General features: G+C 40.5%; 1 long non-coding RNA gene across 1 annotated transcript; it reads left to right on the forward strand.

Annotated features, from left to right (window-relative positions):
* The first annotated feature begins 20,931 nt into the window (after positions 1-20,931).
* Positions 20,932-29,080, forward strand: LOC139165749 (uncharacterized). The gene is made up of 3 exons (XR_011558793.1): positions 20,932-21,015; positions 25,950-26,062; positions 28,280-29,080. It is a non-coding gene; the product is annotated as an uncharacterized lncRNA (long non-coding RNA).
* Positions 29,081-72,089: the final 43,009 nt, after the last annotated feature.

The raw sequence follows: 72,089 nt of genomic DNA on the forward strand, positions 1-72,089 counted from the left end.
GTTGAAGTTGGACTTAGGGGTCCAGCTGGGCTTATTTCTCATGTACCTGCCTCCCAGCTGCGTGTCAAAAGCCCTGCCTGTGCTACTCGAGGAGGTAGCTGGGTTGGCGGTGGAGTTCCCCGGACTCATTGTCCTGGGGGACTTCAATCTGCCGTCGCTCGGCGAAACCTCTGGGTTGGCACAGGAGTTCATGGCCACCATGACAGCCATGGACCTGACTCAAGTAGTACAGGGTCCGACTCACGAGGGAGGGCACGCACCTGACATGGTATTCCTTTCCGAGCAATTGAGAAATGGTCTGAGACTAAGGGGCTTAGAAGCATTGCCTTTGTCATGGTCAGACCATTTTCTACTACGGCTTGACTTCCTGGCTCCAATCCTTCCCCGCAGGGAGGCGGAACCAATGAAATTGTTCCGCCCCAGACGCCTGATGGACCCAGAGGGCTTTCAGACGGCGCTTGGGGTTATTCCAGAGGCACTCATCCACAGTTCGGCGGAGTCTCTTGCGGAGGCCTGGAATACGGCTGCTGCGGAGGCCCTCGACCGGATTGCGCCTTTGCGACCTCTCCGTGGCGCTAGACCCCGTAGAGCCCCATGGTTCAACGAGGAGCTCCGGGAGTTGAAATGCCAAAAGAGACGTCTAGAGAAGCGATGGACGAAGAGTAGGTCTGAATCTGATCGAACACTTGTAAGAGCTTTTATTAAGACTTACAAAGTGGCGCTCAAGGCGGCAAGATGCGCGTACCATGCCGCCTTGATTGCATCAGCGGAATCCCGCCTGGCCGCTCTGTTTAGGGTGACCCGCTCCCTTCTTAACCAGGGGGGAGTTGGGGAGCCCTTGCAGAGTAGTGCTGAGGAGTTTAACACGTTTTTCGCTGATAAAGTCGCTCAGATCCGGGCCGACCTCAACTCCAATTGTAAAACAGAGTCGACTGACAATGAGTCAGTCGAGGTGACTGGGGCACGTACTTGTCCACCTGTCTGGGAAGAGTTTGATCTGGTGACACCTGATGAAGTGGACAAGGCCATTGGAGCTGTGAGTTCCGCCACCTGTCTACTGGATCCGTGTCCCTCCTGGTTGGTTTCGGCCAGCAGGGAGGTGACACGGAGCTGGGCCCAGGAGATTAGCAACGCTTCCTTGGGGAGGGGAGTTTTTCCATCACTCTCTAAAGAAGCACTCATGCGCCCCCTCATCAAGAAGCCCTCCCTGGACCCAGCTGTCCTTAACAACTATCGTCCAGTCTCCAACCTTCCCTTTATGGGGAAGGTTGTCGAGAAGATGGTGGCACTCCAGCTCCAGCGGTCTTTGGAAGAAGCCGATTATCTAGGTTCCCAGCAGTCGGGTTTCAGGCCCGGTTACAGCACGGAAACCGCATTGGTCGCGTTGATGGATGATCTCTGGCGGGCCCGGGACAGGGGTTTATCCTCTGTCCTGGTGCTCCTTGACCTCTCAGCAGCTTTCGATACCATCGACCATGGTATCCTTCTGCACCGGCTGGAGGGGTTGGGGGTGGGAGGCACTGTTCTTCAGTGGTTCTCCTCCTACCTCTCTGGCCGGTCGCAGTCGGTGTTAGTGGGGGGTCAGAGGTCGACTCCTAGGTTTCTCCCTTGTGGGGTGCCTCAGGGGTCGGTCCTCTCCCCCCTGCTATTCAACATCTACATGAAACCACTGGGCGAGATCATCCAAGGACATGGGGTGAGGTATCATCAATATGCAGATGATACCCAGCTTTACATCTCCACCCCATGCCCAGTCAACGAAGCGGTGGAAGTGATGTGCCGGTGCCTGGAGGCTGTTGGGGCCTGGATGGGTGTCAACAGACTCAAGCTCAACCCGGATAAGACGGAGTGGCTGTGGGTTTTGCCTCCCAAGGACAATCCCATCTGTCCGTCCATTACCCCGTCCATTATTGACCCCCTTAGAGAGGGTCCGCAACTTGGGCATCCTCCTCGATCCACAGCTCACATTAGAAAATCATCTCTCAGCTGTGGCGAGGGGGGCGTTTGCCCAGGTTCGCATGGTGCACCAGTTGCGGCCCTATCTGGACCGGGACTCATTGCTCACAGTCACTCATGCCCTCATCACCTCGAGGTTCGACTACTGTAATGCTCTCTACATGGGGCTACCTTTGAAAAGTGTTCGGAAACTTCAGATCGTGCAGAATGCAGCTGCGAGAGCAGTCATGGGCTTACCTAGGTATGCCCATGTTTCACCATCACTCCGCAGTCTGCATTGGCTGCCGATCAGTTTCAGGTCACAATTCAAAGTGTTGGTTATGACCTTTAAAGCCCTTCATGGCACTGGACCAGAATATCTCCGAGACCGCCTCCTGCCGCACGAATCCCAGCGACCGATTAGGTCCCACAGAGTGGGCCTTCTCCGAGTCCCGTCAACTAAACAATGTCGGTTGGTGGGCCCCAGGGGAAGAGCCTTCTCTGTGGCGGCACCGGCCCTCTGGAACCAACTCTCCCCGGAGATTAGAACTGCCCCTACTCTTCCTGCCTTCCGTAAACTCCTTAAAACCCACCTTTGCCGTCAGGCATGGGGGAACTGAAACATCTCCCCCTGGGCATGTTTAATTTATATATGGTATGCTTGTGTGTATGTCTGTTAGTATATGGGGTCTGTTTTAAATCTTTAAATATTTTAAATTTGTCAAATTATTTATGATTTGTTTCCACGTGTTGTGAGCCGCCCCGAGTCTTCGGAAAGGGGCGGCATACAAATCTAAGTAATAAATAAATAAATAAATAAATAAATAAATAAATAAATAAATAATAAAATGGGCGAAGTGCGAGGAAGCCAGCGGCTGTAGCAGCTGGTGCAAGAGGCTTCCCCGCCCTTCGCCCATGGCCAGCAGAAGATCACTCTTGCCCGGCTCCCCGCCCCTCTTCTGCTGGCCACGTTGGCTGCAGCGGCAGTGAGAGCTGCGGCTTCTCCTCCTCTTCCTCCTCCACATCCTGTGGCCACTTTCCCCAAGAAGCCTCCCGTCCACAGAGGAGGCAAGGATAGCTTTGCGCTGCTTCAAAGCCCGGGCGGCTCCGAAGAAAAAGGGGGCCGCAGCGGCGGGGGCTGCTGCAGCTTATCCTCCTCTTCCTCCTCCTGCGGCCGCCTTCCCCAAAGATCTTCCCGTCTGCAGAGGAAGCAGGGAGAGTTTTGTGCCACTTCGGAGCCCGGAGGAGGAGGAAGAGGAGAAGCCACAGCTGTCACTGCCGCTGCAGCCAACGTTTTCGTCAAAGCCACACCAAGCTCCAAAGCGGCGCAAAGCTCTCCCTGCCTGCTCTGCGGTCGGGAGGCTCCTTGGGGAAGGTGGCCGCAGAGGAGGCAGGGAGAGCTTTGTGCCACTTCGGAGCCCGGAGGAGGAAGAGGAGGAGAAACCACAGCCACCGCTGTGGCCACACTTTCCTTCGGAGCCCGGCACAAAGCTAACCCTGCCCCCTGGGCAGCCAGAAGGCTCCTTTGGGAAGGCGGCCGCAGGGGGAGGAGGAAGAGAGGCAGGATAACTTTGCGCCGCTTCGGAGCCCGTTTCTTTCCTGCTGCCACTATCTCCTTGAAGGTTTTCCCAACGAAGCGCTGCGCTGGGCTCCAAACTGGCGCAAAGTTCTCCCTGCCTCCTCTGCGGCCACCTTCCCCAAGGAGCCTCCCAACCACAGAGGAGGCAGGGAGAACTTTGTGCCACTTCGGAGCCCCTCTCCGCGGCTTCTTTTTGCCTGGGAGGGAAGGTGAAATGCCGGCGGCTCTAGCAGCTGCTACGAGCGGCATTTCACTTTCCCTCCCTTGCAAAAAGGCCGGCATTCTGGGATGATGGGGCAGGACTTCCCAGGCGGAAGGCGTGCCCCTCTCCGCGGCTTCTTTTTGCCTGGGAGGGAAGGTGAAATGCCGGCGGTTCTAGCAGCTGCTACGAGTGGCATTTCACTTTCCCTCCCAGGCAAAAAGGCCGGCATTCTGGGATGATGGGGCAGGACTTCCCAGGCGGAAGGCGTGCCCCTCTCCGCGGCTTCTTTTTGCCTGGGAGGGAAGGTGAAATGCCGGCGGTTCTAGCAGCTGCTACGAGTGGCATTTCACTTTCCCTCCCAGGCAAAAAGGCCGGCATTCTGGGATGATGGGGCAGGACTTGCCAGGCGGAAGGCGTGCCCCTCTCCGCGGCTTCTTTTTGCCTGGGAGGGAAGGTGAAATGCCGGAGGCACTAGCAGCTGCTACAAGCGGCATTTCACTTTCCCTCCCTTGCAAAAAGGCCGGCATTCTGGGATGATGGGGCAGGACTTCCCAGGCGGAAGGCGTGCCCCTCTCCGCGGCTTCTTTTTGCCTGGAAGGTGAAATGCCGGCGGCTCTAGCAGCTGCTACGAGCGGCATTTCACTTTCCCTCCCAGGCAAAAAGGCTGGCATTCGGGGATGATGGGGCAGGACTTCCCAGGCAGAAGGCGTGCCCCTCTCCGCGGCTTCTTTTTGCCTGGGAGGGAAGGTGAAATGCCGGCGGCTCTAGCAGCTGCTACGAGAGGCATTTCACAGCTGGGCTGGGGGGCTTCCCAGCAACCTCCCGAACCCCGAACTTTTGCCGAACCTCCGGGTTTGGGGTTCGGGAGGTTGCTGGGAAGCCCCCCAGCCGGCTGTCACCTTTTAAAACAGCCGCGTGGCTTTCCAGCAGCCTCCGAACGCTTAACGCGGAAGTTCGGGTTTGGCGTTCGACTTCGGGAGATGGCTGGGAAGCCGCCTGGCTGTTTTAAAAGGTCACAGCCGGGCTGGGGGGCTTCCCAGCAACCTCCCGAACCCCGAACTTTTGCCGAACTTCCGGGTTCGGGGTTCGGGAGGTTGCTGGGAAGCCCCCCAGCCCAGCTGTCACCTTTTAAAACAGCCGGGCGGCTTCCCAGCCGTCTCCCGAAGCCGAACGCCAAACCTGAACTTCCGCGTTCGGCATTCGGAGGCTGCTGGAAAGCCGCGTGGCTGTTTTAAAAGGTGACAGCCAGGCTGGGGGGCTTCCCAGCAACCTCCCGAACCCCGAACGCGGAAGTTTGGGTTTGGCGTTCGGCTTTGGGAGACGGCTGGGAAGCCGCGCGGCTGTTTTAAACGGTGACAGCCGGGCTGGGGGGCTTCCCAGCAATCTCCCGAACCCCGAACCCGGAAGTTCGGCAAAAGTTCGGGGTTCGGGAGGTTGCTGGGAAGCCCCCCAGCCCGGCTGTGACCTTTTAAAACAGTCGTGCGGCTTCCCAGCCGTCTCCCAAAGCCGAACGCCAAACCTGAACTTCCGCGTTCGGCATTCGGAGGCTGCTGTGAAGCCCCCCAGCCCGGCTGTCACCTTTTAAAACAGCCGCGCGGCTTCCCAGCAGCCTCCAGAATGCCGAACCCGGAAGTTCGGGTTTGGCGTTCGTAACACGAAAAAAGTTCGTAAGAAGAGGCAATTTTTTTCTGAACCCCGGGTTCGTATCTCGAGTTGTTCGTAAGACGAGGGGTTCGTATCTTGAGGTACCACTGTATAATTCCCATGCTAACCACCTTTGGACATTTCCTATAACTGTTTTTTAAAAGGTTAGACATCTTCAGAATGACTAGGCTGGAACTATCATCTGAGTTCCTTCAATCTAAAATATAATATGAAGATTTATTTATATACTGCTTAAGAATTTAAAATAGACAGCAAAAACTAAGGCAAACTTTACGTTAGAGAAACCAAGGTTTAAATGGATGAAGAATTCAGAAATGCTAGAATATTGGGTTTTGAACATTCAACCTTTGAAATTATTTTTGAAGAATAAGTACATATTGTGGAAAAGAAAAAATGTTTTTGGGATTGGAGAATTAACAAAACAACTATAGTGGTGTTCAGACATAGCTTTGAGGGACCTGTGTCAGGAATTAGATTCCGTTATGTAGTGTTTTCTTAGCAACAATCTGTTCATAGAAGAAGATCTATAGAACAGCAAAATTTACCGAAGAAAAACATTAGACTTTGAATAAGAGCTTCTTATCAGATATAAAGAAAGCTGGACAATGTTTGAAAAAAATCAGAAGAAAATAAACATGACATTCCCACAGAGCATTGGATTTTGTTTTTATTCACTTACAAGCACACAAAAAACCTCCACACATCTGTTTAAAGTACTGAAGAAATGTGTAAAAAGGATCAATAACCATTTGAATGAACTACAGAAAGATTATTCTATTTGGGGGGGGGGATAAAAAGCCAGTTTATTTAAACAAGACACATTGGTGTTCTGAGTGGTTTTGGATGCTGGTATCTGAACTGGAAAAATATGGTGTACTGTATTTGCTTACATTTAATAAGGTGTTTTAGTTCATTTTCCTGTAATTAATGTATGTATCTTAATATTGTAATATTTAATCTGGCTTTTATCTGGCTTTTTACTCAAAGTAAGGAAGTTTAGTCAAATTATTTCTCTTGGCTATGCTAAATTTTAGTCTTTTAATTCTATCAGGTGACAGAGATTACTGCATATTTGACAGATGTGGATGTATTTATACTTTACAGTTAAGCTATACTGTATAATGTTTATTTAAATAGTATGAATTGCTATTTAGACATTTTGTCTGGAATTGTTGGTTCAAATGGGAAAAGGGTTGTGTAATGAAGCTTGGACAAATGAAATGGTTCCTTTGTTAGTGTTTCTCTTATTTGGTTTACATTAGGATATTGTAATCATTTTATGCTTTTAAATGGAATTTTGTTAAGAACTGATATGTTGAATTTTATATATGTTAATTAATGCTAATATATTGGAGCTCTGGATATTTTTTGCTGTTAATTGGATTGGAGAAGATGTTACTTATTTGATTTGTGTATATAATAGTTTTATTTTTTTAACTAAGAAGATGAAGAGCTTATGAAATCAATTACAGTGGTCATGATGATGGTGGAAAGGAGAGGGCTTTTTTCTTTTTCCTTCTTTCTTAGATCTTTTATTATTCTTTTAGTTTATTGCTCTATATAAAGCTTTTAATAGAATTGTTGCAAAACTTCTCAATAGACCTAAGGTTTCACATAATGTGTCTAAAATACAAAAAAATTCAGCGCAGTCATTGTGCCTCATGTGAAAAGGGTCGATTGGCCACTCTCCAAAGTCAATAACTGGTTTATTTTTCTTGTTTTACATGTAAATGCTCAAGTGAAATAAGCTCATTGATAGGAGCTTTCAGTGTCTGGGTACTAGTCTCATAATTCAATCTCATTAAATTAACATGCACATTTTTCTTCTATTAAGCAGATTTGTTTGAGTTCGGGAGTTAAAATTCCAACCTTTCTGGATGATTCCAGCATATTTGAATTTTTATCTTCTCTATTCACAATGAAGAAAATATTTGCTTTTCTGTTGTATATTCTGCTCAATTTTTTGTTTTGTTTTTTTAAAAAATTGAATTACTAGTAGTTAGGTGGAAAGTGATCCCTGATATCTCTCTAGATAAATGACCAAAGTCTTGATCTAACCCAATGACAATTCATATCTCTTTTAATATTTTCCAGTGATTTTCATCGTATACACCTAACTTACCTTAAAGTGGCTGTTGACAGTTAACACATGTTTGTTCATTGCTGAAACTGATTATATTTTTAATATGGGCTTATACAATAGAAAGCTGGATTTCTAAACTTTTTAAAGAACAATCTTCTTGGATAAGAAGGTTAAAATTTTCAAGGAAAAACAAAAACCAAGGAAGCCCAATTGTTGTTGTTGTTTTTGAAAAGCACCTTTACCTGATCTGAATGACTGAGAATCTCCATTGATATTTAGCTTTCTACACCACCACCCCAAAAAAACCCCACAAAAATCTATCAAGCTAAACAAAATAAAGCCCTCTGATTCACTGAAAGGATAAAAAAAAAAATCTTATGATCTACCAATCAGTTTTAAATTATGCCATATCAACCAATTTCAACATAATCCAAAACAAGAAGCTTTTCTATTGTTGTAAATAACAGCAAAGTAGCCAAACTGAATATTAGGTAATTATACAAGATAGTCTTCAACATACAATAGTTCAAGATAGTCTTGTACAGATAGTCTTCAACATACAACACTTCATTTAGTGAACATTCAAAGTTACAACGGCACTGGAAAAAAATGACTTATCACTATTTTTATTTTATTGATTTATTTTATTGGGTCAACAAGTGCAAGGAAACATTATTATTATTATTATTATTATTATTATTATTATTATTATTATTATTATTAATTAGATTTGTATGCTGCCTCTCTCCAAGGACTCAGAGCGGATCACAACAACAAAACAGTACAAATCTAATGATTAAAACAATTTAAAACGCTTAATATAAAAACAATCATACATCTCATACAAACCATACATAAAGCGGAAACGGCCCAGGGGAATCAATTTCCCCATGCCTGATGACAGAGGTGGATTTTAAGGAGTTTGCGAAAGGCAAGGAGGACGGGGGCAGTCCTGATCTCAGGGGGCAGTTGATTCCAGGGTCGGGGCCACCACAGAGAAGGCTCTTCCCCTGGGTCCTGCCAGATGACATTGTTTTGTCAATGGGACCCGGAGAAGGCTAACTCTGTGGGACCTGACCGGTCGCTGGGATTCGTGCGGCAGAAGGCAGTCCCGGAGATATTCTGGTCCGATGCAATGAAGGGCTTTATAGGTCATAACCAACACTTTGAATTGTGACCGGAAATCGATCGGCAACCAATGCCAGAGTGTTGGTGTGACATGGGCATACCTGGGGAAGCCCATGATTGCTCTCGCAGCTGCATTCTGCATGATCTGAAGTTTCCAAACACTCTTCAGAGGTAGCCCCATGTAGGGAGTATTACAGTAGTTGAACCTCAAGGTGCAAATGGCACAAATGAAAAATGGCACAAATAAATGGATATAAAGAAGCAAAACATAGCCATAAAATGAGTACATACAAATGGATACGCTAGGACAGAGACGGTAGGCACGCTGGTGCACTTATGCATGCCCCTTGGGACCTCTTAAGAAATGTGTAAGGTCCACAGGCAGTTTAAGGTAAAATGTATGGGGATTAGAGAAACTAACAACAGGATCAGGTAAAGTGTTCCAGACATTTACTACTCTATTGCAGAAGTCATATTTTCTGCAATCAAGATTAGAGATGATTACATTTAATTTGTATCAATTGATAGTGCTAGTGTTATTTAAGTTGAACTTAAAGTAGGCATTAAGATAGATTTTTCAAAGTTCACCTTTCTAGCATCCTCATTATCGTGTGATCAAAATTCAGATGCTTGGCAATGGTGGTTGTGTCCCAAGATCACGTGATCATCTTTTGCTACCTTCTGACGAACCAACTCAATGGGGAAGCCAGATTCATATAACAACCAGGTTACTAACATCAGCTGTGGTGATTTACTGAGGCAAGAAAGGTCATAAAATGGAACAAATTTCACTTAACAAATGTCTCATTTAACAACAGAAATTCTGGGCTCAATTGTGATCTTACATCAAGGACTACCTGAATTTCACTTTACAGAAAAACAAGAACAGTATACAAAGAAGCACAGAAACCCATTATAATATAAAGTTTTGAGATTTCTGGCTATCACAGATACATTTGTGATAGTTTTTCCATACAAATTAAACATCAAGCAGCATCTTAGAGCTGATAAAAGAACATTGATCTATTTTATCAGTGTAAGATAATAAAAATATGTTAATGAACATGAACCTCATAGCCTTCCAGTAGGCAGGTGAAGCATGATCCTTCCAGAGGCTTTATAAACTATTATATACTGACTCCACTTTTACAACTTTTAATACCTAGCTTTGCATTTTAAAATACCATTTTGTGGTGCAGTATTAGCTTTGCATTGCATCACCATTGCATCACTGCTTTTGATATTTAAACTCTTTAGGAGCCACCTAAAACCAGCTCAACAGAATCAATATTCAGTAAAGTTGACCAGCCTTTCATATTCAAGCGGGGGGGGGGGGATTTAAAATGCAAAGGAGTGCTCACATATCATAGCATCTGTCTTCAACGTTATGTCATTTCTTGGGATCACTGCCCTTTGCAGCTGCTACACAGTCCTTGAACAAGGCCTCACTGTTTCAATGGCTTGACAAAAATCTAGTGTCTCTAGATTCTTCTAAGCACCTTTTCCTATTGAAATCCTAAGTGCGGTAATGACCTTAACTTCTTCCTGGAATGTTAAAAATTAATCTTCATCATCTATCAGTTGGTCCAATGTCTATATCCTCACTTCTATCCAATTTTTCTATATCACCATCCCCCCCCCCCTCAATTCTTAAAGTGGGAAATCAATTTTAGTTGGTTGAATAGCAAAAGGCTTGAATCTTCTTTTATTAGACATTTCCATAAATTTCTAACTGGTGTAATTATCTCCAGGGATAACTAGGGTTTTATTCCAATCTGGATCTACACTCCATCCAACCAAAGGCGCCATATACATACTGCATATTTTGAAGTTGCCCCAAAATTTTGTATAGCAAAAGGCAATTAAAATAGCATTTTGTTGGAGATGTAATAAGAATAAGGATGGTTTAAAACACATTATTTTACAATGTCCTATACTTACTAAGTTTTGGGAGAAAGTAGTGAGTTATAGTCAGTGAAGGGCTACCAAAAATTTTACTACCACACTGTGGGTGTGGTTTATGCAGGATGCCCTGCATTTTCTTTCAACATATTTGAGTGCAAATTGGGTGCTCTGGGGTGGAGCTCCATTTTTGCTACCCTACTGCACCCCGCCACCACCATCTGGGCAGTAGCCCACCCCTGGTTATATGATTGTGCAGCAAAAGTTGAAATGTTCAGAGGACAATATTCCATTGAACTACTTATTGTACTTAATAAACAAGAATTGTAACATAAATGGATACCTTCTGCCCTTACTGTGGTGAAAAGACTAATACAGTCATACCTCGTCTTACGAACCTAATTGGTTCCAGGGAGAGGTTTGTAAGATGAAAGGTTCGTAAGACGAAACATTGTTTCACATAGGAAACAATGTAAAGTCAATTAATCCGGGCAACCAAAAAAAACCCCGCAAAAAACCGCTGCCGCCCGGCTGTCACCTTTTAAAACAGCCTGGGGGCTTCTCAGCGACCTCCTGAACGCCAAACGCCAAACCCGAACTTCTGGGTTCGGCATTCAGGAGGCCGCTGAGAAGCCCCCAGGCTGTTTTAAAAGGTGACAGCTGGGCGACGGGGCTTCCCAGCAGCCTCCGAACGCCGAACGCGGAAGTTCGGGTTTGGCGTTCGGCTTCAGGAGGCTGCTGGGAAGCCGCCCGGCTGTTTTAAAAGGTCACAGGCGGGCTGGGGGGCTTCCCAGCAGCAACCTCCCGAACCCCGAACTTTTGCCGAACTTCCACGTTCGGTGTTCAGAGGCTGCTGGAAAGCCGCGCGGCTGCTTTAAAAGGTGACAGCCGGGCTGGGGGGTTTCCCAGCAACCTCCCGAACCCTGAACCCGGAATTTTGGCAAAAGTTCGGGGTTCGAGAGGTTGCTGGGAAGCCCCCCAGCCCGGCTGTGACCTATTAAAACAGCCGGGAGGCTTCCCAGCCGTCTCCCGAAGCCGAACGCCAAACCCGAACTTCCGCGTTCGGCGTTCGGAGGCTGCTGGGAAGCCGCGCGGCTGTTTTAAAAGGTGACAGCCGGGCTGGGGGGCTTCCCAGCAACCTCCCAAACCCCGAACCCGGAAGTTCGGCAAAGGTTCGGGGTTCGGGAAGCTGCTGGGAAGCCCCCCAGCCCGGCTGTGACCTTTTAAAACAGCCGGGCAGCTTCCCAGCCGTCTCCCGAAGCCGAACGCCAAACCCGAACTTCTGCGTTCGGCATTCGGAGGCTGCTGGGAAGCCCCCCAGCCCGGCTGTCACCTTTTAAAACAGCCACGCGGCTTCCCAGCAGCCTCCGAACTGTTCAGAAAAAATTTGCCTCTTCTTACGAACTTTTTTCGTGTTACGAACGCCAAACCCGAACTTCCGGGTTCAGCGTTCGGAGGCTGCTGGGAAGCCCTGCCGCCCGGCTGTCACCTTTTAAAACAGCCGGGGAGTTTCCCAGCAGCCTCCCGAATGCCAAACCCGGAAGTTCGGGTTTGGCATTCGTAACACGAAAAACGTTTGTAAGAAGAGGCAAATTTTTTCTGAACCCCGGGTTCGTATCTCGAGTTGTTCATAAGACGAGGGGTTCGTATCTTGAGGTACCACTGTATTGCAGTATTAGAAAGAAAAAATGTATGACTTATTTCAGTGAGTTGACTGAAGTCCTGATCACACTTGCTACCTATTATTGAATTGCCTATATATGTAGACTTTGTATGGACATGTATTTTGTTATACATGTCCATACAAAGTCTACATATATAGGGAGTCATTTAAATAAACAAAGGTAAAGGTTCCCCTCGCATATATGTGCTAGTTGTTCCTAACTCTAGGGGGTGGTACCCATCTCTGTTTCTAAGCCGAAGAGCCAGTGTTGTCTGACGATGATTATATGGCCATGTGGCTGGCATGACTAAACACTGAAGGCATACAGAATGCTGTTACCTTCCCCACAAGGTGGTCCCTATTTTTCTACTTGCATTTTAACATGCTTTTGAACTGTTAGGTTGGCAGAAACTGCGGCAAGTAACTGGAGCTCACCAGTTTCGTAGCACTAGGGATTCAAATTGCCGAACTGTAACCTTTCTGATTGACAACCTCAGCATCTTAGCCACTGAACCACCACGGCCCCTGTAAATAATATATAATATATATAACAGTGATGGCACAGGTGGCACACAGAGCCATATCTGCTGGCACGCGAGCCATTGCCCTAGCTCAGCTCCAGCATGCATGTGACCAGCTGATTTTCAGCTCACATGGATGCTCTTGGAGGGCATTTTCAGCTTTCGAAGGGCCTCCGGGGAGATGGGAGAGGGCGTTTTTGCCCTCCCCAGGATCCAAGGAAGTCTATGGAGCTTGGGGAGGGTGAAAAACAGGCCTAATGGGCCCACCAGAAGTTGGGAAATGGGCTGTTTCTGGCCTAAAGAGGGCCTCTGGGGGGCAGGGGAACCAATTTTCACCCTCCCCAGGCATTGAAGTATGGGTGTGGGCACTTGCGCAGTCACACTACTGTGTGTGCATGCATTTTCAGCACCCAAGAGAAAAAAGGTTCAGCATCACTGATTTTTAATGTATCTATAATATAATCTATAATATAATCTATACACAAGGTACAATGTATATAAATACATTAGGTTAAAAAAAGCATTGTAGTTAGATAAGTGTATTAGAAATATATATAAATATGAATAATATTTGTATTATATAAGTATATATAGAATCCTCTTTTTTAACAATTTATCTATTTCTATTATAATTATCTCTAGGATTTGGGGTTTTTTAAATTATTTGTTTATTTTAAAAGCAATAAAAGTAAATTTTAAGAAGCTCTTTCCAGAATGTTGAGAACAAGATATCAGAGTCCAGTAAAGAAGCATGTGCATTTAATATAACCAAATATATAGCAAATCAATACAAATCAAATTTAAATTGGTCTCAGATTTAATGAGATCATAATTGGATTCAAATTTGTGATTAGAAAGTTGATGGAAATATAAACACTGGGATTCCTGGTTGCCTGTGATTGAAAAGTTTGGACGAGGCTAGAAGGCTTCGTTATTAGCAAAATCACTTGCATCAGAATTATCCCTTGAGGGCAACAATCTAACTTGATGAAGTCAAGAGAAGAAGGATGGAAGGCTAAACTATAGAGCCACATAGAAAGAAAGAAAATGTCTCTTCCTCCCACAATCCTCCCACCCTTTTTATTTAGGAGAATTACAGACATTACTACTGAGATTTCAGATCTAGAACAAAATACAGGGCCTATATGGGTGCCATCACGTATCATAAAGCACCTTTGTAGCTTCCAATACAAAGCACTATATTAGAAATGTTTCTTTCTCAAGATCCAATGTGATGTGAAGTTATGCCCAGCTTGTATATTTTAAATAAACCATTTATTGGCATACACATAGACATACAAAATGATTGCTTGCTTTCAGAAAATGTATTGTCTAATATTCTATTGAAATATTTTAAGTGGGATGTTCAGTTGAAGAATAGGACATCTCACACTATATGCAATTACAGCTATCTCTCCTTTCTCCTGGGGATATCATAATAGTTTATACAATGGTCTCTTAAATGGTATTGTGCAGATATGAAATGTGGCAACTTAAAGAATGAGGGAAAGGAGATAGATGCATCTGAAAAATAGATTTAGAAGTGGCTACTAAGAATACCATAAATTTCAAGAATCAATCATGTCTGGATGAAAGGTTCACCGAGCAAATTATCAGCATGCAGAAACTTGTGTGTTTGCAGCATGTGATGTGAGGGGATAATGAATGGGAAGAAATTTGGCAAGGCTGAAAGAAGTATAATGCCTTGGTTAGGCCACCTTTGGAATACTCCATCCAGTTTTGTTCACATGATGTAAAAAAAAAGAAACAGTGCATAGAACGAATGCAGAGAATAATAATAGATCTTATGAGGGACTGGAGGCTAAAACATATAAAGAACAGTTGCTGGAATAGTTTAATGAAAAGAAGCACTGGGCCGATATGATAGCAGCCTTCCAATATTTCAGAGATTGCCACAAAGAAGAGGGAGTCAAGCTATTTTCCAAAGCATCTAAGGACAGGAGAAGAATCAATGGATGGAGATGAATCAAGGAGAGAAACAACCTAGAACCAAGAAGAAATTTCCTGACACAACAATTAACCAATGGAACAATTTGCCTCCTGAAGTTATGAGTTAACACTTAAAGTTACACTTAAAGTTTTTAAGAACAGATTGGACAACCATTTGTCTGAAATGGTATAGAGCAGTGATGGCGAATCTATGGCATGGGTGCCAGAGATGGCACACGGAGCCATATCTGCTGGCACATGAGCCGTTATCCTAGCTCAACTCTAATGTGCATGTTGGCCAGCTGATTTTCGGCACACCCAGAGGCTCTGGGAGGGCATTTTCAGCTTCCGGAGAGTCTCTAGGGGCGATGGGGTAGGGCATTTTTGCCTCTGGAGTAAAAAGGGGAGGGCGAAAAACAGGCCTACCGAGCTCAGCAGATGTTAGGGAATGGGCTGATTTAGGCCTCCAAAAGGCCTACAGGAGGGCCAGGGGAGGCCATTTTTGCCATTCCAAGGTATTGAATTATGAGTGTGGGCACTCATGCACATGTGATAGCACATGCACACGCGCTTTTAGCACCCAAGGAAAAAAAGGTTTGCCATCACTGATATAGAGTTTCCTGCCTGAGCAGGGGGTTGGACCCCCAAGGTCCCTTACAATTCTTCTCTTCTCTTCTCTTCTCTGTTTCTGTTTGGATAAAATAGATGGAAAATATTCTTGGTATGTCCTTGAAGAGATAAGAATTGCTATCAAAGCTGGTCAAGTTGAGAAACATTTGCCTATATAGCTCTCACAATGTGAAACCTGACTTTCTGGAACCTAACCAATCAAAGTCATATGAGATCACATATGTTTATATGTCTTTTATTTCCTTTCTTTTTTTTAATACCTATTCCCCAGAATGTGATAAACTATTGAAGTCTTTTTTAGTAATAACCACATAAAAATAATAAATTACAGAATAAAACAGCAAATAAGGTAAAATCATGTTCTGAGGGAATTGATTCGACTTGATAGTCTCCCTGTAAACTTACTTTTATATGATTCTGTTAGTGGGAGGAAATCAAAATGTGAATAATGAAATCCCTACTAAACTAGCCATGTTCCTTTTTAACAACACCATTTCAGATGGAATTTAATACAAAACAAAACAGAAATCCAATATAACACAGCAGCATGAATATTTTCTAGCCACTCAGTGAAGTATTGAAAAGACCGGCCTTTAAATATAAGTGTTCATTATTAAAAACCATTGGGAGCTTTTGGAAGAAGACAAACACATCTTATTTAATGGCCTTTTGGGAGCAAAGTATTCATAATAAAGAGGGTATAAATCTCTTTTCTGGTTTCTTTATTTGATTCATTGGCCCACTGGCTCTTCTGCTGTGCCTATCTTCCTCCATCAGCAACTGAGGAGAACTTTTAGTTGCTAGAAAATTCACAGGGAAATTTGTCAAGGGTCTTTAATTGATTTGGAACCCAGCCCATATTTAAAATTAAATGATAAGGGAGGGTTTTTTTCCTCACAACTTAAATAAGAACACAGTTTTCAAAGGTTGCATCTTTGCCTTTTTGACCAGACAAATTAGCCATTATGTCCTCTTGAGCAATTCATTAGTTCTTTAATGGCTGCAGTGACATCTGCTGATGACAGCAAAGCTGATCAAATGTTTCTTTCATTGCTGGTAAATTCATTCAGAAAGCCTCTCATAAAATTTGCCCATTGCTTGCATTTTCACATTCTTTGCATATTCCCCCAGTGCCTTAAGAGAAGTTTGTTTTTCTTTAATCATGCCTCAGGAACATACTCTGCATAATGCAAAGACCTGAACCCCATATTTTATCAATAACTATGAAAGAAACCCCATAGAAATTTGGAGCGGAAGAAGAGGTAGATATAAACACGAACAGAAAAATCACTATGTTCAGGTATGATAGATAGGGCTGTAATCTGTTTATACTATTTCTATTTATACTAATCCAAAACAACTTTAAACCAATTTCATTAACGCCAACCCCTTTTTTAAAGATCACTGACTTATGACTCTTAACGCCTCCTTCAAAGTCTATTTGCAGGTTCTTGTCCTAAAAACATCTGCACTCAAAGTTAATGGGAATTACTTAGATGATTTACATTTAGGGAGCTCTAGTGTGAATTAGAAGGTTATTACAGTACCAGTTGCCTGAGATTTTAAAGGTATGCCCACTGTGTCTAATTTTATTTGTGATTTGTACACTTCAACTTTTCTATCTTTTTTTTTCTAATTGAGATTTTAGTAGTAATATTTGAGCTTAAACAATAGCATTTTAAAAAAAGAACCCTGTCCTATACTTTTTAAAAGTTAAGTTACCGTATATACTTGAGTATAAGTCAACCCAATTATAAGCAGAGGCACCTACTTTTGCCACAAAAACTGGGAAAACTTATTGACTCGAATATAAGTCCAGGGTGGAAAATACAGTGGCTACTGGTAACTTATAAAAATGGAATATTCTTCTACTGTAGCTTCTTAAAATTGTTTTCGTAGGAGAATTAAAAAAAAAACATATGAAGAATGGTTGCAGGAACTGGGTATATCTAGTTTAATGAAAAAAAGGACCAGGGGAGACATGATGGCATTCTTCCAATGTCTCAGAGTTTGCCACAAAGAAGAAAGAGTCAACCTATTCTCCAAAGCACCTGATGGCAGAACAAGAAGCAATGGGTGGAAACTAAACAAGGAGAGAAGCAACTTAGAACTAAGGAAAAAATTCCTGACAGTTGGAACAATGAATCTGTGGAACAGCCTGCCACCAAAAGTTGTGAATACTCCAACACTGGAAGTTTTTAAAAAGATGTTGGATACCCATTTGTCTGAATTAGTGTAGGGTTTCCTGCCTAGGAGTTAGACTAGAAGACTAGAAGACAAGGAGTTAGACTAGAAGACCTCCAAGGCCCCTTCCAACCCTGTTGTTATTATTATATTATGTAACATTTTTCCTTCCAAAATGTTTTTTATTTCTTGCATCTTTCCTCCTCTCCTTCCAAAATCTTTTTTTTTTAATTCCAAAAACCTCTTAAAATACCTTTAGGAATGTTATCTTAATCTTAAAACCTGTTATCTTAATCTTCATTACAATATCATTATAATTTTCTTAATAATTGGGATTTCATATATTCTTTCAAAACAATTGCTTAAATCAAACTTCCATATGATAAATATTCAGATTTTCCATTTAAAACGTATTTCATAAGTTAAAATCATTATTACTATCTCAATAGATCAGTAAATAACAATTGGGGGTTACTCAAAATCTTTCTTCTACATCAGCGGTCCCCAAACTACGGCCCGCGGGCCGGATGCGGCCCGCTGAGGTCATTTACCCGGCCCGTGGCAGCGTACGAGATTTTACCATCTATAATATACTAAGTTCCGAATGTCATCTCCACTCTGCTGCCGAGCGTCTGGCGGCGGCAAGGAAGAGGAAAGCCAGGAGGGCGGGGAGGAAAGCACCCTATGGCAGAGCAGCAACAGTTCCTCTGAGAAAGAAATTGGCCAATTGCTTTCCTCCCCGCCCCCTGGCTTTCCGCCTCCTCCTCCTCCAGACGCTCAGTTGCAGACCGTCTTTGTCCCTCCAGTGCGGCTTTTTTGCTTTTTTTTTTTTTTGCACCGGTGAGGTTTGCGCGCGCTTGGGCACTTTTGGCGTGTGGGGGGTCTGCTGCGGAGAGGGAGAGAGAGAGAAAGAGGGAGACATAGAAAGGGAGTGTGAGAGAGAAATAACGCAAGAAAGAGAGGGAGAGAGAGAGCGGGAGAGTGCTGCTTTTTTGCTTCTTCGCTGCCCGCGGGGAGCCTGGAAGCCCTGCAAGAGCGTCTGGAGGGGGCAGTAAACAAGACCGGCTCTTCCCGCGGGCAGCGAAGAAGCAAAAAAGCAGCACTCTCCCACTCTCTCTCTCCCTCACTGGTGCAAAAAAAACGCAAAAAAAACGAACGGAGGCGGCGGCGGCGAGCTCAAGGAACCAAGAGCCGGTCTTTCTCCGCGCTGAATTGTTGCAGCTTCTGAGGCCGCATCCGCCTCCAGGCGAAGGGATCTCCTCGGTGGGCAGCCTCGGTCCGAAAAGGACCGGCTGTTGGTCCCTTGGCGGAGGCAGAGGCGGCCTCAGAGGCAATTGTTGCAGCCTCTGAGGCCGCCTCTGCCTCCGCCAAGGGGCCAACAGCCGGTCCTTTTCGGACCGAGGCTGCCCACCGAGGAGATCCCTTCGCCTGGAGGCGGATGCGGCCTCAGAAGCTGCAACAATTCAGCGCGGAGAAAGACCGGCTCTTGGTTCCTTGAGCTCGCCGCCGCCGCCTCTGTTCGGGCGAAGGGATCTCCTTGGTGGGCGGCGGCGGCGGCTGCAGCTTCAAGAGACCAACAGCCGGTCCTCGTTGAGCTGAGCTTCCTTTGGCTTCCTTCGAGGCGGCAGGTGAGCTTTGCAGTTTTGCCTCGAAGAAAGCCAAAGGAAGCTCAGTTTGGGGGCGGGCCTGAAGCCACCGCCGCCGCCTACTCTGCCCCGCACTTAGTCTGCACCGGGCAGCTCTGGCGGGCGCGGGGCAGCAGGGCAAGCCGCGAAGGTGGCGCAGCCAAACGTGGGTCGAGCGGGAGGGCACTGAGCAGTTGCGTGGGGTGGCGGTGGGGCGGTTGGCTGCAAGGCACTGGCGCCGGCGGCAGCTTGATGTGTTGCAGGACGCCGCACATTGCTGGCGCTGCGCTGGCCATGGGGCTGGCACCTCTGTCCCGGCCCAGCCAGTGGGCCAGTGCCAGTCCGTGCCCATGCCCAGCGCAGCGCCAGCAATGTACTGCGACCCGACGTTGGTGCCACTGTCTTGGAGCTTCTGCTTGCAGCCGACTGGCTCGCGGCGCGTTGCAGGGCAGAAAAAAAAAGAAGAGAGGAAGGAAGAGAGAAGAAAAGGAGAGAGAGAGAAGGAAAGCATGAGAGAGAGGGAGAGAAAACAAGTGAGAGGGGGAGGGAATGTGAGAGACAGAAAGAGAAAAATGAGAAAATGATGGAGGGAAAGAACGAGGGAGAGGGAAACAAAACAAATGAGACAGAAGGAAAAAAAGGGAGAGGGAAGAGAAGTGGGAAGGAGGGAGGGAGGGAAAGAAGAAGAAATGGAGGGAACAAGGAAGGAAGGAAGAATGAAATGAATTGAGAGGTGGAGGAAGGAAGGACTTTTTTGGGGGGGCGGTGTAAATTTTTAAAAAAATTTCTCTCAACATACATTCAAACAATACAATGTACCATCTAATTTTCCCTGAATAAAATGCAGTATTTTGTCAGTAACTAATATCAATCATCAAAAAAGTTGCAAAAGTTTTTTTTTCTAATGTTGTGATCCAGGTACATACTTTTCTTTTAATTAAATTCCCTCCTTAATGTTCCTTCTAAAAGTACAACACCAATTATATTTCTAACTTAACCATTATGCCAAAGTGCTTTCTTCTTTCTTTATATATTTTTCTATAAATATTTTTCTATATTTTTCTATAAACCAAGAAAACCTTGTATAACCAATCAGATGTTAACAAAAGAAAATTAAAAACAAAACATAAACATATATGAATCTCAGACTTCTTTCCCCCCCCAAATAGTACGTTCCCATTTTGTTTTTTACATTAAAATAAGGTATGTGCAGTGTGCATAGGGATTTGTTCATAGGTTTTTTTATAGTCCGGCCCTCCAACAGTCTGAGGGACAGTGAACTGGCCCCCTGTGTAAAAAGTTTGGGGACCCCTGTTCTACATGATATTTATCTTGCATAAGGAGAAACCATACTCTTAAAAAAAGGTAAATCTATTCATATTAATTATGTAGAACAAATGATTAATGACAAAATTCATACTATTATAATATCCTAACCTTTGTATTGTTTTAAATAAGTCAGCATTAACAATCCTCTTGGGTAGGATAAGTATAGTTGGAAGAAAAAGTTTAATTACACAGAGTTATCCCCACTTTAAGCAACATTTTCTTACAAAATAACCTATCCTGTTAATCAAATTTAAATGGGTAACTTACATTTTATTTGTACATTTTATTTACTTGTAAAATATTGTTGCTGGCTTGATCAGAAGAGAAAGCCATGGTTCCTTCCTTCTGAAAGTCTCTTCAACCCTCCCGCCCCTTCCCCCAGTACTTCCTGTAAAGGAGAAGCTGTAATTGGTACAGCCTGCTGCCAATCAGATAGCTCTCTCAGTGCCTCCTTTCTGTGTAGAGAAGGAGCTGTGATTGGTTCAGCCTGTTGCCAATCAGGCAGCTGAGGGGTAGCAAGAGCAGAAAGGGAAAAAAAAACCCTTCTGTTGCCAGCCATGAGCTTTTTTTCCTTCCTGCCTTTCACACCGTAAATGTTGAGCTTTGGGACAGTTTTCAGGTCAGTGAAAGTCAGTGACTATAGTATAAGTGAGGTTGGATTTTTCAGCACATTTTTTGTGCTGAAAATATCGAGTTATACTCGAGTATATACGGTATTTCTCAAATATTTAATAATACATTTTAAGCCAAAACAATTTGAATGTATTGTTCTTCTCCTCTTTGGATTCTTTTAGCAATGTATCAATACAGTTGGCCCTGTGGGCAGAGAGGGAGAAATTTCTTAAATTGAGATCCATAGAAGTAAAGTTCTTACATCCAGAATAAGCTCTTAATATGTTAGTATCTCAAAGATATTTTAGGACAGTGATGGCGAACAAGCCATATCTGAGGGCATGCGAGGCATTGCCCTGTGTCATCTCTAGTATGCATGTGTGCACTAGTCAGCTGATTTTTGGCCTTCCTTTAAGCCATTTTCCCTCTCTCCAGGCTTCAGGAAAGCCTCCTGAACCCTGATGACAGTGAAAAACTGCCCAACAGGCCTATTGGAAGTCCAGAGGCTTCAATGAGTCCTGTGTGCATGCAAGGGGGGACCATGTGGGGGGTTATGTGCATGCAAGGGGCAGTGCTGGGATTGTGTGTGTATATACGGGAGAGGGAATTGCATTATGGATGTGAACGTGCATACACACACTCTTGCACATGCGTACACCTTTATGGCACCCGAACCATAAAAGGTTTTCCACCACTGCTTTAGGATCCTTTGGACTAGCTGGGCTTCATTACATATTGTTTAGAGACAGTGAGCTAAGCGAAGAGAAGTTATAGTTATCTTCCTTTTTCCTTTTCTTTTTTCTCCTTTGTACTTTGAATTTCTTCACATATTTTTGACTTTCGTTGTTTACAGTTTTAATTCTTAATAAAACTATTTGAAAGAAAAATAGAAGAATTAGGCTTCAAATCTTATCAGCTCAGCCACATGATGTATATCACAGGTGTCATACTCATGCCATCATGTTGCCACCATAGGACATTTCATGATATTTTCCCCCTTCATGGAGCTAGGGTGGGCAGGGCTTGTGTATGATGCATCTGATCCACTGGGCTAATCTGAAGAACAGATACTTCGGGTAACAATAGAAACAATGACTGTTACAATTGCAGTAACCTTTTAAGGTTAGACAGAACAGAATATTTCATCTCTTTTCACTGCATGCTCTACCAAAGTCTTCCCACCCAACTACCTAAACAGCCAAGCAAATGCGGGAAAATATAGGGGGAAGTACAGATGACTTCAGTTATGTTGGAAACATTTGAAGTGATTAGTTCATATAGCATATGTAATTTTAGATACAGTGGTACCTCAAGATACGAACCCCTCGTCTTACGAACAACTCGTGATACGAACCCGGGGTTCAGAAAAATTTTGCCTCTTCTTACGGACTTTTTTCGAGTTACGAACCGGCGTTCGGAGACTGCTGGGAAGCCGCACGGCTGTTTTAAAAGGTGACAGCCGAGCGGCGGGGCTTCCCAGCAGCCTCCCAAACGCCAGTTCGTAACTCGAAAAAAGTTCGTAAGAAGAGGCAAAAATTTTCTGAACCCCGGGTTCGGTTCGGGAGGTTGCTGGGAAGCCCCCCAGCCCGGCTGTGACCTTTTAAAACAGCCGCGCGGCTTCCCAGCTGTCTCCGAACGCCGAACGTGGAAGTTCGGGTTTGGCGTTCGGCTTTGGGAGACAGCTGGGAAGCCGCGCAGCTGTTTTAAAAGGTCACAGCCAGGCTGGGGGGCTTCCCAGCACCCCCCCGAACCCCGAACTTTTGCCGAACTTCCAGGTTCGGGGTGGTGCTGGGAAGCCCCCCAGCCCGGCTGTGACCTTTTAAAACAGCCGCGCGGCTTCCCAGCTGTCGCCGAACGCGGAAGTTCGGGTTTGGCGTTCGGCTTCAGGAGACAGCTGGGAACCCGCGCGGCTGTTTTAAAAGGTCGCAGCCGGGCTGGGGGCCTTCCCAGCACCCCGAACTTTTGCCGAACTTCCGGGTTCGAGGTTGCTGGGAAGCCCCCCAGGCTGGCTGTCACCTTTTAAAATAGCCGCGCGGCTTCCCAGCAGTCGCCGAACGCCGTTTTTTTGCGGGGGGGGGGGGGGTTTGGTTGCACGGATTAATTGACTTTACATTGTTTCCTATGGGAAACAATGTTTCGTCTTATGAACCTTTCGTCTTACGAACCTCCCCCTGGAACCAATTAGGTTCGTAAGACGAGGTATGACTGTACTTGTAGACTCCTTCCATCTCCTTAATCTTGGCCCTTTTCCTGTGCCATTTCTACAATAACAATATGAACAGTGATCTTAATGTCTAAGAACTCTGAAAATGATAAAGATTCAGGAGACTATTGTGTAAACATCCAACTGCAGGCTTCTCCATTCTCAGAATGCTTGCCTCCTCACTTGATCGTAGGAAGTCTGTTAAATGAAAATTTAAAAAGAAAAACATTTCTGCCCTTGGGTCAATGTAATTATGTTGCATTGATTATATGTTGAAGATGATTCAGTTGCTGGAATTATTGTAGCTCCACCCTTTCATGTCAATAAAGATTGTTAAAGAACTCTAATAATGATTGGAAGAAGGATGTTGTCTCTTATAGCTGGTAAAAGCCTGGCACTTGCTTGGTATAAAACTATATTTGTCTGTCTGTCTGTCTGTCTGTCTGTCTGTCTGTCTGTCTATCTATCTATCTATTTATCTATTGGATTTGTATACCGCCCCTCTCCAAAGACTTAGAGTAAGCTTTAAGTAGAGCAGCTTCAGATCAAAAATTTCAGATATGAATCTTTTCCAGCCTAAAGATGATGGGCTTTGCAACTGGAAGCTTCTGCATATGAACAATATTGTTACTTAATTCTCTTAACAATCATCAAATTTTATTTTGAACAAAGATGAAATTCTCATCTTTCTCATATTCTATGGGGAAAACAATATATTCAAAATTACATCGATGGAAATTATTCTCTTCTGATGTCTCTATAAAAAGTCATTAACCACATATACAGTAGAACCCCGACTTACGAGACTAATTGGTTCCGGAAGGAGGCTCGTAAGTCAGAACGCTCGTATGACGAAACATTGTTTCCCATAGGAAACAATGTAAAGTCAGTTAATCCGTGCAACAACAAAAAAAACCGCTGCCGCCGAACGCGGAAGTTAGCGTTCAGAGACAGCTGCGAAGCGGCGCGCATGTTTTAAAATGTCAGAGCTGGCCTGGGGGGCTCGGGGGGAAGCCCCCGAGCCCCCCAGGCTGGCTGCCACGTTTTAAAACACGCGCGCCGCTTTGCAGCTGTCTTCTGAAGCCGGAACGCTAACTTCCGCGTTCGGTTTCAGAAGACAGCTGCAAAGCGGCGCGCTTGTTTTAAAACATCAGAGCCAGCCTGGGGGGCTCGGGGGCTTCCCCCCGAGCCCCCCAGGCCGGCTCTGACGTTTTAAAACACACGCGCCACTTCGCAGCTGTCTTCTGAAGCCGGAACGCTAACTTCCGCATTCGGTTTCAGAAGACAGCTGCAAAGCGGTGCGCGTGTTTTAAAACGTGGCAGCCGGCCTGGGGGGCTCGGGGGCTTCCCCCCGAGCCCCCCAGGCCGGCTCTGACGTTTTAAAACACGCGCGCCGCTTTGCAGCTGTCTTCTGAAACCGAACGCGGAAGTTAGCGTTCCGGCTTCAGGAGACAGCTGCGAAGTGGCGCGCGTGTTTTAAAAGGTTGCAGCCGGCCTGGGGGGCTTGCCAACACCCCCCCCCCAGCACCCCAGGCCGGCTGCAACCTTTTAAAACACGCGGGATACGAGCGCCAAGGAGCTGTCTCCTGAAGCCGAGACAGCTCCTTGGCGCTCGTATCCCGAATGTGAGCTCGGAAGGCGAACAAAAATGTTGCTCCCCTCCCAGCTCTTATCTCGAGTAGCTCGTAAGTAGAGCTGCTCGTATGTCGAGGTTCCACTGTAGTTTAAGCAAAGATGTCAAACTCGATTTCATTGTGGGCCACATCAGAGTTGTGTTTGAGCTCAGAGGGCAGAGTGGGCATGCCTGGGGTGGAAATTGCTAATTCTATGTCCTGCAGCTCTCTGCCAATGAAAATGGAACTCAGGAAGGCATTCCGGGCTCCTTTTTCGCTGGCAGAGGCATCGCTGTCTGCTCCTTCGCTGTTTCCAGGGAGGCCCTGTCGGTCAGATCTAAGCATCCCGTGGGCTGGATCCATACCATGATCCTTGAGTTTAATGTCCTGGTTTAAGGCATTTAAAAATGTGGTGGGGGGAAGGAAGAGATGTGTTGGTGCAGTGATTAGAATGCAGCACTACAGGATAATGCACTGCTTACTCTACGAGTTTGATCCTGAGCAGCTCAAGGTTGACTTCCATCCTTCCAAGGTCGGTAAAATGAGGACCCAGATTGTTGGGGTCAATATACTGCCTCTATAAACTCCTTAGAGAGGGCTGTAAAGCAATATGAAGTGGTATTTTAGTCTAAGTGCTAGTTCTATTAAGAACTGGAAGGAACTAAACTTGAGCCTAAAATTACCAAATGAGATCAATTAAGCTCATAGCTCTATCCCTTCTTAGGTGTACCATTGCATATAGTTGTTCTCCAAAAACTGAAACCACATTTCATTAGAGATCTAACATGTTGTCTAAAATATGCATTTTGAGATTTATCGGGATCCTATCAATAATACTCATTGAAACAGTACCCAATAGTTACTATTCTGATCCATACAAGTACATTGAACAGTAAAGTACATGCACTGTACATAAATATAGTAACATGCCATTGTAGTCTGTAAATCCAATATTTTTCTCACCCATTATTCAAAGAAAATATGAATGTAAATGGTTCATATTAAACTCTGAAATAAATACAAATATGACTGCCATAAAAATTGTTTCCAACATTATTAGATCTTCCTCCCTATTGTTGTCAATTCCATCTATGCACTTGAACTCATTGTGTTATTTTGTTTCAGGATGAATGAAAAAAAAAACTGTAAAGTACTTTGGCCATCTGCATTTTCAAGGACTGAATAGCTATATTGCAAAGGCAGTTGTAAGACAACATTCCCCATACGTGCACAATGATGTGAGTTTATCCTTTTAGTGCAGGTCACTGAGTCAGGGAAATTCAGTCTTCTGGGGGGAAATGGAAGGTGCATTTGCCACAGGAATATATTTTCTACTGACCTAAGGACTATATAAACAGAATCATCTGATCTTCTAGTGTAGCTAAAAACAATGTCTGTGTCCCTCTAGCTAGATCAATACAGTGCATTTGCTAAAGTGGGATGGCCTTGCTATGAAACAACAAAATATCCAGTTTTTCTGCCTAAGGAACCACTGAATAAATGCTTCTTTCACTATTCCCTGCACTCCAGAATTATAGTTCATGAACTGGTTAAAGTAACTTATTTCTAGAAAATGACCTTAGCCAGAAAATCTCTGGTGACTTTCAAATGACTGAAAACAGAACACTTGCTCCAAACAACAGATTTTAACAGTTTTGGCTCTATTCACTAAGTCAAGCCAAAACATAATGCCTTTATTTTATAAAAGAGATTCTGACCTGTGTACCTGAAAAAAAGGGAAAGAAAAGTAAGGTGAACAAACTTAAATGCACATGTAAAGATCAAACAAAACAAATGTAAATTGTGTAACTATAGGCCAGGAAGAATGAAAGCTAAGGATTTTATTTTAAAGGCCCTGTAAACTTGCGGTTAACAAAGAACAGCTAAGCTAATAGGCTGCCACTATCTTCCACATATAAAGCCAATAGTTCAAACTCAGTACTACTTTCAAACTTCCTTTTTTCTGTGTGTGATTTGAATGATTCCAAGCACAATCTGTCACCACATTTCTAATAACTGAAACAGCATTCAGGAAGAGCACATTGCAACATAGAGAATATGAAAGGGCTATAATATCAGAGATTTGTGTACCAAAAATGTCCAGGCATCAGAGAAGTGCTTGGCAAAACTGTTAGGGTAAATGAAGTGCCCTGTAAAGCACTAAGGTAACTGATGCTCATAAGCCAAAACAACAATACTGTATTTTGAAAGTCTTCCCTTGATTATCTGTACATACATCTGTTGTACAGCCAAAGGTGTACAAGGAAAGTCTTCCAAACAAACTCATCCAGTTTTCCAGGGAATGAAGTTGCTTTAGTTTTGGTACACAAAGCTGTAGTAGTTGCAAAGGAAGCTTTATCTACACATACACACACACACAATGTAGGAAAGCTTTCAAAACCTTTTGAAGCATATGGTTATTTTGGAGTTTGAAAAACCAGCCTGACATTTACCCCAAAACATTGTGGGTAGAGCTTTCTACAAGTTATCAAATGTATTGAGTAGGTAGCACCCAATATACCTTTTCTGCACACATCCAAGTCCATTGGTTATTGAAAATAGTTTACTTATATGTATAACCTCTCCTTTTCTTAGACATATTTGGCATTTAATATATTGCAGGAATCTGCTCAGTGATCCTGTACTTCATTGTATGACTATTCTGGTAGCCCAGTCAAAATTTCATTCTTTTCTGAAAGCGAAGAAAACAGAGAAAGAAAATGCTCCTTTCTGATCTAATGATTTATCACAATTCCTCTCAACCACGATTTTGAGTGCAAAAATTGAAAAATGATGCTGTTTGCCAGTTCAGATACTTACTTCATATAAGAAAATCAAATTCTATCAAACTTGGATGTACAAAGTTTGTACAAATGGATGTTCAAAGATAAACTAGGTATCTTTTAGAAGGAATCCATAAATACAAAAATAAAGCTCATAAAGAACTAAGTGGTATGCGGGGCATATTGTGAATTTTATCAGTATTTCTCTATTTGTCACTTGGCATCCACTTTGTTTCTTTGTGCCTTACTGCCAATAGCCCAAACTCTCAAATGTGTTTCACATAAACTTTTGTGATGAAATCTGAATTAACAAGTGAACTTTATCTCTTTAAGTTTTTTTCTGTCGAAAAAAATAACACTTATGGAATGAGAGAAATGTCACATTTTTAAAATAATACAGTGGTTAACCATGGCTTTATTAAGTGTGACTTATTCTTATTAAACATCTAGATTTCTTCATAAATTGTTAAAGGTTTAGGTTTCAATATTTCTGAGTACTCTGGGATCCTGTTCTTGTTCCCCTGAATAGTGTACAAAAGAAGATATGAACTAGGAGAATTGTTAAAGATACAAAAAGTCTTTCGGTGTTTTCTTTTGAGGGTAAAGGTAATTTGTTAAGAAACCTTCTTGACAGGTTGATGAAGCATACTTCGTTGTTTTTTTTCTCCACAGTGTATCACCAAGAGAGTCAAGCGAAAGCCAAGCTGTAACACATTGACTGGCAATTAGATTTTTAAAACCTCAGAAATAAGACCTCATAATGGTACCTAATGGGATTCCAAAGCAACTATGTAGGCTATCCAAACTATCATCAGGCACTGGAATTAAAAGAAAAGCCTAGCAACTCAAATAACAGTTTCATTGGTTCCCTGACAATTCTGCTAATTTTGGGCTACCTGTCCTATTAGAGTTGATTAGGACATGTAAAATTAATAAATCTGTGAGTGAGATGGGTGGTATATAAATTTGACAAATAAATAAAATCTGATTGATGTTTTTGACAAGCTTGAAACCCGAAATGTTATAGATCTATCAGCATCCCTCCAATCTCCTCTTCCATCCCTAACTCCTAACCTAAGATAATGAAATCAAGGCATTATGGAAAGAAAAAAATATCATGACTTGAAAGAAAGTTGAAGAACATTATCCTCAAATGCTAATGGTTCATCAAACATGGTTGCAAATGTATAAATTTTACCTACTGCTCATTACCATATTTTGGACTTTTAGGCAAAATTATGCTGTTATCCTTTATCATGTGTGTAGATTAGATTAGAACTGAGAGGGGTAGTTGCATGAAAGGGAAAGTTACTAGCCACAATAAATTCCTTTCTTAGACTCCAAGGTCATTCTTTATTCTGCACCAGCAGATATAAGGAGGAGGTCAGTGTAATCCCTGCACTTGAACTGGCCCTCGTGATGAACTTGTGGATGTGGGGATGGGGGATAAAACTTAACCTGGGTGGGGTAGCGGAAGGAAGTTAGTATCGGGATGGAAACAGAGTGACTAACATGGCTCTGTTAATAAATCAAACTTTGTATGAGAGATTTGGACTGGAATCTGATTTATTTCTCAGATGCTATTTGGGGTGTTGACACCAGCCCTAAATTGCCATGCTATTTCAATGTCTTCTGAAGCCATGCATAGTGCCATCTTTGAATTGTGGTGCACTCCTTAGCCTGGATCTTGGCCACATTCACTCAACAGCCCTTCTTTAATGGGAGAACTGCATGGTTACCTGTTCAATCATACACCCCCACGTGGCTTCATGATTTGTGAAAAAGCTTGTCAGCACCGCACTCCGGATGCACCAAGGTCTTAATGTGCTATAGGTTGCCACCCAGTTCATTTATTTATTATTTATTATTTATTTATTACTTGGATTTGTATGCCGCCCCTCTCCGAAGACTCGGGGCGGCTCACAACATGTAAAAAGACAAATCGTAAGTAATCAACAATTTTAAATTTTAAAGATTTAAAAAAACCCACAAACTAACAGACTCACACACAAGCATACCATATATAAATTCAACGTGCCCAATGCAATGTTATAATTGGCCAGTTTGACACAACGGCCATGGAGGTCCACAGTAGTTATACGCAGTATGCCCTGGCTGCACTCTTGGTTGGCCTTTGTCCACTTTCTTTAGCATCCAGCACCCATGCCACTACCTGGTCAGGTTTCCTTGCTCTGGACCTCATTCTCATGGAGACGAAGGATAAATGTAAATCTGGACTCCATATTAACACACATACCCCCATTGTCACAGGGTCTCCAGGGCTTTGAACACTTCTATGGACAAACTTCTGAGCAGTACCAAAGGCAGTCTGATGCCCATGGGGAGAGGGGGGCTCTACCCCACAAGTCTTATAGATTTTATGAGATCTTGTGCAGGGGACTTCTTCATGGGTGCCTTACAGAACAGCCTTATTCTCTGCACCTATAAATAAAGCCTCCAGGCTTAACTTAGAGACCAATCCAAAACAGTGTACTTTGGAACCTCTGGGATCACACTTGCTGTACACTTGTAAGTTTTCCCACTTCACCGAGACTGGGTGGGCTCAGGTAAGTAACTGTCTGAGTAAAGGAGTCATTAAGGTGGGCCTTTCTGCTATTCCTTATAGGAATCAGACTTTTATCAGGCTTTCACTTGAGCCTGAAAAAAAGATGCTCTATCCTTAAGAAAACCCTGTTGTTGATTTTGTAAAGCAGTGTACAGACCTAGAAAAGTTCTAAGGTTTTGTTGTTGTTTGTTTTGTTTTGTGGCATACATGTTGTCCTCAACTTACAACAACAATGGAAGACCAAAGTTCTGTTACTAAGCAGGGCAATTATTAAGTGAGTTGTGCCCCATTTTATGACTTCTTTTGCTGCAGTTGTTTAATGAACCATTGCAATTGTTAACTAAATCATGCGGTTATTAAGTGAGGTTGGCTTCCCCCATTGACTTTGCTGTGTCAATTGGCAGAAGCCAGCTGGGAAGGTTATAGATGGTCACATGATCTCGGAACAGTTGTCAAGTGTCTGGATTTTGACCACATAACCACGATGATGCTGCAACAATCTTAAATGTAAAAAAGACTCCTACAGTAAGTCACTTTTTTTCAACTTCAAATGGTCACTAAATGGATGGTTGTAAGTCAAGAATAAATAGCTGAGAAGGAATTTGCTTTTGCTTGCAATTGTGTAAAGAAGACAAAACACCTCTTCCAAATCATTTTCAAAGCACACAACTAGTCATTAAATTAAATGCTGGTCAAAAGACCGAGATAATTTTATAATAGGAATAATGTCCAAATACATAAGGTCCGAAGTTGGAATTTTGGGAGCCCTTTATTCAAAGGTCTTTTGTCTTTAAGGATCAGCCTTTTTTCCCCCTACACATTTATCTTTCTTTTAAAAAACAACAGCATAATATCATTTAAATAATATCATTAATTGCAGTCCATTAGAGTAGCAGGACACTCTGAAATGGTAGGAAAGGTTTTGGCAACATTATTTTACCACCACCACCACCAAAGCAGTAAAATTACATGATACTTTTTACTACAATTCCTTTCAAAAATCAGCCATATCTCCCAGAAACCTTGAAGAACTTGCTGCTCTTTTTGACCCTCTAATAGACAGGAGGAAGTCTGGATTTCCTCATATTTGGAATTTTGTACTAAAGCTAGTCTGAGAACTTGATTGACTGAATTCTTATCCCTGTAAGCTGACAGCTCGATTAGCAATGTGAACGAAGTGCAGCCTCTGTTGCTCTTAATGGAGCAACCCAGCCAAGTTTTCTTTGTAAATGATGGATATATTTTTTCCCACTCTAATCCTCACTTTTTTTTTTCAGTCCTATTCCAAATTTGCACAAACAGGGAGTTCAAAGAGAATACTTTTGCCCAGCTCATCATGAATAATGGAGCCAGAATCAGGCCCCTGAGCATTGAGCAATATGCAAAGACCTTGCTCCAACCGATAAAAATGGGCTTGAGGTAGTAATGAGGAGTTAAGTGTTAATGCGTCCTCATTAACACAATGTGAATTAACTTTAATGGAGTGCAGCAAGAAGTCATGGATAATATGCCTCCTGATGGCTATGGCTGAATTCTCCTGCAAGACGTGACTGCCTTTTCTAGTGACTGGGTCATCCCATGGCAGCTCTCAAGAGCTGGCACTCATCCCAGCTTATGCATATCTCACGAGAAGTGTTACATGCCATATTTCACGAAAGGAAATTAAGTGCAAAGTAAAGTAGAGTCTCCTTCAAATCTAGTTTGACTCCTGGTGACTTCATAAAGATGCCCAAATAGTTTTTTTGGCAACAGTAGCCAAATAAGGAGTCCTTGATGCTCTCTGAGTTTGAATGTTTTATTGCAGACATTGCATTACCCAAACTAAATAACATCATCGGTGCTAGCATTGTTACCTAGTTTGGATAATGAAATCTCTGCAGGAATACAGTCAAGATCAGACAGCAACAAGTACCGCATTTGGAATATTGCATCCAGTGAAAAAGATGTTGAGACTCTAGAAAAAGTTCAGAGAAGAGCAATAGAGATTATTATTATTATTATTATTATTATTATTATTATTATTTAGATTTGTATGCCGCCCCTCTCCGTAGACTCGGGGCAGCTCACAACAATAACAAAGACAATGTAAGAACAAATCTAATAATTTAAAAAACACTAAAAACCACATTATTAAAAAACAAAAACATACACACAAACATACCATGTATAAACTATATAGCCCCGGGGGTGATGTCTCAGTTCCCCCATGCCTGACGGCAGAGATGGGTCTTAAGAACTTTACGAAAGGCAAGGAGGGTGGGGGCAGTTCTGATCTCCGGGGGGAGCTGGTTCCAGAGGGTCAGAACCACAGAGAAGGCTCTTCTCCTGGGTCCCGCTAAACGACATTGTTTAGTCGAGGGGACCTAGAGAAGGCCAACTCTGTGGGACCTAACTGGTCGCTGGGATTCGTGCGGCAGAAGGGACTAGAGGCTAAAACCTCTTGAGATTCTAGAGAAAGTGCAGAGGAGAGCAACCAGAATGATTATCAGACTGGACACTATAACATGCAAAGAGCAGTTGCAGGAACTAGGCATGGCCAGTCTGGCGAAAAGAAGTACCAGTGAAGACAGGATAGCAGTACAGTGTTCCCTCGCTTTTGGCGGGGGATGCGTTCCGAGACCACCCACGAAAGTTGAATTTCCTCGAAGTAGAGATGTGGAAGTAAATACACTATTTTTGGCTATGAACAGTATCACAAGCCTTCCCTTAACACTTTAAACCCCTAAATTGCAATTTTCCATTCCCTTAGCAACCATTCAGATTATTACTCACCATGTTTATTTATTAAAGTTTATTAAACAAAAGTATTTATTAAAGGCAGATGAAAGTTTGGTGATGACATATGACGTCATCGGGTGGGAAAAACCGTGGTATAGGGAAAAACCCCGCAAAGTATTTTTTAATTAATATTTTTGAAAAACCGTGGTATAGACTTTCCGCGAAGTTTGAACCCACGAAAATCGAGGGAACACTGTATTCCAATACTTGAGGGGCTGCCACACAGAGGAGGGGATCAGACTGTTTTCCAAGACAACAGAAGGCCAGACAAGGAATAATGGATGGAAACTGACCAAGGAGAGATTCAACCTGGAAATAAGGAGAAACCTTCTGACAATGAGAACGAACAACCAGGATATAAGAGGAGGATATAAGAGCTCCAACATTTGAGACTTTCAAGAGGAGATTGGACAACTATTTGTCTGAAATGGTGTAGGGACTCTTGCTTGAGTGAGGGGTTGGACTAGATGACCTACAAGATCACTTCCAACACTAGTAATCTAATCTAATCTAATTTATGTAAAGAATGGTTGATGGAATTGGGTATGTCTAGTTTGATGGAAAGAAGGACTAGGGGTGATGTGATAGCATGTTTCAATATCTAAGGGGTTGCCACAAAGAAGAGGGAGTTAAGATATTATCCAAAGCACTTGAATGCAGGAGAAGAAGCAATGGATGGAAACTAATCAAGGAGAGAAACACCCTAGAAATAAAGAGAAATTTCCTCTTTATTTCCTGACAGTTAGAACAGTTAATCAGTAGAACAACTCAGCTCCAGAAGTTATGAATTCTCCAATACTGGAAGTTTTTAAACAAGAAATTGGACAACTATTTATCTGAAATGGTATAGGATTTCTTTCCGGAGCATAGAGTTGGACCAGAAGACATTCAAGGTCCCTTTCCAGCTCTGTTACTCTGACCGTTCATGTCAACCATGAGTTACAAATATTCACCTTTTAAAAAAGTAAATAAATAATGTTTTATTTGCAGTTTTCTTTTCACACCGTACATATTTTGTGGGCAGTGTATTGACCCTAATCCTAACCCTAATCCTAACTCTAACCCTAACAATAATAATACAAATAAGTATGTGTAATCCTAATCTTCCAATGTCAACAATACTATTCTCTCTTTATAATTCTTTATTATTTTTCCTATTAATTTGTTTAAACACAGATAACATGTATTTGTAATTCCCTATTAAATTACTAATATTTAATATTTTAAGAATTACTCATTATTCCACCATAACTTCAACATTCCAAATGTGTAAGATTCCTAATAAATCCAAATATTAGCCATATTAAATTGATCTCGGGAGTGTATCTCAAAATTCCCACAACTTCTAATCCATAATATTTTAAATTTACTGTATACTTTAGCATACTATTAATGTTATTAATTCAATTAAATTTCCCAATCCTAAATTTCCATCTACTAATCTTAACTTATTTTTAGTTATAATAAGTTGTATTATCTGTTAATATATATACTACTATTTTCCGTATTTGTGTTTTCCATTTTTTAAATATTTTTTCTCATTATTCGTCTTATCTTAACTTTTTTGAAATTCCAGAATTTGTTGACTTTTTAGTCAGCCTTTATCTCCCTCTTGCTCTTATAATTTTGTAGCTTTTTAAATATATTTTTGTGCCTACTGAACATTCCCTTCTGGATACCCTTAATTTTTTTTCTGCTGTATTATTTGAACACCCATCAACCAGACTTCCTTTTTTAAAGAGATTTTTCTTTCTCCCCTCTCTAAATCTTTCTCCTCCCCCCCTCTAAACCTTTCTCTCTTTTTTTGAAGAGAGTTTTCTCTTTTCTATCTGCTCTATTATAAGCTTTTAAAGAGTTATTTAATGGATTCCTGATTAATCCTTGCTCTTTTTTATTTTTTAGCTTCTTGCATCTAATTTTGATTTTTCCCTTCCAATGTTTCTTCTAATTTCTCATCTATTTCTTGAATATCATATTCCTCTCCCCTCATCTCTCCCACTATTGTTGAGTGACTTCTACATTCATTTCTGTGTCTTTAAACAATTCCCTTGTCTCCTTATCCAATATTCTCCTTTTCTGATAGCCAAATACTTTCCCATTGCCTTTTTCCAGAATGCTGTTTTGACTTCTTAGATTCATTTACAGGGCAGGTTTCCTATTTCACTATTCACCAGATCCAACCTTGCTTAGTTTCTAGGCTCAGCTCAGGAATGATTCTTCCATTACCAGTTTTGGGTAGCACATGAAATTTTTAATATCACTTTGTAAGCTCGTATTAAAAGTCAGTGGTTAAGAATAGTGATGGGCGAACCCAACGGTGTTCAGGTTCGGCAAGTTCGGACAAACTTTACGCAAAATTCGGCCGAACCCGAACCGAACCAGAATTTGAACCTGAACAGGGAATCCCTCCCACGAAGAGATTCCGGGGGGCAGAGCTTTGACGTCACCGGCGGGCTGCTAAGGACGCCAAGGTGATCACTTTCTGGATTCCATGGAATCCAGGAAGTGATCACCTTGGCATCCTTAGCAACCTGCCGGTGACGTCAAAGCTCCGAACGCCGAACATGACTCCAAACTTTGCCCGAAGTTTGAAAAAAATTTGGGTTCATGTTCGGCATACCGAACACCGCAAAATTCGGTACGGACCCGAATTGTACAGGTTCGGTTCGCCCATCACTAGTTAAGAACATACAGAGAAGTCATAATGGCAAGAATGCATATACAGAAGAAACATAACACTTTTGATTATCTACACCCCAGAATTTCTGTTCTTACAGTAGAGTCTGAATCTTCCATACATTAGTCTCAAGGTAGACTATTGAGGAAAGCTTTGTCCTTGAAACTCAGAAAGTTGTCACTTATCAGTACGGCTGACAGGAAAACCAATGTCCTGACTCAGTACAAAGAACATTTCTTTAAGTTCTTGAGCAAACAGCTTTTTTGTGTCTGCACCATTTATAAGGCCAATCAGACAAGGAGGTTAGAGACGGGATAGAACTTACTTGTTTGCATTATAATGTTCAGTCATTTAATTCACACATCCCAAATCTATATGCAAATCAGAATGTAGTTGTACATCAGTACCTACGCTTCTCCAAAGATTGCATTACAGTTTGCAACTAAAATATTAAACATATAAATGCATATATTATGGAAAGGTGTGAACAAAACATATTATATTAAGAAAAGGGGGGAAAAGCTTTAAAACACAAACTGATGCACTGAAGGAAATCAGTCAACCAAACAGAGAAGAAAAAAAGAAAATTATGCCATGATGCATAGAATTTTTTACATAAAGAGAGCGCTTTTTAAATTAGAAACTGACCTAGAAATGGAAATATGAGAACATGAGGTACTTGGAAAAATAAATTTCACACATTTCACCATGTCAGGACTTCCTATTTTTCTCTGTGCAGACAAGGAACAAAGAGCTCTTTAGTAACACTAATCAACATGGTGATAAACCACACGGTTTGATTTCCTGAAGTGAAGGTGCTTTCCTTTTTTGATCATCCATCTCAATTTCTGCGTTTAGGATATTTTGTGGATTTGGCCCAAACAGGAACAGTTTGAGTGGCCTGAAGATTCTATTAAAAGCTTCCCATCTATCTCCCCAATTAAATTGTCCTTGAACTAGCAATGCAGCTAATTTTTTTCCTTATGATTTATTGCTTATACCAGTCAATTAACACATAACCACAAACCCGCGGTCATAGTGACCGCAATAGTTTTCCAAAATGTTCAGAACACCACTATTTTTAGAAATGGATCATTCCAGTTGCAAATAGCTTTTGTTTTCCCAACAATAAGAGTATATGCAGCATTGTACTTGCATGAGGTATTTGGTGTTTTCTATATATTCTGTCGGGCTCTCTGGTAGACTCCTCCCAAAAATTCACAGGTACAAATTTCAGACACACACACGTTTGAAAATTCAAGACAATGTCCTTTATAATGAAAAGTCACTTAAACTAAGCCCTCTTTTGGTATAGCAAAGAGCACTCATCTCCAATCAAACTGGTCCCTTATCAGTTCTGTGATACTTAGCTTGCAGCTGTGAGGCAATTCACAGTCCTTCTTCTTTCACAAAGTGAAACACATTTTGCTCTGGTTTAGTTTCAAAGCGGGGGGAAATCAGCACACAAAAGGTCAAAGTCAGTAAAGCAGTCACGAAACACAACGATCAGATAATCCTCCACAATGGCCAAACCCACAGGCTGCTATTTATAGCAGCCTCACTAATGACCACAGCCCCACCCAACCACAGGTGGCCTCATTTTCTTTGATAATAATCTCTCAGTTGTTGTTGCCTATGCATCGGTCTCCGCATGTGTGGCTGTATCATTAACTCTTGTTCTGAATCCAAGGAGGAGCTAGATAATTGATCTCCTTCTGAGTTGTCTGCCACACTCTCCTCCTCCCTGTCACTCGTGTCTTCTTGGTCAGAGGAGCCTTCATCATCAGATTCCACCGGGGGCAAAACAGGCCTGCAGCATGTGGATGTCTCCCCCACATCCACAGTCCTTGGAGCAGGAGCTGGGCCAAAGCTAACCACAACACTATAGTGGGGTTTGAAATGAAGGTCAGTTTGACCACAGATCTTTGTAAACATATATATATACTGCTCAAAAAAATAAATAAAGTAAACACTTAAACAACACAATATAACTCCAAGTAAATCAAACTATGAAATCAAACTGCCCACTTAGGAAGCAAAACTGATTGACAATCAATTTCATTTTGTTGTCAGCACATTCAACTTAGTACAGAACAAAGTATTCAATGAGAATATTTCATTCATTCAGAACAGAATGTGTTATTTGAGTGTTCCCTTTATTTATTTTGAGCAGTGTATAATGTCAAGGTGATATTTTGCATCAAAAAGAGTGCGATTTGGTGATCCAAACTTTTAAGAAATTGTTCTAACATGGCATGCTGAAGCAGAGCGTGATCTGAGTGAAGTGGAATCAGATTGCAACAAAACTTTTGTAATGGATGATGAGAAACCTGCTATCACCGCCAATTGGATTTCTCATCATCCATTACAAATGTTTTGTTGCAATCTGATTCCACTTCATTAGTGATCATGAAGCTCCCAATGAAATTGATGACCAGGTGCAATCTACATCGTGTAATAATCTATATGACAAGAACAAATTCAAATGATCTAGTGCACCTGTTGGAAGGAATAGGCTCGACTACTGTAATGCTCTCTACATGGGGCTACCTTTGAAAAGTGTTTGGAAACTTCAGATCGTGCAGAATGCAGCTGCGAGAGCTATCATGTGCTTCCCTAAATACGCCCATGTCAAACCAACACTCCACAGTCTGCATTGGTTTCCCATCAGTTTCCGGTCACAATTCAAAGTGTTGGTTATGACCTATAAAGCACTTCATGGCATCGGACCAGAATATCTCCGGGACCGCCTTCTGCCGCATGAATCCCAGGGACCAGTTAGGTCCCACAAAATGGGCCTTCTCCGGGTCCCGTCAACTAAACAATGTCGTTTGGTGGGACCCAGGGGAAGAGCCTTCTCTGTGGTGGCCCCGACCCTTTGGAACCAACTCGCCCCAGATATCAGAGTTGCCCCCACCCTTCTTGCCTTTCGTAAGCTCCTTAAAAACCCCCTCCGTCATCAGGCATGGGGGAATTGAGACTTTCCCTCCCCCTAGGCTTAAAAAAATTATGCATGGTATGTTAGTATGTATGATTCGTTTTTTAAATTGGGGTTTTAAATTAACTTAAATTTAAATATTGGATTTGTTTACATTGTATTATTATTGCTGTGAGCTGCCCCAAGTCTGCGGAGAGGGGCGGCATACAAATCTGATAGATAGATAGATAGATAGATAGATAGATAGATAGATAGATAGATAGATAGATAGATAGATAGATAGATAGATAGATCCAGAACTACTAGCCACAATATTGTAGTGTAATAGTACCTGGACTATGGCCAGGAGTTAGAGCGATCATTATGATCTCATGTCTGTAACAGTGTAGCTGAAATAGTGTGTCTGTGGTTAAGGGTTAAAGCAACATTTGACTAATGGACAGTGTAAGCTACCATATCAGGGTGAACTAGTTCATCTGAGTTACAGCTTTTTTATGGCAAAAGTTCCAAATTTCCCGGCTAATACCATGTGGCTGAGCTCCCCTCTCAGAAACCTTCTGGGTTGAATCTGGACATGTCTAGACATTAGCCTTGTCTTTTGCCTTGGTGTAATGGCTTCATAGTTCTTGTCAAAACTTCCTATATTCCATGAGTCACTTCTGTCATGAAAGGCAGACGATAAAACAGGCAGGCAAATGAAACATCTCAGCAACTGAAATTTGTATTCTTATTAATAATACAAATATTCTTATTACCCTTAAAAAGCATTGGAGACTGCAACTGGTTCAGAATGCAGCCACGTGAGCTGCTGTGGGTGTGCCTAGGTACATCCACATAATTCCAACATTCTGCGAGCTGCATTGGCTATTGATTGGTCTCTGGATGCAACTTAAGGTGTTGGTTATTACCTATAAAGCCCTATATGGCATTGGATTAGACTATTTATGTGACCTTCTTCTGTCACGTAACTTCCAGAGACCTATTATAACCCACAGGGTCGGCTTTCTCCAGGTCCTGGTGGGCAAACACTGCTAATTGGCAGGGCCACCTGGGAGGGCCTTCTCTGTGGTGGCTCTGGCTCTATGAAACCAACTACCCCCAGATACCTGGACTTCCCCCACCCTCCTGGGATTCTGGAAGGCTGTGAAAACATGGCTCTGCCAGCAGGTCTGGGTGCCACTGCACAACTAGCCTGGCCCAAAAGATATGAATGCTTGTTGAATGAACGTTATACTTTGGGGTTCTTTTTTAACTGTTACATATCATTATTATTGTTTATTATATTGTTTATTTTTGTTTATTTTGTATTACACTATATTTATTACTGTACTCCGCCCGGAGTCCACAAGGAGTTGGGCAGCTTAAAAATTAATTAAATTAAATTAAATTAAAATTAAACACTTGAAAAATCAACCCACTGATTTGAATGTATCTGGTGGAATAGATTACACCATTCGCACACCATTCCTTTGAATTCATACGCAACAAAGAACATTAGAAAGAACAAAGAGCATTAGTGTTTTGAGAAAACACTATCTTCTAAAATGCTAACTGGATATGATATATATTTCTCACTTCTACCTTTACCATTATTTTTACGCCATTAAAAAAAAATGTGGTTGCTGTTGCTGGTTCATTTGTTGTTGTTTTTTAATGGTTCATGTGCACACACAGTGATATGCAAGCCTAGAAGGAATCACAACAATTATCTGCACCACAATTAGAACTACACAGGTGGAATGGTGTGCAGGAGTTGAGGTCCCATTTGCCTAATTTCAGCACAACACAGTCTCAGTTAATGTATCATTATGGTCCCCGGTTACCCAATAAATGAACTCTTACTGGATGCTTTCACTGACACTCAGGAAGATAATCTGTGAACTACAGCTGAAGTTACTTAATGTGCTTCAGAAAAGTATTATTCCATGCACTTACTAAAACAGATTTGCATGCATTATTAATGGTTGCCAACTTGCAGGAATGATAACGGAGAAAGCTACCCAACCACCAAGAAAGCATGAAAACATTATGATTAATTAGAAACACAGACAAATCTTTACGATGTCTACACTGAGTGAAATAGTAGAGACCTGCACATCTGGTAATATTGATGAAGAAGATTTAGAGGAGAATATGTCTTAGTTATTGAGCTAAGAGACCTGGAATTGTTCTACTTATTGTGTTCCAAGTAACGCACTTAGGAGATATGGAATTCTGAGACCTTATTTGAACAAATTATTCAATCAACAACATTGTGAATTGTATTAAACATTAGCTATATAGCTTTAGCCCTATATAACTGTCTGGTTTAGTTCTGCAAGCCAACAAGACCGGCACAGACTTCAGAGGATAATCAGAACTGCAGGGAAAAACAATTGCTGCCAACCTGCCTTCCATTGAGGACCTGTATACTACACGAGTCAAAAAGAGGGCTGTGAAAATATTTACTGACCCCTCGCATTCTGGATATAATTTTTTTCAACTCCTACCCTCAAAACGTCACTACAGAGCACTGCACACCAAGACAACTAGACACAAGAACAGCTTTTTTCCCGAATGCCATCACTCTGCTAAACAATTAATTCCTTCAACACTGTTAAACTATTTACGAAGTTTGCACTACTATTTCTACTAGTTTTTTCTCATCATTCCTATCACCCATTTCTTCCCACTTATGACTGTATGATAACTAGTTGCTTGTATCCTTAAAATTTTATTAATAAGCAATGGCTTATTTTACCCCGATGACAATCATTAAGTGTTGTACCTCATTATTCTTGACAAATGTATATTTCCTTTTATGTACACTGAGAGCATATGCACAAAGACAAATTAATTGTGTATCCAATCACACTTGGCCAATAAAGCATTCTATTCTATTCTATTCTATTCTATTCTATTCTATTCTATTCTATTTTATTCTATTCTTTAGAAAGGTTTCACTTTGAGATAAATTAAGGTCCGTATGCCATAATTCTAAAAATTGTATACCCTAGCACCCATATAACTTGTTTTGCTACAGTAATATTATCAGCTGATAACTGTATTATTATTATTATTATTATTATTATTATTATTATTATTATTATTATTATTTTGTATACTGTGCAGATGTCACCATTACTGGAACATTATACAGACATCCCATACCACCCAAGTATCTGGTGTACTTCTCCACTGGAGTGTTTAGAAGGCAACTGGAGAGAATCCCATAGTGTCACTGCTTTGGCATCCACATAAATGTCTGGAGTTAACCAAAAGGAAAGGTTGTAAATCATGTTTGGAAAAAGATTGATGATGTTTGTAAGATATATTCTCTAGGTGCCACAGTGCTGTTTGTTTCTCAGATTTCAGAATTGGGGATGAGGAAGAGACAGGATTTTTTTTAAAAAAAAATCATTAAAGTTGATATGTCTACATTCAGGAAATAAAAGAACAATGCTTGAGATGCCAAAGTGTTTTGCTATATTTTTCCAGTTTAAATAAATAAATAAATAAATAAATAAATAAATAAATAAATAAATAAATAAATAAATAAATAAATAAATAAATAAATAAATAAATACATAAATACATACATACATACATACATACATACATAAATAAATAAAAAAGATAGATAGATAAAATAAATAAAATAAATAAAATAAATAAAATAAATAAAATAAATAAAATAAATAAAATAAATAAAATAAATAAAATAAATAAAATAAATAAAATAAATAAAATAAATAAAATAAATAAAATAAATAAAATAAATAAAATAAATAAAATAAATAAAATAAATAAAATAAATAAAATAAATAAAATAAATAAAATAAATAAAATAAATAAAATAAATGCCACCCTCTCCCCTCAATCAGTTTATGTGATATAAATTATATAAGTTTTACTGAATGGTATGCATATGTGTTGCCTGAATTATTTGAGTTGTAGGTTTTCTAACTGGGGTTTATAGTTTTAGATTTATATGTGACTCCTTTTTTTGTATATTGTATCTTTTATATTGTTGTAAGCCACCATGAGTCTTCTGGGATTTGGCGGCGTAGAAGTCAAATTAAATAAATTAATAAAATAAATAAATATATATAAAATATTGAAAAGGTTTGAAAATCCTTGCCACTTTGTTTTTGTCTAAATTTTTGAGGGATACAAACTGTAAAATATAAAACAGAAATTCACCTGTTTACATACTGAACAGATTTGCTTAAGAAGTTGATTAATTTTATAACCACTTAAGAGCAGAAACAGAGAAAAAGAACTCCTATTTATTCAACTCACTAGAAAAATAGTTTGATGTGTGAAAGAGACTCAGTTTAGAAACTGAAGAAGTTGAAATACACTAAAGCCATATAATGAATGTAGCGTACAGGTATATTGTACGTATCAAAATCTTCTACATAGGACTGGTTGTGCTAATATATTTATACTTGTTTCCATATAAATTACCTTCTCAAAAATCAATGAAATAAATATTGCAGAAAGCTAATCTAATAATGCAAGAAGATTGGCACCAATACAATTTTGCATCTTTTACTATGCCATTTCATATTTCCCATTTCCAACCTGTACCAAGCTCTTATTATTTGGAGGGAAAATTGCACCAATGATTTGACAACTGCTAACTCTGCCCATCTTCATTTTTTTAGATTTATGATTATTAAGTGATATAAATTCTGTGCGCATGTTATTATAGAGTTGAGTTTGTATAAGAGGCTATTGACTTTTTATAAGATAGAGATGGTTTATTACAGTGGCAGAAGATACATTGAAATCGAGATATATGACATTTCTTATTTGTAAGGTTTTTCTTAAGAACTCAAGAGATTCTAGAAACCAAAATCTCAAAGATTTTTAAATAATAAATTTGTCCATTATTTGTTATTAATTGTATAAAAATAAAGCAATTTCATTTAAGTGAATCCACTGCATAGGAAGACATCATTTCCAGTTTAAATGCTCTTCTCCAAAGAACAGCCATTTGTTAATCCCAGGAACCCCATCTAAAAATTATGGCACTAGGAGAGATGCCATCAATTTTCACTTACCTGTGCACTATGTTTGGAACTAAGCCAATCAATAAAAAGGCCTAGATAGCAGACAGGTAGCCAACCATAGATAGAATAACTAAGATAATAATAATAATAATAATAATAATAATAATAATAATAATAATAATAATAATAATAATAATAATAATTTTATTGTCATTGTCAAAACAACGAATTGTCATTGGCAACGAAAGTCGTGTGACACCAAGAGACCAGTCCCACCATACATAAAATCAGAATGGTAAATTTTAAAATAGAATAAAAAATAGAATAAAATGTCCCACCCACTACAAATTCCCCACCCTGAACCACTCAACCATCTACATGACAAACCGAGTAATATTGTCCAACAGTTCACTGATGGTGACCCTTTAGTTCGTTGTTAAGTGCAAGTATAGCTCTGGGATAAAAGCTATTCAGGAAACGTGTGGTCCGAGTTCTAGTTGTTCTTAACAATTGCACTTAGACTTATATACTGCTTCACAGTGCTTTACAGACCTTTCTTAGTGGTTTACAAAGTCAGCATATTACCTCCAACAACTCGGTCCTCATTTTACCACTCTCGGAAGGATGGCAGACTGAGTCAACTTTGAGCTTGGTTAGATTTCATCTACCAAACTGCTTGTAGACGGTGATCAGCAGAAGTAGCCTGCAGTACTGCACTCTAACCCAGGGCCGCCGATAGGCCGGTACTACTGGGAGTTGCGTCACGGGCCCGGGGAAATTGAATAATGAGGGGGGGCGGCGCTTCTCCTGCTGGGCCCAGTCCTCTCCCAGTGGCTTTCGGCTCCTCCCGCCAGGCTGGCCTCGGAGCCCCGCGCGGCCAGCATTCCCTTGTGCCTGGCGGGCTCCCCTTTCCTAAACCCCCGCCAGCCACCTCCTTCCCTTCCCGCCCTGCCCTCCTTCCCCGAGGCGTCCCTTGCCCATCATCCCCTGCCGGGCAATGGGGCAGCGGTACTGCTAGATGGGCAGCTCTTCCGGCGAGGGTGGGCAAGGCGCGTCCTTCTCAGCTGTCAGCCTCCACCCGCGCAGAAAGCATCCTTTCTCGCACCCAGCGCCGGCCATGGGGGCTTCCGCTGCCGCCTTCCGCAAGGCCCCCCGAGGAGCCGCGTGGGTCTCCAGCCTTCTCCTGGTGAGTCACCGCGGCAAGGATGCGGGCGAGGGAGAAAGGGGAACCCGGCGCCTCGGGCGCTTCCCTCTTGCGGTAGAGGGGTGGTAGTAGTAGTAGTTGTTGTTGTTGTTTTGCAATTGGGCCGTTTTTAATTGCTTTACGTTAAATAACCTCCCCTAACATCCGAGACTCGGTGACTTCTCTGTAAATAATTCAATGTCGCAGAGGTTCTCAAACATGGCCACTTGAAGACTTGTGGACTTCAACTGACAGAATTCTCCAGCCGGCTATGCCGGCTGGAGAATTCTAGGAGTTGGAGTCCACAAGTCTTCAAGTGGCCAAGCTTGGGGACCCTGGACTCTATAGAGTTACATTTATTGTAGGCTTGAACATAATAAGGCAGAGAGAATGGTTGGAGGCTTTTAAATAATAACAGTGATATAATTGCTTCCCACATTTCCGACTGGGCCACCTCCTCGTGGTTTTGCGGGGAAAGAGGAACCCTCCCGTTCTGAGGGCTCTCTTTTGGGTGCCTTTCCCGCCTTCGCCCTCCGTCTCCAGCTGGCGCCGGCGCTGCTAATTACCCAGAGATTTCCAAGCGTCCCTTCGGCCACGCCTTCTTTCCTTCCCTCCTCCAATGAGGCCGCCGCGAAGCGTCTCTTGCCCCGCCCCCTTGGAACGCAAGTGGAGCCGCCCTTTCGGTCCTGGCGCTCGGGAGATTCCGATTGTATCCAGATGCCGTGGCCCCGCCCCTTTTGCCAGGGTGAAGCGGAGGGCGGCCGCCAAAGGAGGAAGACTCACTTCGAAGGAGCGGAGTTCCCCCGCTTGGCCAAACTTCTTTTCTTTGAAGGTTCGGTTTCAGCTTTTCTTCCCAAAAGTCAAGGAGATCTCCGAGACCCTTTTCTTTTTCTCTTCGGGTTGATCAAAGCCTTCCTTCCTTCCTTCCTTCCTTTCTTTCTTCCTTCTCCCCTTCCTTCCTCCCTCTTCCTCCCTCCCCTTCTTTCCTCCCTCCCTCTTCCTTCCTTCCCCCCTTTCCTTCCTCTTCCTTCCTTCCTTCCTCCCTCTTCTTCCCTCCCTCTTCCTCCCTCCCCTTCTTTCCTCCCTCCCCCCTCCCTCCCTTCCTTCCTTCTCCCCCTTCCTTCCTTCTCCCCTTCCTTCCTTCCTTCCTTCCTTCCTTCATAGCTCACCCTCGCCTTTCTTCCCTTCCTTCCAGATGGGAGTGCCCCCTCAAGACACCCGCCTGACTGCTGGTACCCTGCTTTTTCTCTCCCCTCGTCCTTTCCAGCTCCTCGCCGGTGGCTGTTGGGTGTGGGATCCCCCTCCCCTCTCCCCTCTCTAGAAAACACATGGTTTTGTCAACAAGAAGGGAGAAGTGCCAAGGAGCCGTAAATAAGCCTCGCTCCGCCTGACCGATGCCAGGATCTTTCTTTCCCTTGTCACTCCCGCTTCTTTCTTTCTCCTGGACGAGTCCACACAATCGGCTTAACCCAGTTCCTGAAATAGCCTATGGCAGTGCTTCCCAACCTTGACAACTTGAAGATATCTGGACTTCAACTCCCAGGATTCCCCAGCCAGCATTCGCTGGCTGGGGAATTCTGGGAGTTAAAGTCCAGATATCTTCAAGTTGCCAAGGTTGGGAAACACTGGCCTATGGGACTGCCTCGCTTGGCGTGAAGCAGGAAATAATCCCCGGGGGGATGGAGTGGCTTGGCGACTTAAAATAGTTTTTAAATGGCGGGGGGGGCAGACACTTAGGCTGTATGGGGCCCCAAAATTCCTGATGGTGGCCCTGCTCTAACCACTCCGCTAATGCAGCTCTTAAGATCTGAAAGGGAGCTATGAGCAAATGTGAGGGAATGTTTGCAGCATTCCCTTCAGCTGAGATTCTTGCTTTATCATAATTGTTAATTGTGAGTGGTAGCTATGTTCAGTGACAAACACACAATCTTTTCAAGTTTCAGTTTTCTACAAACATCTGGACACAGGAGGACATTCCGAGCTACAGCACACCTGCTTCCAATCTATTTCAGCATTACACATCGCAAAAGAATAGCTACATCAACCCACTGAATTATTCTAGATTATGTAGTGTAAATTAAATTTCTCAAATGAGGAAATGAAAATGAAAACTACAGGCTATATTTATACAGTGCCAGTTTTCTGCAGCTTATAATAATTGCTATATTTATTCATGGTAAATGCTGCCTGCGAGGCAACACCAATACAATAAAAAAAGTCACCACAATCCTAAAAAGTGTAAGGAAAATACAGCATAATTTTCTTTGTGAAAAAAAATAAATAAAGCAGACAAGCAGAAATAGATGAATGATTGCATTTTGATAGAATGCCCGGCCGGTGCTTCACTCCCCGGCCCGGATTTGCTGCAGAGCCAGGGAGACATGGCTCTTTGGTGCAGCCGCCATTTTAGAAAGCCGGGATCTCGCGAGATTTCACGAAATCCCGGCCATTTTGGGCAGCATCGGCTATAGCCGATGATGTCATCGGGGGGCGGAGCCTGCCAGCCATATAAAAGGGGCTGCGCAGGCTTTGGGCCTCCTTTTTGCCCCGACGACGACGAGCAGTGAACATCCACCCACCCTCCCTATCTTTCAGTGTGCTAATGTGGGTCGCCCTTAGGGGGGCCGAATAGGAATTTTTGGCAGTCTCAGTATTTTCTGCGACTGTTTTTTCGCCTATTCCACACTGCGGTGACAGACAGGTGGTTAGGGGGTGCTTCGCCCCCCTTTTAGGCTAATTGGCTTACCTTTGGTCATTTGGGTAGGCAGGTTAGGGGCGGAAAACTGGGTGGTGTTTAGCAACTGCGTGTTCTCCGTTGGGCATCTTTGGGGATGATTGACAGGTTCTCTCCAAAGGCTCATGGTGGCTAGCCAACCTGAGCAATTGGGGGGAACCTGTCTTTGGGTCCCGCCCATTTCTTTCCCCTTGTAGGGGTTAGACAGCGAGGCCTCCCACATGCAGGTGCATGGTGGAGATCCAGGTGAGGGCGGGGCCCTTCACCTGGATCAGCATGGAGCTACGCCCATAAGTTGCCCCAGAGGTTTTTCTGACGTCATTTTCCTCCCCGGAAGTAATTGGTTGACCCTGCGGGTGCTTGTTAGGGTTTATTTAAATTTATGCTAATTTAATGAATAAATTATGCAAATTTAATTAATAAAAATGACCCATTTTAAATCCAGCTCTTGTGTCCGTGTCAATGAGAAAATGGCATATACCAGGTCTTTTGAGAGATTTTTTTTTATTAGTAGTGAAAGTAGAGAAAGAGAAAACTCCAAGACATGCCAGTTTAGGGATTTTCACTTTCAATCTTTTGCTATTTTTTTAAACATACCTAATTGTAATGTTTTCAGGAACAAGTAGTTTCAATATTATAAACTGAGTTTATAATATTTCTAGACCAGACAGTGCAAATTTTACTCTTGATATTTAACTTGTGTCTTGAAAGCATGTCACAAAAGTTGTCAGTGAGGGGTGGGGAGAAAAAAACAAGCTCTCCTCTTCCTAGTTCATATCTTCCATCTGCTTTCACAGATGGAAAACTAATCATTGGTAATTTGGAAGCAAATACAAAAAATATACCTAAAAATTGGAAAATGGGCAAATCAGGACAATAACCATTTTCAACATCATATTTAAGCTACATGTTCTTGTCAGTCGCTTCTCCATTTTTTTTCTAATTGTAGACCCTATGACTGATTCAAAAATAGGCTATCTAATGTTTCCTCCATGAAACAATTAGAATAATGCTATAAACAAATATGTGTGGCTATCCAGAGAGCACCCAACAAAAATAATTTGAATTCTTGAACCAAAGGACTTGTACTTCATGTTTGTGTGGCTCCTGGCAAACGATAGGCTATACTTATTGGGAGTTGCAAATAATACGTTTGGCCGATGAGACACAAAGTTCCTCAAACTAGTTCTTGAGTGGGTGTCTGGCCATTCAGTGTTTTTTATGGTGATTGGAAAAAGGGAATGAAAGGAAGAGAATAGAAAAGAAGGGAAGGGAAGGGGGAGGGGACAGGTTGGAAGGGGAGGGAGGGGACAGGAGGAGAAGAGAAGAGAAGAGAAGAGAAGAGAAGGAATAGACTTTGGAAATCTAGTCCAGGGGTCTCTGATATCCAGTCTACAACCCACTACTGAGTCATGTCCCATTGAAAACTGAGCATGCAAGTGCCAGGCAAGCATGCAAAGCTGAATTTGGGCAAAGTGAAACAGCACTTCTTTTCCATCCATGCCTCAAATCTTCTCACTTCAGCCCTTGCCCTTGGTCCTTGGAACTTTTCTATTGGTGACATGTTTGACTTTTAATAAATGTGAATTATATTTTATTGTTATAACTTGCCTGATGATGGTGAATAGTTGCTAGCTAATTAACTGAGTTGGAAAGACCCTCACATCTATTGATTTTTTTTTTTTTTTTGGAAAATGGTCACATAATATTTTATTTATGATGGAATTATCCTTAAGTTGCTTTGGGTAATGGCTGAATTCAGCATGCATCTCGGATAAATAAATATTACATGCCAAATTTAAACAAAACATCAGTTGAAGTCAAAAGGACAATGGACAATAATTCAATAACAATTAGGCTTGTGCAAATCCTTTAAAATAAATGCTTTGCAACACACGAGGAGAGGTGTATGTACAAAACACTGTTGAATCATTAAAGCAGGTTCTCTTTAAGATACACGGGGCCATATTTACAAGAGTGCATGCACAAGAACCATGCTTTATTGGGTCTATGCATATTTATGGAGGAACAGTTGGCAGCAGCTATGTGACTCTAAAAATGCAACTGCTTCAGTGGTTCAGAGAAAGATGCCTGATACATGCTCCAAAGCACTACAAAATACCTTCTGAAGGATTATAATAGTATAAACTTGCCCATAAATATTACTGAATGAAGAATTCGACTATGACTTTAAAGCAGATATGGTTTTCATACATTTCTAAAGTTCATATAACCCACTTTAGAAACCTTAGAAGTGAATGTCAAATGGGAGTTAAAATTCTGGCAGAGTTGATCAAAAGGTTACAAATTTCAAGCTAAAAAGAAAGGAAGTTATTTATGAAGTAGTCGTGTTGGGAGAGGAAAGAGCATTGGATATGTTTGCTGCCTTGGTTAATTTTAAAATAATAAAGTCAGGATACAAATAAACAAATAAACTAACAAACAAGATCCCAAGATCCATGTTAGAGTCAGCAGCAGCAGCAGCAGCTTATAATCATAAAACAACCAAATTGGTAAAAATACAATTTATATCTAAAACTACTGTATATATGTGTGGGCAGGTCACTATAAAAACTGAAGGGGAAAAAGTATATTATTCTTCACTTCAGGCAGGGATTGATAAAATCATAGAATTATATTTTTTTCATCAAAAGAAAAATGTTGCTCCCTGAAGAACACTTCAGCATTGCACAAACGTATCAAACAGAATCTCAATTCTGTAGGAAATTATTTTTAAAATGGATTTCCTCTTACATTTTTGCCACTTACGATTTTAATACCTACAAAATCGTATCCGTGTTAAAAAAAAAACCCTAGTAATTATGGCCTCTTAGAGATACAGAAGTATGTGGGTTGGGAGGAGTATCCCTGAAGATTTATTAGGACTATATCCCTAAGAGATCAATATATCATGCAATTTTACTTTTAAAAAAGGTATTGGTGTGTCTCTACAGTGAAAATCTATCCATCTATCTGTCATCTAGGTATCATGCAAATATACATTTGGAATAAGTAATAAGCATGAAAACCAAACTTCTAACTAAGTTATGCAGAACCATCAATCATTCCGACTAGGCAACTTATAATGTCACTGAAACGTTGGTATGGCCATTGTCATTTGGCACTGAAATTCAGCAGAGTCATTTATGGAACATGTATATTCACAAATAGGCCCACTATTGTGCTAGTCCCAGGTGACCTTAAGATGAAAGGCTTGCTATTCAAATGATTGCTCAGGAATAAGTCTCTTTTTTTTAAAAAATAATTTTTTATTGATTTTTATAAATTGATTACATAAAACAAACATGTAACAGTGCACAGTGCATGTGCCCATCACCTAACAAACAAAACACCCCCCCTTCACCACCACCACCCATACAAGGGGATTCAAATTTTTTTTTGATTTTGCTTATCTGTATTTCCTTGGCTCTATCTTGCATTAGATATTACTAAAAGAGTGATTGCAGTTTATTTTTCACATTTACATCACAGATTCTACTCAACATATAATCTTTCACCTTATTCCATCGTACCATCAGCTTCTCCAATTTGTTTTCATCAACATTGTTTAATCTGATTTCCATAATTTCAAAATGTATATGGTCCACCATGTACCAGTACCAATTCTGTATTGTCCATTTTGTAGAGTCTTTCCAACCCAATACCACTACTGCTTGAGCACTTTCCAATGCTGCAGATTTTATTTCTTTGAATTCTCCTAATTTTCTTTGTTTAATTAAAATCGCTATTTCTTTTGTAATTATCCAGTTAATATTTAACATTTTGTTAATTTCGTTCTGTACTTCCTTCCAGAATGTCTGAATTTCTGCACACTCCCAGAACATATGCATAAAGATTCCCTTTTTTTGGCAACCATGCCAACAATTACCATTCTCTTTCCCCTGGAAGTGTGCAAGTTGTGCCGGTGTATACCATTTATGTAAAAATGTTCTTCTCATCTCTTTAACTCTTGTATTTTTAATCTTATGTATATTTTCTACTATTTATTTCATTTCACTTTCATCTATTAGTAAATCATTTTGCCAGCATCTTGTCAAACTTTTTATTACTTCCTCTTCCACCTGCAATAACATTCTATATATATTACCGGCTTGGGCTTTTGTCTCATTAATCTTTTCTTTTATTATTTTTTCTAAACAATTTTCTTCTCGTAAGAAAGCTTCTTTATTCTCACTTTTATTTAAATATTTGCTTATTGCATTAATTTGCAACCATTTCTGTTGACCAAGCCACCATTCCAATCGAGTTCTGCTAACTCTTCCATCCTTCTCATATAATTGTTCAATTCTCATTATCCCTTTGCTGTTTAATACTTTAATAATTCTGCTTAAGTTAACATCATCACCTGTATTCAATACGTGTAACGTTGATAGCTTGGAATTTCTAGTTCCACATTTTCCCTGCCATTTAGACCATATTTCTAAACATGCTTTCAGAGGGTCGATTAAATTAGTGATTTCTATTCTAGTCCAATTTTTAAATAATAGCTCTTTATTATTTATATTATTAATTTCCTTTTCTAACTTCACCCACTTCTTTTCCCCCCATAACTGTAATTCCATTAATCTTTCTATTTGAAATGCTTCTCTATATAGTACTAGGCACGGGCTCCCCCACCCCCCCTCTTTCTCTTGGGCAAACTGCCATTTTTTTCTTATTCTGGGCCTTTTGTTTCCTTCAATCCAAAAGTTTAATTTACTATCCCATTCTCTCAGTTTTGCCCCAGGAAAGGTACCTGGTAAAACCTGAAATAAATACATCATTTTTGGTATTATCATCATTTTAAGGGCTCTGATCTTGGCAATTCTTCCCAACCTTTTCCCCCTCCAATTTTTTATCTGCTTCTGAATTTTTTTCCATATTAAATTATAGTTGGCTGTCACAATTTTTATCGGATTCTTAAACAACCAAATTCCTAAATATTTCATTTTTTTACATCCTAGTTTCAGTCCTGATATTTTTTGTATCTCAATTTGCTCTTTAGGGCCTGTGTTTAAGCAAATTATCTCCGATTTCTCTATATTAACCGTAAGTCCCGATTGGTCTTTGAATTCCTGGAGCAATATCATTATTCTTTTCATCATTTCGATTGGGGTTTCGGACATCACTATAGCATCATCTGCAAACAAATTTAATTTCAATTCAAATTTTCCTATTTGATAACCTCTCCATTCCTTATCATTTCTAATTTTATTTGCTAAAGTCTCAATAGCCAGTACGAATAACATTGGGGATAGTGGACAACCCTGCTTAGTTCCATTCTGAATTTTAATCGTCTCTGTTCTGTTGCCATTTACTCTAACATGGGCTATATTATCCTTATAAATTGTTTCTATAATTCTACAAAATGAATCTCCCATATTTAAATCTTTACATAATTGAAACAGGTAATCATGGTTAACTTTATCAAAGGCTTTGTACACATCTAACTTTAAAATACTTAGTTTTCTTTTGGTATTGGTAGCATGGTATATAACATTAACCACGTTTCTAATTGGTTCATAAATCTTTCTTCCTTTAACAAATCCATATTGGTCTTCTCCAATTACCTTTGGTAAGATATTCTCTACCCTGTTTGCCAATATTTTCATAAATATTTTATAATCCTGATTAAGTAAGCTGATAGGGCGATAAGAACTTGGGTCCATTAGATCACGATCTGGCTTTGGGATAGTTATAATTTCTGAGATTTTCCACGTTTGTGGAGTTTCAAAGGTCTCAATTACATTGTTAAACAATTTTTCCAGATACGGTAATAATTCATTTATATAAGTCTTATAATATTCAGCAGTAAAACCATCTGGGCCCGGGGCTTTAGCAGGTTTCAACCCTTTTTATAACTCTAGATATCTCATCATTTGTTATTTTTGCATTTAAAATTTGTCTATCTTCTTCCATTAATTTCTCATTAACCTCTATGGTTTGCAATGTAATATGTTCTTTTTTATATAAATTCCCATAAAAGTCACTCATTATTTTTTCCATTTCTACTTTACTACGTTTTATTACACCTTCCTTATCCTTTAAAGCAGGTATATGGGATTTCTCTTTTCTTTTTGTAAATAGTGTACCATTTGTTTCATTGATTTGTTCCCCCATCCCGTGATTCTCTGTTTTACAATCATCTTCATTTTGTTCCATCTTTCTTCATCAAGTGATTGTAGTTTCTTTTTCTTAGATAATAATAATGTATTCCAAGCTCTATTTCTTGTAATTAAATCTATTTCTTTTAATAGGCTTTCTCTTTCAACTTCCCAGAATTTCCTAATAAAAGCTTCAGTGCTAATACAGTTACCCCTCATGACAGCCTTATGTGTATCCCAAACTATTGTTTGCTTAATTTCGCCTGTTGCGTTAATACTAAAAAATTCATTCAATTCCTTTTGTAATTTGAGTCTATTTTTCTCACTAACTGAAACCACAGGGTTATATCTCCAAATCCTTTGTTGCCTACCAACATCTATCTCAATCACTGCTAACAGTGGGGCATGGTCTGATAACCAAATGCTTTTAACTTCTACTTTCTTAAGCTGTACCTCGGCTGTTTTATTCATTAATATATAATCAATGCAACTAAATTTATTGTGTCTTGCTGAATAAAATGTATCCCTGTTTACTATATTTTCATGTAGGTCCATCATATTAATTTTATTTAAATGTAACTTTTTCTTTTCTCCCCTCCCTGCTGTTAATTCCAAGTTGAAATCGCCTGCTAAAATCACTATGCCTTCCACAAAATTATCTAATTTACGCTTTACATTCATTATAAATTGTTTTGCATTTACATTGGGGGCATAGATTACTGCTAAAGTTACTAGCTTATTATTTATTTTCCCCTTGATAAATAGCATTCTACTGTTTTTGTCTCTTTTAATATTAATTAATTGAAATAATATTCTTTGGTTAATCAAGATGGCGACTCCTCTGGATTTTGCCGTCCCTCTCGACTCATAAGCCTGTTGCCATTCGCCATTTGTAACTAATTTATCTTATTTTTCCCTTCCTTTATGAGTTTCTGATAAAAATAAGATATCAGCTTTACTGTCCCTGGCCAGCTTCATGATTCTATAACGTTTTTTCTGTGATGAGAGACCATTTACGTTTAACGACAATAACACTGTTTCACCCATTTACATAATTTTAAATGTATTTCCCCCTCCTGCAAAACAGAGCCTCCTGGAAAAATGCTTATTGATTATCATGAATCCCCACCCTAGTGCTTCTTCCCTTGCACACACCCCCAAGGGGAGGCAACGAAAAAAAAATCTTTCGTTATCCAAGAGGCACTCCTGAATTTGCGTTCCACCATCTTTCCCCTTTTAATACAATAAAGAAAGATCCCCCCTCCTTCCCTCTTTTCCCCTTGTTGGTTAGCATAAAATACACAAAGAAGAAGTTAGTTGAGAACAATAATACCATATTGGCAGATCAGCTCAGTTCAGTTCATTATTTCTTCTTCTGGCGCGTGATTCTCGGTTCTTCTCTTTTTTCCTTCTCCTGAAGTAATTCAAGTTCCTTTTGCAGAGCTGCAATTTTTTCCTCTTTACTTTGTTCTGCTACACGAATTGGTTGGAGCATAAACAAATCCTCTTCTCCTCTCGATGTTGATGCCTGGGAAGTTACCTTTGAATCAATCCCCAGCTGTTGAAGCAGTTTCTTCCCCTCCTCCAGAGATCTCGCCTGGAAAACTTTGGAGTCTTTAAAAACAATTACTGTGGCAGGAAAACGCCATGTGAAACGGATTCCATTTTCGTATAATTTGGAGGTGACATCTCTAATCTGGTTTCTCATCTTAAGTGTTTCTGCAGACAAATCTTTTAAGATGCGTATTGGAATGGCTTTATAACGTAAGTTTGAAATCTGCTTTAGTTCTCTGAAGATTTCTGCTGCTCTCGTTTCCGAATTAAATCTTACAATAACATCTTTTTGATCTCCTTGATTCCGAGATCCAAATGCCCAGTGTGCTCTTTCAAATTCATCTAGATCACATTTAACGTTATTTTCACTGAACCATTGGTAAATTGCTTGGATAAAATGTTTACCCTCCGCGAAATCTTTTTTGAATCCCCTCAGGCGGAATTAGGTCTTCTTTGTCTGTCCTCCAAGTTAATTATACGTAATTCCTGACGACTCTTTCCCTCCTCCAGTTTCACAATTCTTTGATCTTGTGTTTTCGACTGCTCTTTTAACTCTGAAACACCAGCCCCAACGGCAGCTATCTCCTTTTTCATATCTTGGAGCAACTGTCCCATATTGGCAAATGCCGTTAACAATGAATCCATTTTTCCTTCCAGCTCCATAGTAGACACCATCTTTTCTTTGTTCTCACTTTTTCCCCCTACTCACGTTTAAAACTGTGACTTGCTCCTTCTTTTGACTCTTTTTTGTAAAGTTTTCAAAAGCTTCGTTCAAATCGCTTCCTCTCAGTCCACTTTTCACCAAGCTAGAGAGGGTTGTCAGGGGTTAACTTTCACTTTTCCTAATTCACATTAGGGAGCTCTCTGTAGATGCGTCTATCCAAATTGATGCATGCGCAAATTCCCCAAATTGACGCATGCGCAAATTCCCCAAATTGACGCATGCGCAAATTCTCCAAATTGACGCATGCGCAAATAAGTCTCATGAGGTTTCATGAAGGTTATTCTCAAATCATGGTATGAAATGTTTAAGAGAAAATAAAGGATATATGATTTAAGCCCATTATTAGCAGAAATTGGAAAAGCAACAATAAGAAGGAAATAGGGAAGTCATGCCAAGGTACTGTATCACCATCCAATGTGTCTTCTAACCTGCGGCGGGCCACCATTTCCAGTGCTACCGGAATGAGTTCTGCATGCATAGAAGCCAAATCTTACACGAGGGCACACATGTGAGTCTTCTGGGTTTTTTTTGCTTCTGCACATATGCGGAAGCAAAAAGGCCCAGAAAACCAGAAAATAAGGTGACAGCAGCCGCTCACCACGCTATGCTGCTCATTGCAGCACTGCCATGAGCCGCCTATCCGCTCACCTTCCACAAACAGCATGCCCACTCCACCTCTCCCGTCTGCTCCCGTCTGCTCCCATCCACTTGCCCGCTTCACCGCGCCATTCATGGCGGCTCCACCACAAGCAGACTGCCTGCTCCACCGTGAGCGGCAGCTCTGTCTGTTCGTCCATCTCGCCATGCTGCTTGTGGTGGCTCCGCCATGAGAGGTCTGCCCTCTCTACTGCACCGCCATCTGGCCCTTACTTTGTAGTAAGTGCTTGCGCAATCTCCTAAAGGGGAACTGGTCCACACAGGGAGCAGGCTGGGTGGCCCTGAGCTCTGGCTGCACGGCCTCCTCTGTGCTCTCCCACACTGCAGGCATCTCTCAGTGTGGCAGCGGCATGCGGGAAAGCAAAAGAACCAGTAATTTTAACCAGAATCGCACCAGTTGCAAGTGCACAGCACGTGCATGCCCAGCGGTAATGGAGCTGCACGCCATTTCCTCCATTTCCATGCCATTCCGCCTCATGCCCACCCCTGCTTCTAACTTTTACCATTATTAAGATTGTAAATGAAAGATTTATATAAACATGACCAGATTCAGCCACAATTAGCTGGAACAGAAAAAATGAATTTATCAATTCAGTTTTAATCCCACAAGAAAAATAAGCATTTACCTTCAGTCACCATTCAGCAGTACCCATTCCCTACCAGACCATTCCTACATTTGAGAATGATTTGTAAAAAATAATCGAACCAGGAAAATGAATTTGGGACCTAGTTCCAAATTCTGTTATTTTAAGATACCCATTGTTTATCTCTGGCCCAGTTTGTTTTGCTCAGCCTAACCTACTTAACCATCTTTTTTGGGGGGGATGGGGTAAGTTTTATTTCATCTTTATTATTTTATAAGTAACTCAATATGACAAACCTACATTGTGTTCCTTCTTCCTCCTATTTTCCCCATAACAACAACTCTTTGATGTGTGTTGGATTGAGAGAGTGTGTGAATAGCCCCAAATCATCCAGCCAGCTTTTATTATTAAGGCGGGACTAGGAGTCATAGTTTTCTGATTTCGAGGCCAGCACCTTTACTACCACACCAAGCTGGCTCTCAATGGTTTGAGGATAGCATGGAGGGAAGATGGAAAATTTATGTACCATATTTTTCAGAGTATAAGCTGCACCAGACTATAAGACACACCTTAGTTTTGTGGGAGGAAAATAGGGAAAAGAATCTGCTTACCAAGTATTAATCTGGCTAGCATCCTTAGCCAGCACATTATTTTATCTCCTGGTTAGGGCTTAAAAAAACTTTATTCAGAGAGACTAACAATGAAAGAGCTTGCAAGCCAGTAAGAGCTGGAAACATCATTAGCACCTGTAAAGAAACATTGGGAGCAAGTAGAGCAATGGAAAAAACACAGCGAAGACTTAGAGCTTGGAAAACATTCTTCACAGAAAGTAACAACGAAAGAGCTTGCAAGCTGATAAGAGCTGGGAGCATTGATAGCACCTGGTTAGGGCTGAAAAGAAACATTTGGGGCAAGTTAAACCAATGGAAAAAACCTGCAAAGACTTAGGGCTTGGAAAATATTATTTGCAGAGAGTAACAATGAAAGAGATTGCAAAGTAAGCAGGTAGTTATGTCTGAAAAATAAAACCAGATGCAGAGTATAAGACACCCAAATTATCAGCCTCTTTTGGGGAGGAAAAAGGCACATCTTACACTCTGAAAAATACGGTTTCTGTTCATCCCTTTCCTCTTTAGCCAAAAAACCCTTTTTGTTGAAGCTACCCTCTTTATCTTTGGAAAATGAAAAATTCCACGACTAAAAAGAGAAGTCCTCAAACATATCTTTACATGAGGGGCCACCTATTTCCAGTTGTTTCTAGATGTTTGGTCATGCTTGAATGAATGACAGCTGGCAGGACTCCAGATGTCTGCCTTTTTTGCCATAGCATCTGCTTTATGGAATAATCTCCCTTCTGAGATTAGGATGGTCCCAATCCTGATGGCCTTTCACAAGGCACTGAACATTTAGTTCTATGATGACATCAGAGACCAGAAGGATATAAAAGGTGTCCACAAAATCATATGCTGCAACGTCCTGCCTATCAATGACTACTTCAGCTTCAACCGCAACAACACAAGAGCATGCAACAAATTCAAACTTAATATTAATCGCTCCAAGCTTGACTGTAAAAAATATGACTTTAGCAATCAAGTTGTTGAAGCGTGGAACTCATTACCGGGCTCAGTAGTGTCAACCCCTAACCCCCAACATTTCTCCCTTGGACTATCCATGATTGACCTCTCCAGGTTCCTAAGAGGTCAGTAAGGGGCCTACATAAGTACATTAGTGTGCCTTTCGTCCCCTGTCCAATTGTCTCTCCTTATCACATATATCACATATCTTTTCTCCCTTTCATATATCTTCTCCTCTATTTTTATATCTTTTCTTTATATATAATACTTCATGTCTATTCTCTTCAATATGTATTGTGTATTGGACAAAATAAATAAATAAAAATAAATAAATAAATCTTCTAGTTATGTCAACCAACCATTAATAATATTTTCTTTAAGGAATATATCTATGATAAGAATCTGTTTCAATTTTATATTAAGATTGTTTGACATCAAGAGTCATTTGCTGAGATGGTCAGTCATCCCAATGGAATAAATGAATAAATAGAATGGTACATCCAGATCAAACTTAATATCCTTAAGTTCATACGTTGAGCATGGTGAAATCACAAATATGACAGAGAAATAAGTTTGAAAGACAATTCGTAGTGAAATTTCTTCTTCCACACTTGTGGATAATTTATATGTGAAGTTCTCAAGATCACATTAATTTATACAAAATCATTAAATTTATTAGAAGCTCCTTTTTATTTAATAAGATAACTAATTTTTCCTAAATGCAACTAACAAGGTCTTTAAATACAATTATGTTTAAACCGTAATAGAAGTGCCGAGCTGTTTTATGAGGCAATAATTTGGTTCCCAGGTGGATAAGTTGTAAGGCTGATGACTGCTTAGAGCATTTCAATAAGAGTACCAGATTATTGGCTTCTAAAACAGCTTAGTGTGCTCCTTATTGCTATCATATACCAGCTTCTAAGAATCTTGTTCTCATAGAAATGAATGTAATACCAGTGAGTTGAAAAAATAAAATTGGCTCAAACACAGAAGATAATAAAAAGAAGCCAAAATAAATTTCAGTGGAATTGTCCATATATTTTCATCATCAGATTGTTGGATTATAATGCTGGGAGGTCAACTGAAGTTTTTCTTTGATCCTGACTTTTCCAGTTATTCTTCAGGATAGAGCTAGCTGAATTCTGAAACCTTCTATTGTCCTCTTTGACTGATCCATGACCCAAGGCACTGTGATTACATATCTCTTTATTTATTTTATCTCACTTCATCACTCAAGACTTCTTCAATTTGATATTATCTTTATAATCCCTCCCAGTATGTTTCTTGAGTAAGCCAGAAATAAATAATCATTTTATCCCTTTCAACAAGGGATTCACAAAGACCCATATCCATATACAAAGGAGGTTGAATATAAGTTTGTATTGGGACCATGAAGTTTAATCTAACCTTATCAGCCATTTGAGGTAGACCAGAAAATAAACATCACAAAGACTACTATAGCTCTATTTTAGTGATGTCAGATATGACTGTAGTTTTATTTTAGTGAATCCTGAAATCCTGTCAGATTTCAGATTAAAGAGAGATTAAAGAAATAAAATCCATATAACAACCAACAGATGGTACATAAATACAAAATACAAAATCATGTCCAAAAAATAATGACAGGGGGGACTCCAACTCAGCTTGCACTGAATAATTAGGTGAAGATGCCTTGTATAATTTTTTATCCAAGAAAATACATCATAAATTGATTTTTAATACTATTTATTTGATTTTTTTATGCCACCCTTCTACTTAGACTCAGGGCGGCTTACAATATGTTAGCAATATTGTAGCAATTTTAACAGAGCAGGTATATTGCCCCCACAATGCAGATCCTCATTTTACCCACCTTAGAAGGATGGAAGGCTGAATCAACCTTGGGCCCGTGGTGAGATTTGAACCACTGACCTACAGCTCTGCAGTCAGCTTTAGTGGCCTGCAGTACAGCACTCTACCTGCTGTGCCACCTGTACTATATACAATTTTATAAAGCTGAACTAAATATACAGACTAATGTGAATATCGCTAGAGCTATTTTCCAAGGAGGAGGCAAAAGATTTAAGGAGGGTAAGTAACTTATAAATATAAGGACATAAATTTAGATCTGCTTAAAAGCAGGAGACACAGACATATCTTTCTCCTACTATTCATTTAACTAGGCTTCTGAGTCACTTCAATCAGAACTACTTTGAGTGATTTACAGACCCATAAGCAGTAGCAAAATTAAAACAGACTACAACAATATGAATATAAATTCTCAGTATTCAGGAATAACGAAGACACTACAAACATTTGGCCATCAGGAAGGAGTAAACCTAATATACTCCCTCAGAACTCAAAGGACCAATGAAAAACCCAAAAGACCAAAGGATCAGCGTCTACCTTGTTTCAGGAATTCCAAATAAAAGAACATTGGCCACGAATCACCCATTCCTTAAATCTGTGCAGACAATGCTATCTCTTCTGTATCTACTTGAGCCACTATATTCCGGTTGAGCTAAAGCATCTGAGTAATCTTCAAGGGCATCTCCAAGCAGATTGTATTGAAAAAGTCAAAATATAAGGTGGTCTCCTGCAATTGATTTTTCCAGGAAATAGGAATACCTCAAGTCTAACTGATCTATGTTTCATAAATCTATCTAATCTCCTTTTAAAGTCAACAAACTCAATGGCTATCAACATATATTATGATAACCAGGTCCATAAGTTAATCATTTCTATGTGGAAAAAAATCATATTTTTCCAAATGCTAAATCTCCTTTAAACGCTCAGTTTAACTGTATAACTGCTGATACCGGGGTTTTGAGAAAAGAGGAGAAATTTCTTCCTGTATACGCCATGCCTAATTTTATGCGCATCAGTCAATTTTCAGTTTCCATTTTTTAGGTGTTCACACTATAACATTATAAAGCAACATATGCATTCTCATCTGCTTTCCTATGCTTAAAAATACATAAAGAAACCAGTAGTATCTAGGCAAGAATTTGTAAGTCTACATATGTAGAGTTTTATTTTCTCTTTGAAACTATAATTATTCTATGTGGGGTTGTGTGTGTGTGCGCGTGCACAATTATTTCAATAAAATTTATAGTTACAAGGATAAAGTCTAATACAACTAAGAAAATATAAAAGAATAAAAAGGAAAATGTCAAAATAGAATAAAAATAAAATATTTATTTTATTTTTGTTTATTTCTCTCCAGTTTTTTACTTAAACCATTTTTTGCATCTTCTGTTTGTATTTCAACACAAATATGGAAAGCAGGAACCTCCTAGGGCACCATAACTTTAAAAAAAATGCACAAAGCCTAGTAGTTAAACTATAATTATTTTCAGTACCCAGATACCAAGAATAGAGACCATATTTTACCTGTCATTGTATACACATTGTAGCAACATCTCATTTAAAGGACATCCTATTTAGAAAACCTGGGTATAATTGATGCATGTCAGTAGCATGACCTACATCTTCACAGTACTAGCAGTCTTTTAATTTTAGTTCACACTCTTTCAGTTCCGAGGTTTAGGGTTAGTCAGCAGAATAATTATCATTCTCTTTGACTTTATTATAGAAGCTGCATTGTCTCAGCGGTATGATACACAAGAGAATGGCTTTATTACTGATCAAGGTGCTTTGACCTCATTAGCTGAACAAAGAATAATGCATCTGAACCAGGCCCTCTAAGGTATCACAAAATCTCATGCTAGTGCAAATTACCAACTCTAAAAAAGGAAGGGAGCTTTAGGGTTGCTGAGCCCTCAGTGATTGAGCTCTGTAACCAAACATTTCCTTCTAGAATGAGTTTTACTAAGTAAATTTTGCAAAGCTTGATGGTATTCAATAGGACAGACATCCTTACGTTGTAAAGTCTAAAATGATTGAGAGAAAGCAGAGATGCAGAATTCAGAGATGCAGAATTCACATATGTTGTATACATCTCACTAAATGTCATTTTGAAAAATAATGATGGAAATTCTGTGAAGGGACATACAGGCTTCCTGCTGATTTCCAAAACAGATATATAAATATCATCTTCACATGGTACATATAGTCCTTGGCTTACAATATTTAGTGACCTTTTGAAGTTAAAATAGCACTTAGAAAAGTGAATTATGATCATTGCAGTATTACCATGGTCATGTGATCAAAATTATGATCCTTGGCAACTGACTCATATTTATGACAGTTGTGGTGTTCCAAACTCATGAGATCGCCTTTTGTAACCTTCTGACAAACAAAGTCAATGGCGAAGCCAGATTTACTTAACAGCCATGTTACTAATTCAATAATGCATGTGATTTACTTAACAACTGTGGCAAGAAAGGTGGTAAAATGCAATAAAACTCACTTAAGAAATGTTTCATTTAGCAACAGAAATTTTGGGTTCAATTGTGGTCATAAGTCGACCATGAATTGTAAATTGGTCCTTTGGAACTTTAGCACCCAAAAGTATCTTAGCACAGTGTTTCTCAACCTTGGGCGTTTGAAGATGGGTGGACTTCAACTCCCAGAATTCCCCAGCCATCTTCAAACGCCCAAGGTTGAGAAACACTGTCTTAGCATTTATCTGTTTGTAAAAACCCATTCATTTCATTGCTAAAAGATAGAAATTGATTTAAAAGAGGGAAATGTCTTTATTTGGATCAGACAACAAAAGGGAAGTGATTGGGGGGTTTTTTAGTGAGAAATTTAAATTTATCAAATTTAAGAAAAAATTACGAAAAACTCTAATAACAACTTGGCAAGTTATAAAAAGAAATCATTACCACTCTGTACCTAAATGGATATCGCCCAACGAACTAATTACTTACCCTAACCTTTTTTCTCCTTCCAGATTACTAACATACCAGCAACTACTTGATGAAAATAACATTTTGCTAACGACAACAACTGCAAGATATAGGGATAAATTTGGACTGGTTAACTTATTTACAAATCAACTCTAAATACAATGATCACAAAAAAAGACTCAGTTTCCAAAAAAATAATACAATTGACTTAATTTTCTTGGCCCAAATGTAAAAACGATATCCAAATTATACAATTACCTATTAGTGCAAGACAATTTTGAAGACCAAGTTAAAGGCTGCATGATTGCCTGGTGCCAGAATTTTGGCTACACGATCAATCTTGCAGAATGGGAGAAAACATGGATCACAAATTATAAGATGACACTAGCAATGTCCTATAAAGAAAACCAACTGAAAATGTTTTATCGATGGCATCTCACCCCAGCAAGGTTAGCTAAAATGTTCTCGAACTTATCTTCTAAATGCTGGAAATGTAAAACAAAACCAGGAACATATTACTACTTATGGTGGACCTGCACCTACGGTAAAAAATTCTGGAAAGATATTAAAATTGTAATAGACCAAGTCATATCAATCGATGTAGCATTTAAACTGGAATTATTTCTTTTAGGGATATTCAGACAAAAACTTACATGACAAGAAAAATATCTCACTTTACAGATTCTATGGGCTGCCAGAATTTCATACGCTCAAACATGGAAACAAGGAATAACCCCCTCGATTTTAACAGTTATTACCAAAATTATGGAATGTGCCGAGATGACCAAAATTACTATAGAAATGTCCAATCACATTTGGCTAATAAAAATTCTATTCTATTCCATTCCATTTCATTCTATTCTATTATTAAGCAATCTTCCAAGATTTAAGTAGAATTAATCCTTCATGGTGAGATAAACTATATCATGTAAATGTTATCTGGCCTCTGGAATTTATGGAAGGTATTATTCATGGAACCTTCTAAACATTTATACTATTGTATTACAAATGTTTTCGAAACTATGATGACTTATCACCAGCAGCCTATTGCTCCCGTTTAAAAAAAAACTATAGGTAGGCGATGTGGTTTCTTCTAGTGCTCTGTTTTGAATCTTAATTGCTATTTGATTACTTCTTTCATTTGAAGATAATATTATCAAACTAGATAGTGCCAGTGCACTTCATTTCACTCTTTCTCAACCCTTGCATCACACTCATGTTGGAATCAAGGAAGTATTTCCGGGTTGAAAGGTAATATCATCGTTGCTGGATGGCTGATCAGTTGAGAGCTCCTTTCATGTCCCCATTAATATACCCACTGGTTCACTCCTAAGAAGCAAGCAATGACAAGTCAAATCCCAAAAATATTGCCAAGAAAACTTTACGGACTAATCTAAGGCATTGCCAGGAGACAACAGTGACTCCAAGGCACATGAAAAACAAACAAACAAACAAAAATTGCTTCTACTAATAAACAATCTGTTCCCTTTTCCTGTGGAATATTCTTTCTACAGTGCTTTATTATAATGCATTCATAAATTTCCAAGCAACCCATGTTGCTGCGTGGCTAAAATTCATAATGAGGCATGCTTTTGCTGTCTCCAATGGCTTCATTGCTTAATTCCCAGGCATTTTAAAATTTCAGTGGACAGAGAAAAAAAAATGCTGAAAGCGCTGGAATCTGTTAATAACAGTCACCCCACCAACAAACATCTGAGAATTTGAAAGTTTCACCTATTTCCACTTTTATAAGGAGCTAAATAGGCTTATTTTGGAACACATCTTTCATAATAAGCCTCAAAAAATCAAAAACAACAATGGTCTGCCTACATTGCGATACTACATAGTGCCATATGTCTTGGTAATTTGTTAAATAAATGCATGGAAGCTTCTATCATGAGTCAATCTCCTTTGAGAGAAATCTTGAATGCACAGTTTTATTATACTTACAGTTTGCACAGTTCCAAAATTTTAACGAGTATTTTTTAAAAAAATGTCTATTAATCCATCAAACATTATAAACATTCCTTATTTCAGAGCCCTTCAGCTTTATTGTCCAACTCAATTGTGCCACTTGATTTTTGCAATTATTGTATCCTTTCAGCGCACTGCTGCAGATTAGACTTTCTTTGGAAATATTCTCCTGTGCCTTTGCACTTCAGATCAGATAAACAAATGAATTTAACATATTGAATAAATCACACCTTCTGAATCAATGCAATGCTCACAATTGGGGCAGATTACTTTGAGCCCTGAATTACAGAGCAGAGAGATTCTCAAAAAATAACTCAAGGCAAAACTGGAATCTCTAATTTATCTATAGTTCAAAATCCTTTGTGAAACTCTGTGGCCTACTATTCTTGTTGTGGAGGTCTTTGCTTTTATCATCCTTTTGTCCCTGCTTACTAAATCTTCTGACATTTTAGGAGTTATTTAAATATCTGGAATAGAACACCTGGGTGAAATGTAATGAATATATGGGATAGCATAAACCCTTGATTAACATAGGAACAAATTGACTTTTATTCAATGTTTTATTTTATTGATTTAATTCAATTTAAAAGATATTTAAAAAGCAGGTTCACTTATTTCTACAACATAGCTCTATCACATCAACACTAGCATACACTGATTCTAAAATAGTTGTTAATCATATTTCCATAAAAAGAGCAGCTATTTCCATTTCTACTGTAGTTCCAGATTTCTATGAGCTACAAATAGAGAAAGATTCTACCTGTTAAAAACAGAGGGCTTAAAAAAACCCCAAAATGTTCTTTTAACATCTTCTAGCATTTTAAACTGTTTTTCGAACTGGGCAAGTCTTTGATTCAGGTCAGGTGGTCCTTCTTCAGATTAGAAAGATTTTTGTGATTCAATTACTCTTTTGTCCAATCAAAATATTTTGGAGCAAGATTAAAAGTTAGATGTTAGAACATTTCAACCACTTGTGAACCTCACAAGTTCCCATTTTCTATCTATAAAAACTGTAAGAGAAAGTTGTTTGGCTGTTTTATCACCCTGACTGATTTAAAACTTATTTTCTTATATGGAAAAGATGAATGAGTTCTTTATTACAGTTCTCCCTAGTCTTTGTTCCTAACAATTTAGCTCCAATTAATGCACAAAAAAGTATCATTATTCTTTGCAACCTTTATTTTTGTACAAATCTCTAACCATTTGCTGAAATATGCCACAGATATTCTTCAGTACAGAAGCTATTTTCATAATGAGTGTTATTAACTAAACAAATAAGGGACACTTTTATAAAAAGTCATGTAGCTCCAAATAATATGTCAGAATACCCTAATATTGTAAATTCTCTAGCTTTTCTCAGCTAAACCGGGCTTCTAGACTCCATCTTGGCTAAAGTCTCTACATCTATGACATGGTATGACTAGTTTAAAATGTCTTATGGTGAATTAGAATGAAGCCATAGTCAACAATGGTTTACCCTCTGTCATTATGAAAGTGTAATTCTGAATTATATCCATAGACATTTAAACACACAATGCTGGATTTTAAACACTGCTTCTTCCTGCCCTTTTTATATTTCAGTGGACTCTGCCTTGCTCTTCCTAGCCTTGAAACTAGACAATTATTGGTTGTGTCCAAAATTGCTATCTCTCCCTGAGACCACTAGCCCTTACTTTATCTCTCCCAGAATGCTTCCTCCATTTATATAAAAGTCCTATAAAATTCATATCATTCTGGTAATCAAAGTGATAAGCATTAATTTATATTTTTCTCATTCTAGGTAATGGGAGGGTAGAGCTTCTTCTTCTTTTTTCAAATAGCAGTGCGCAATATGGCTAAATTAAGATGTTTTATCTCCAAGACAATATGAGGTAGATTGCAGTATTTTCCGAGTTGAGAAATCATTTCCAGAGTAGGTCACGCTGTCCTTGCATATCCTACTTTCAATTTTGTGTGGAAAAAAAGGTGTTCTCTCTATATTTCCCAATCATAGATATTTATAGAATTAAATAATCTTGCCAACGTCCTAATTTATATTCTGATACTTGTTTACAATCTAAGAAAAGTCATAGAATATTTGATTAAACACAACATCTTCATAAATCCTTAGACTTACAGAAAGATGTATAGCTAAGAAAATTAACTCAGTTCCTAATCCAGAGGGATTTTTTTTTCTCAGAATTTTCTATGGAGTTGAGTAATGAACAACTTCCCATTTGTAGAAACTCCCAGATCGTTCTATCGCCCAGCTTCTGAGATTTGACTCCTCCCATCAAGTAACTAAGTATGGTCATATTTTCTCTCCATTATTCATTTTTCTCTGCATCAACCACTGCATCTCAAAGGATCCCTTTAAGGTACCAAGTTTTCAGATGATACAATAGTGATTGGACTCATTCTAGAAGACAAATCTGCACACAGTGGGAAGTTGAACAACTGGCTCTGTGTGTCCAGAACAATATTGAACTGACCACACACAAAACTGTAGAAATGGTAGTAGATTTTTTTTTAAAAGCCCTCTTATTCTACCAGCTCTTACAATACTAAACAACCCACTATCAACAGTAGAGACCTTTCAGTTTCTAGATTCTGTAATATCTCAAGACTTAAAATGGAAACCTAACATCAAAATTGTCTTCAAAATAGCACAATAAAGAATTTTCTTTATGCACCGACTCAGAAAGTTAAGACTGCCCAAGGAACTGCTGATACAGTTATACGAAGGAATTATTGAGTCTGTTATTTATACCTCTGTAACTGGTTTCACACAGCAACCAAACTAGAAACATAGAAACATAGAAGTCTGATGGCAGAAAAAGACCTCATGGTCCATCTAGTCTGCCCTTATACTATTTTCTGTATTTTATCTTAGGATGGATATATGTTTATCCCAGGCATGTTTAAATTCAGTTACTGTGGATTTATCTACCATGTCTGCTGGAAGTTTGTTCCAAGGATCTACTACTCTTTCAGTAAAATAATATTTTCTCACGTTGCTTTTGATCTTTCCCCCAACTAACTTCAGATTGTGTCCCCTTGTTCTTGTGTTCACTTCCCTATTAAAAACACTTCCCTCCTGGACCTTATTTAACCCTTTAACATATTTAAATGTTTTGATCATGTCCCCCCTTTTCCTTCTGTCCTCCAGATTATACAGATTGAGTTCATTAAGTCTTTCCTGATACGTTTTATGCTTAAGACCTTCCACCATTCTTGTAGCCCGTCTTTGGACCCGTTCAATTTTGTCAATATCTTTTTGTAGGTGAGGTCTCCAGAACTGAACACAGTACAGACAGACTTCAACATATAGTTATGATTGAAAAAAATATAATAGCAACCAGCCTGTCTTTCTTTCATCAAATATTTCACAAGCCAAAAGAAGGGCTGTTAAAATATCTACAAACCCCTCATATCCTAGATATTAGCTGTTTCAACTTTTTCCCTCAAGGTGATGCTCAAGGGCATTGTACGCCAAAACAACAAGAGACAAAGACAGTTCCCCCCCCCCCCCACATGCTATTACCATGTTGTACAACTAATTCCCACAACACTGTCTATGCCGTAGGATAGACAGATACCTGATATCTGCCTGGAACCCCCACTCTATATCTACAATTGAGTGAGTCCAGAGGTATTTCACAAGAATATTCCCCTCCTCTGCTTACAACAGAATAATAATAATAATAATAATAATAATAATAATAATAATAATAATAATTTATTAGATTTGTATGCCGCCCCTCTCCGAAGAATGTCTTAAGCCACCATAAATTTTGAAATTTTGGGATTAGACAGTTTAGAACTATGCTGCCTTTGGTCTAACTTAAGCGTAGTACACAAAATTATCTGCTACAACGTCCTGTCTGTCAATGATTACTTCAGCTTCAACTGCAATATTACATGAGCACACAATAGACAAAACGTACGGTAAGTCAATCCAAACTTGATTGTAGAAAATACTATTTCAGAAACAGAGTGGTCAATGTCCTGAATGCACTGTGTGGTTACTTTCCCAAACCCCCATAACTTCAACCTTGGACTGTCTACTGTCAACATCACCCCATTCCTAAGATGTATGTTAGGGGCGTGCGTAAGCTCACTAACGTGTCTAATGTCCCATTTTTTTGTGTCCTTATCATATATTCATAATAGTGTTTATACAGTGGTACCTCAAGATACGAACACCTCGTCTTACGAACAACTCATGATACGAACCCGGGGTTCAGAAAAATTTTGCCTCTTCTTACAAACTTTTTTCGAGTTACGAACCGGCGTTCGGAGACTGCTGGGAAGCCGCGCGGCTGTTTTAACAGGTAACAGCTAGCCGGGGTTTTAACAGCCCCGGGCGGCGGGGCTTCCCAGAAGCCTCCCGAACGCCAGTTCGTAACTCGAACAAAGTTCATAAGAAGAGGCAAAATTTTGCTGAACCCCGGGTTCGGTTCGGGAGGTTGCTGGGAAGCCCCCCAGGCCGGCTGCAACCTTTTAAAACACCCGCGCCGCTTCACAGCTGTCTCCCAAAGCCGAACGCGGAAGTTTGGCTTTAGCGTTCGGCTTCAGGAGACAGATGGGAAGCGGCGCGGCTCTTTTAAAAGGTCGCAGCCGGCCTGGGGGGCTTGCCAGCACCCCCCCAAACCTGGGTTCGGGGTTTGGGGGGTGCTGGCAAGCCCCCCAGGCCGGCTGTGACCTTTTAAAACACCCGCGTCGCTTTGCAGCTGTGTTTTAAAAGGTCACAGCTGGCCTGGGGGGCTTCAGGAGACAGCTGCGAAGCGGCGCGGGTGTTTTAAAAGGTCGCAGCCGGCCTGGGGGGCTTGCCAGCACCCCCCCGAACCCGGGTTCGGGGTTCGGGGAGTGCTGGCAAGCCCCCAGGCCGGCTGCGACCTTTTAAAAGAGCCGCGCCGCTTCCCATCTGTCTCCTGAAGCCGAACGCTAAAGCCGAACTTCCGCGTTCGGCTTCAGGAGACAGCTGCGAAGCGGCGCGGGTGTTTTAAAAGGTCGCAGCCAGCCTGGGGGGCTTGCCAGCACCCCCCGAACCCCGAAACTGGGTTCGGGGGGTGCTGGCAAGCCCCCCAGGCTGGCTGCGACCTTTTAAAACATCCGCGCCGCTTTGCAGCTGTCTCCTGAAGCCGAACGCGGAAGTTTGGCTTTGCCGTTCGGCTTCAGGAGACAGATGGGAAGCGGCACGGCTCTTTTAAAAGGTCGCAGCCAGCCTGGGGGGCTTCCCAGCACCCCCCGAACCCTGAACCCGGGTTCAGGGGGGTGCTGGGAAGCCCCCCAGGCCGGCTGTCACCTTTTAAAACAGCTGCACGGCTTCCCAGCAGTCGCCGAAAGCCGTTTTTTTGCGGGGGGTTTTTTGGTTGCACGGATTAATTGACTTTACATTGTTTCCTATGGGAAACAATGTTTCGTCTTACGAACCTTTCGTCTTACGAACCTCCTCCTTGCACCAATTAAGTTCGTATCATGAGGTATTACTGTACTTATATCTGTTATCTTATACTTGTTTACAAACAAATAAACAAACAAATGTCAAATCATCTAGTAGGACTGTATTTCCTATTGTCATATATTCATTTTTCTTATGATTTCCTTAGCTTCTGGTGACTCCAATGTTGTTTGTATCACATGAATATGTTGATTGCCTTCATTTAGTATCCTATCATCATCACTGAGTTTGTTTTGTATGATTTATTATCAGTGGTGGGTTGCTCCTGGTTCTAAAATGAATAGTGCTGTCAGTGGGAGCCTCTGCCCACCTGCCTGGGATGTTTCTGTGCATGCGTAGAAGCATCACATTCACAAACAAGTAAGCACATGAACTGGTAGCACAGGGTTTAAGAACCCACTACTATTCATGATTGTATTTTATTATGATGATCGTGAATTATCACTTGGTGCTTGTATGTGCTGTACACTGAGAGGCTTATGCACCAGAGACAAATTTCTTGTGTGTCCAATCATACTTGTCCAATAAAAAAAAATCTGTTCTGTTCCGTTCTGTTCCTTTCTGTTGTTCTATTATGTTCTGTTCTGTTCTATTCCTTGTCTGCTCTTTGTGAGCAAAGAGAGGGGCAGCTTTCACACAGTCATATTTATATTTTCTCGATTGATTAAAAAAAATCCTACTCAATAAATAAGAGAAGCATGCATTCAAGAGCCTGGTGGTGCAGTGGTTAGAGTGCAGTACTGCAAGCTACTTCTGCTGATCACCAGCTGCCAGCAGTTTGGCAGATTGAATATCAGTAGGCTCAAGGTTGATTCAGCCTTCCATCCTTCAAGGTTGGTAAAATGAAAACCCAGATTGTTGGGGGCAATATGCTTACTCTCTGTAAACTTCTTAGAGCAGGCTGTAAAGCGCTGGGAAGCAATATATGTGTAAATGCTATTGCTATTGCTAAATGCTATTGCTATTCTTCTCTTAATTGGAAAACTCTTCCTTTCTTTCCATTCCTCAATTAAATTAATAAAAAATAAATAAAATTGTACAAACTTGCAGTTAAAAGGAAGAGAGGAAATGCAGATGATGATGTTAAAGTACCCCCAAAGAAAGATAAGAAAGTATACCAGGACTCCTTGAAAGAGGACTGAAAACTAGATTGATATTCTGCTACTGGTTTCAGTTAAGGCACGCTCCCCGAAAGTACACTG

This window comes from Erythrolamprus reginae, chromosome 3 (genome assembly GCF_031021105.1).
Source record: "Erythrolamprus reginae isolate rEryReg1 chromosome 3, rEryReg1.hap1, whole genome shotgun sequence".
NCBI classification, from domain to species: Eukaryota; Metazoa; Chordata; class Lepidosauria; order Squamata; family Dipsadidae; genus Erythrolamprus; species Erythrolamprus reginae.